The sequence below is a fragment of the Somniosus microcephalus genome, chromosome 19, assembly GCF_052327205.1.
Source record: "Somniosus microcephalus isolate GS21.2 chromosome 19, FLI_Smic_1.0, whole genome shotgun sequence".
Classification (NCBI taxonomy): Eukaryota; Metazoa; Chordata; class Chondrichthyes; order Squaliformes; family Somniosidae; genus Somniosus; species Somniosus microcephalus.
In genome coordinates, this window is record NC_141005.1 from 73,752,770 (window position 1) to 73,824,858 (window position 72,089).

Sequence of the window (72,089 nt, forward strand, 5' to 3'; positions counted from 1 at the left end):
CAGCCAACTCCTGCATATGCTGAAGGACAGGACTCTGAAATGGGAAAAACTTGAACACGAACTTCAATATTCAAACGAAAGGGGTTCGGAGCTCTCAAAGGTTATTGGAAGAGCTGAGGTGGCAACACAGACTGAGATGACTGCAACAGAGCAGCCCTTGGATGCCAAAAGTACGCTGACTCACGTCAACGTAGAACAACAGACCGCTGAAACAGCTGCTCCGGTAGAGGGATTGAATAGTCCGATCAATCAATCTCCAAAAGAAGTTGAAGTAGTAAAATCTCAAATGAGGTCATTAGTAAACGACTTGCTGAAAGCCCAGAAAAAGCTGGATGAAGAGGTACGCATGAAGAAGTCTCTTCAGGAAAGATGTCTGGACTTGGAACAAAAGCTGGCTAACGCCCAGCTGGATATGGAGGAAATAGAAGACCCTCTCGCTGGCCTAGATCAGGACGACACCGAATATTACTATGTCCTGTCCTGCCCAACTTGTAACTTCGACTCCCACCATACAGAAATCATGGAGGAGCACCGAAAGTCTACGGAACATCGGGAGAAGGTGGCTCTACTACGGAAAAAGGAGGAAGAGAAGGAGGAACTGCGCATGCAGCTGGCAGCTGACAGTGGAGCCCAGAGAGTCTCCAAGAAGCAGAAAAGGAAAAGTCGAAACAGAAGATGACCCATCTGAACCATTATTACCTCTACCAGATCACACACGTGGTCCCTCCGAACGGAGCCAATTCAGTTCGGAAGTTCAAACTGTTAAATCCATGGAAGGACTATTGAATGAGTCACTCCAGCAACGTGAACCGACTACACCACAGAGATTGAATCTGTGAACTGTTTTCCGCAGAGACTGAATCTGTGATCTGTTTTGACATGAAGTTATCTATGTATCTATGTTATTCTGTTATGTAAACCTGAAGTTATATATGTATATATGTTATTACGTTATGTTAAATGGGGAGATGACTGTAAAGCTAGGAAGGGAGGAATGTTGTGTATGTAATATGTGTGCTACTTTGAACCTATGGACAGGACTGCACTACTTGTAGGGCGTAGTGATACGCAGTACCACTCCTGGCCATAGGGGTATAAATAGTACTGTGGGTACTGATCTCCCCTCAGTTCCCGCCTGTGGGCATGAAGTAAAGACCTACGTATAGTCCCTACCTCCAACCAGTAAAGACCTGTTTGAGTTATACGTTTAAGTCTTTGTGTTAATTGTTCAATACTGTGGTAAACCACTGTATTGTATATTGCCACCTCTGGGTGGCGCTGTGTATGGAGGCATGCCTCAGCTGACTCCACCCACCACTGTGTGGGTTTCGTTCAGACTTGTTCAGTCACTCACGAAGAAGCATGGTCTCTTCTTAGCTAATAAAAGCCTTATTCATCTCTTCTTTCGACTCATCATCTCTTCTTCGACTCATCACCTTTTATGAAGTAATTGATAAGCGTATCAATTTTATTAGCTAAAAGTTAAATGGCGACACCTGAGGAGCAACAACAGCAACGGATACAGCAGACATTGCTGAGAGCCCTCAGACCACCACGCCTGGACCTCGACCCTCAAGATGTGGGTGCATCAGCCAAGTTTGAACACTGGCTGAGCTGCTTTGAATCCTTCCTCGCAATCTCACAGGTTACAGAGGAGGATCACAAACTGAAAATTTTGACCGCCCAGGTGAGCCATCAAGTATATATGCTAATCCGGGACTCTAATACGTACGTGGCGGCCCTCGAGCTACTAAAAGGGCAATATACGCGCCCAGTGAACACAATTTACGCCCGACACCTCTTGGGATCCCGCAGGCAGCAACCGGGAGAATCGGTAGGGGCATTTGCACGGGCGCTACTGGCACTCTGCAGAGACTGCGATTGTAAAGCGGTAACGGCTGTGGAGCACGCGCAGGGACTCGCCTGTGATGCCTTCGTCAGGGGCCTCCAGTCAGACCACACCCGGCAGAGACTGCTAGAAAGCAAGGAACCCGACCTGAAGACGGCCATTGCCCTTGCGCTCTCGTTAGAGGAGGCCCACCGAAACCTCGAGGCATACCCCCGTAACGGCGCCGAGACATGGCAATCGAAACCGTGGGACACGGGACCGCCGCCCCCGGCACCAACCGCTGCAGCGACCCAACCGAGACAGCAGCCTCCGGTAAGAACTGCTTCGATGCCCAGTAACCAGGCCCAAAAATGCTATTTCTGTGGCCAGTTAAAACATCCCAGAGCGCACTGCCCAGCTAAGACAGCTACCTGCTCGGGCTGCGGGAAGAAAGGCCATTACGCTAACGCCTGCAAGGGGAAGCCAGCCAGCAGCGCAGCGTGCGGGCCGTGGGAGCAGCCATCTTATCCGCCATTTTGTGTACCCCCGGCCGCATGGCATCCGCCGCCATCGTATCCAACGCACTCAACCGCCATTTCGTCACCGGAACCGACCACCGTCTCGGCGGATGACTATAGTGACTCACTAAGCCACATACTGGCCTCCGTGACACTGGATCAAGGCCACCCTCACCATCTATCCAGCTCCATGATGGATATCGCGGTAAACGGCCGCGCCACCAGTTGCCTGATCGACAGCGGGAGCACAGAGAGTTTCGTCCACCCCGACACGGTACGTAGCCACTCCCTCACGATTCTGCCAACGCACCATCGCATTTCTATGGCGTCCAAGTCCCAGTCAATGGACATCAGCGGCTACTGTGTGGTGACCCTGTCAGTAGGGGGCACTGAATATCAAAAATTTAAACTGCTAGTCCTGCCCCGTCTTTGCGCTGCCGTCCTGCTAGGGTTGGATTTTCAGTGCCACCTTAAGAGTGTCACACTAGCATACGGTGGACCCCTCCCCCCACTCACAGTCTGCAACCAACAACTTTTAAATCGCCCGCTGCAAACCACCTGCAGCCTTTCCACATTAAAAGTCCCCCCCCCTCCCCTGTTCGCTAACCTCACCCGCGACTGTAAACCCATCGCTACCAAAAGCAGGCGGTACAGTGCCGGGGACAGAGCTTTTATCAGCTCTGAGGTGGAGCGGCTCTTGAAGGAGGGCATTATCGAAGGTAGCACTAGCCCCTGGCGAGCCCAGGTTGTAGTCGTTAAAACCACTGCAAAACGCCGCATGGTAATCGACTACAGCCAAACCATAAACCGGTACACCCAGCTGGACGCGTACCCCCTCCCTCGCATATCTGATATGGTCAATCAGATTGCGCAATACAAAGTATTCTCCACCATCGACCTTAAGTCAGCGTACCACCAGCTGCCCATCCGCCATGAGGACCGCCAGTATACTGCCTTCGAGGCAAACGGCCGCCTCTACCACTTCCTTAGGGTCCCCTTCGGCGTCACCAACGGGGTTTCGGTCTTCCAAAGGGAGATGGACCGAATGGTTGACCAGAACGCGCTGCGGGCAACCTTCCCCTATTTGGATAACGTCACCATCTGCGGCCACGACCAGCAGGACCACGACGTTAATCTAGCAAATTTCCTCCGTACGGCCCAACGGCTGAACCTAACGTACAATAAGGAAAAATGTATGTTTCACACCAAGCGCCTGGCCATCCTCGGCTGCGTGGTGGAGAACGGAGTCATCGGGCCCGACCCCGACAGAATGCGCCCCCTAATGGAGCTACCCCTTCCCCACTGCCAAAAAGCACTGAAGAGATGCCTGGGGTTTTTCTCCTACTACGCCCAGTGGGTGCCCCTCTATGCAGACAAAGCCAGGCCCCTCATCAAAGCCACCTCCTTCCCCCTGACACCAGAGGCGTGTGCAGCCTTCACTCTTATCAAGAACGATATCGCGAAGGCCGCAATGCACGCGGTGGATGAGTCCATCCCCTTCCAAGTGGAGAGCGATGCCTCCGACTTCGCCCTAGCCGCGACCCTTAACCAGGCGGGCAGACCCGTGGCCTTTTTCTCAAGGACCCTCCAGGGCCCCGAGACGAGACACTCCTCCGTCGAAAAGGAGGCCCAGGCTATTGTAGAAGCGGTGCGTCACTGGAGGCATTACCTGGCCGGGAAACGATTTACCCTGCTCACTGACCAGCGTTCAGTAGCTTTTATGTTTAATAATAAGCAGAGGGGTAAAATCAAGAACGACAAGATCTTGAGGTGGAGAATCGAACTCTCCACCTACAATTATGATATCTTGTATCGGCCAGGGAAACTCAATGAGCCCCCAGATGCCCTATCACGTGGTACATGCGCCAACGCGCAGAGTGATAGGCTGCAGTCCCTCCACAATGACCTCTGCCACCCGGGGGTCACCAGGTTTTTCCATTTTATCAAATCCCGTAACCTGCCCTACTCCATCGAGGAGGTCAGGACCATGACCAAGAGCTGCCAAATCTGCGCCGAGTGCAAACCGCACTTCTATAGGCCGGACAGAGCAAGCCTGATCAAGGCCACCCGCCCCTTCGAACGCCTGAGCGTCGATTTTAAAGGGCCCCTCCCCTCCGCTGACCGCAATGTGTACTTCCTCAACATAGTTGATGAGTACTCCCGTTTCCCCTTTGCCATCCCTTGCCCAGACATGACCAGTACCACGGTCATCAAGTGTCTGAATGACATCTTCGCTCTGTTCGGGTTCCCCAGCTATATACATAGCGACAGGGGCTCATCGTTCATGAGCGACGAACTTCGGCAGTACCTGCTAACAAGAGGTATCGCCACGAGCAGGACCACCAGTTACAACCCCCGGGGGAACGGCCAGGTGGAAAGGGAGAACGCGACGGTTTGGAAGGCAGTCCTCTTAGCACTAAAATCTAAGGGCCTTCCGACCTCCCGCTGGCAGGAGGTCCTCCCTGCAGCGCTTCACTCCATTCGGTCACTGCTTTGTACTGCCACTAATGCGACCCCTCATGAGAAAATGTTCGTTTTCCCCCGGAAGTCTACATCGGGAACCTCGCTACCGGCATGGTTGACTTCTCCTGGGCCCGTCCTACTGCGGAGGCACGTGAGGACGCATAAAACGGACCCCCTGGTCGAGCGGGTGCACCTCCTACACGCCAACCCCCAGTATGCCTGGGTGACATACCCAGACGGGCGGGAGGACACGGTCTCCATACGAGATCTCGCACCCTCGGGTACCCCTGAATTACCACCGTTATCCCCCTTACCACCGTTATCCCCCTTACCACTGTTATCCCCCACCACCCCTCCCAACCCAACCCCTGCAGACGGCATGCCAAAGCCCCAGGAATCTTCGCCAACCACCCAGACACCAGACCCGACGTCGGATGCTGCAACACCACCGCCGCCACCACGACGATCAGGACGTCAGACAAGGCCTCCTGATAGACTTAACTTGTAGTACCCTTCACCCCGCCGGACTTCACATTAAACAAGGGGTGAATGTGGTAAACCACTGTATTGTATATTGCCACCTCTGGGTGGCGCTGTGTATGGAGGCATGCCTCAGCTGACTCCACCCACCACTGTGTGGGTTTCGTTCAGACTTGTTCAGTCACTCACGAAGAAGCATGGTCTCTTCTTAGCTAATAAAAGCCTTATTCATCTCTTCTTTCGACTCATCATCTCTTCTTCGACTCATCACCTTTTATGAAGTAATTGATAAGCGTATCAAATACAATACACATACTTAACACTAGGCTATGTTCGCTAAGTCTGTACCTTGTCAAGGTTCTTCTCAGTTTGTTATCCTTTACCATGGTCAGGTAATCAGCTATGTTGTATTGTCTGTTTAGGGCCAAGTAGCAATTGAGTTTGCTTTGGGTTTTTGTTGTTTCTGCCCCCCTCTCCTCTTCCCCCCCTCTCCTCCTTTCCCCCTCTCCTCTTTCCCCCTCTCTCCCCCTCTCCTCTCCCCTCTCTCTCTCTCCCCCTCTCTTTTCACCCTCTCCTCTCCCCTCCGCCATTCTCAAACCTTTAAACAGATGCACACAGGGCCATTCTATGATCAATGACGTGTTCTATTTTGTAACCTTCTTGTCTGCAGGCCAGCAGTACGGTGAGGAATTTGGAAAAATTAATGCCTTGAGGAAAGTGCCAGCACTAAAGGACGGAGACTTCACTCTGGCCGAGAGGTGAGTACACGCTTCTAATCCCGAACTCTTTAAACACATTCCATGCTGACCAAGGTGAGGGGTGTTGGTGATGAGAAAGAGAAAGCTTTTTAAATCAATTTATGCAGGTTATTATACTAGAGAGAGAAGCGGCCTCTGATACAGACGGTGTGTGTCAGAAAGAAAGAAAGACTTGCATTTATATAGCACCTATCACAACCTCAGGACATCCCAAAGCGCTTTAGCGTTGATGAAAAACTTTTAAAAGGTCTAGTCACGGTTGTAATGTAGGAAACGTGGCACCAAATCTGTGCACAGCAAGCACCCACAAACAGCAATGAGAGAAATGACCAGATCATCTGTTTTAATGATGTTGGTTGAGAGAGAAATATCGGCCAGGACACCAGGAAGAACTCCTCTGCTTTTCTTCAAAATAGTGCCATGGGATCTTTTACATCCACCCGAGAGGGCAGACGGGGCCTCGGTTTAAAGTCTCATCCAAAAAGAAGGATGTCAAGGCCTTGGAGAGGGTGCAGAGGGGATTTACCAAAATGGTTCCAGGGTTGAGGGACTTCAGTTATGTGGAGAGACTCGAGAAGCTGGGGTTGTTCTCCTTAGAGCAGAGAAGATTAAGGGGAGATTTAATAGAGGTGTTCAAAATTAAGGGGAGTGGGGGGGGTGGGATTGGGCCTGCTAGGACTGAAAACAGAAGGAAACCCTAAGGAAAATCTAGCACCCAGTAGTCAGCAACCTCGGAAATGGGATTCTACAACTTTATTTACAGCTGCTATCCACTCTGGGCACTGACAGGGAAATTAGATTAGAGCAGGCAGATCAGCCTAGATTTTCAGTGTGCCGTGAGGCGGGCTTTTAGGCGGGCGGGGTGCAGAAATCCCGAATTCGGGGGTCCCGACACCATCCCGCCCAAAACCCGCCTCCATGTAAGTTTCAGAGGAGGTGGGTACCCGCCCCGCACTGGGACCCGCCGACCCGAGGCGTGAAGGGATTAGTGCCAATTAACTGCCTGTTAACAGGTAGTTAACAGGCAGTTTTTAGCCTAATCCCTATTTTGAGGGGTGTCGTGTGGAATTCCCGACAGCTCCAAACCACGCCAGGTTAGAGCAGGCGGGCCATCGGGTTGAAGGACTTGGAGGGGTCGCGATGTCGGTGTTCAGGTGAGTGATGGGTGCATGAGTGCAAAGGTAAGTGTGTTTGGTGTGTCTAAAGTGTGTAAAGAAGTTTAAATTACCTGTACTTACCTTAACAGTCTTTCTTCCTGTGGGCGTCGGGAGTCCATCACTCAGCCAGCACTGAAAGCTGAATGGCTGCGATCTGTCAAAAGTGACAGCCTTCAGCTTTTAGTGGCAGTGAGAGTTCTAACTGAGTCTGTGTAGAAGGACTCAGGTTAGAAGTCAGACTATCAGTGTTTGACAGCTTCAAACAGCTGTGAAACACTGATATTTCATCTATCAAGACCTCTTGACAGATGAAATTTCAGTCTGTGACATCACCTGTTGCCGGGTGGCCCTTAATTGGCCTGCTGAGCCCGCTGGGCGGGCTCAACAAGGTCAATCAAGGGAAAATCGCGTGGATTGGCCGGACGTCGATATAGGCGGGACTAAAACCCGAAAGTTGTAGTCCCGCCTCCTTCCCGACAGCTTAATGAAAATCTACCCCATCGAGTTGAAGAGCTAACACCAGAACAGTGAGACTGAGTGGAGAGTGACGCTGACCGGGTGTGGCGCTGACCGGGTGTGGCGCTGACCGGGTGTGGCGCTGACCGGGTGTGGCGCTGACCGGGTGTGGCACTGACCGGGGTGGCATTGAACGGGGTTGGAATTGACCGGGAGTGGCACTGACCAGGGGTGGTGCTGACCGGGTGTGGCACTGACCGGGGGTGGCACTGACCGGGGGTGGCACTGACCAGGGGTGGCACTGACCGGGTGTGGCACTGACCGGGTGTGGCACTGACCGGGGGTGGCGCTGACCGGGAATGACACTGACCGGGTGTGGCGCTGACCGGGTGTGGCGCTGACCGGGTGTGGCGCTGACCGGGGGTGGCGCTGACCGGGGGTGGCGCTGACCGGGGGTGGCGCTGACCGGGGGTGGCGCTGACCGGGTGTGGCGCTGACCAGGGGTGAGGCAAATTGAGAATGACGCTTAATTCCCTCTTGCAGTGTGGCAATTCTGAAATACATGGCATGTAAATACCAGACCCCTGACCACTGGTACCCAGCCGACCTCCAGAAGCGGGCTCAAGTTGACGAATATCTGGCCTGGCAGCACATGAACATTAGGTATCAGGGATGCAGGATTTTCATGTTCAAGGTAACGTCGTCTATTCTCCTGCTAGGTTACCAGGAAAGTATCAGCTCAATCCTAATACACAAAGAAGGCAGATTTCCAATCATCCCTCTGTAATCACTCCCTGTACCCCACTATTCTCTGTAATCACTCCCTGTACCCCATTATTCTCTGTAATCACTCCCTGTCCCCCATTATTCTCTGTAATCACTCCCTGTCCCCCACTATTCTCTGTAATCACTCCCTGTCCCCCACTATTCTCTGTAATCACTCCCTGTACCCCATTATTCTCTGTAATCACTCCCGTCCCCCATTATTCTCTGTAATCACTCCCTGTACCCCATTATTCTCTGTAATCACTCCGTCCCCCATTATTCTCTGTAATCACTCCCTGTACCCCACTATTCTCTGTAATCACTCCCTGTACCCCATTATTCTCTGTAATCACTCCCTGTCCCCCACTATTCTCTGTAATCACTCCCTGTCCCCCATTATTCTCTGTAATCACTCCCTGTCCCCCATTATTCTCTGTAATCACTCCCTGTCCCCCATTATTATCTGTAATCACTCCCTGTACCCCATTATTCTCTGTAATCACTCCCTGTCCCCCATTATTCTCTGTAATCACTCCCTGTACCCCATTATTCTCTGTAATCACTCCCTGTCCCCCATTATTCTCTGTAATCACTCCCTGTACCCCACTATTCTCTGTAATCACTCCCTGTACCCCATTATTCTCTGTAATCACTCCCTGTCCCCCATTATTCTCTGTAATCACTCCCTGTACCCCACTATTCTCTGTAATCACTCCCTGTCCCCCACTATTCTCTGTAATCACTCCCTGTACCCCACTATTCTCTGTAATCACTCCCTGGCCCCCACTATTCTCTGTAATCACTCCCTGTCCCCCACTATTCTCTGTAATCACTCCCTGTACCCCACTATTCTCTGTAATCACTCCCTGTCCTCCACTATTCTCTGTAATCACTCCCTGTCCCCCATTATTCTCTGTAATCACTCCCTGTACCCCACTATTCTCTGTAATCACTCCCTGTCCCCCATTATTCTCTGTAATCACTCCCTGTCCCCCATTATTCTCTGTAATCACTCCCTGTACCCCATTATTCTCTGTAATTACTCCCTGTCCCCCACTATTCTCTGTAATCACTCCCTGTACCCCATTATTCTCTGTAATCACTCCCTGTCCCCCATTATTCTCTGTAATCACTCCCTGTCCCCCATTATTCTCTGTAATCACTCCCTGTACCCCACTATTCTCTGTAATCACTCCCTGTACCCCATTATTCTCTATAATCACTCCCTGTCCCCCACTATTCTCTGTAATCACTCCCTGTCCCCCACTATTCTCTGTAATCACTCCCTGTCCCCCATTATTCTCTGTAATCACTCCCTGTACCCCATTATTCTCTGTAATCACTCCCTGTCCCCCATTATTCTCTGTAATCACTCCCTGTACCCCACTATTCTCTGTAATTACTCCCTGTCCCCCACTATTCTCTGTAATCACTCCCTGTCCCCCATTATTCTCTGTAATCACTCCCTGTCCCCCATTATTCTCTGTAATCACTCCCTGTCCCCCATTATTATCTGTAATCACTCCCTGTACCCCATTATTCTCTGTAATCACTCCCTGTCCCCCATTATTCTCTGTAATCACTCCCTGTACCCCATTATTCTCTGTAATCACTCCCTGTCCCCCATTATTCTCTGTAATCACTCCCTGTACCCCACTATTCTCTGTAATCACTCCCTGTACCCCATTATTCTCTGTAATCACTCCCTGTCCCCCATTATTCTCTGTAATCACTCCCTGTACCCCACTATTCTCTGTAATCACTCCCTGTCCCCCACTATTCTCTGTAATCACTCCCTGTACCCCACTATTCTCTGTAATCACTCCCTGTCCCCCATTATTCTCTGTAATCACTCCCTGTCCCCCACTATTCTCTGTAATCACTCCCTGTACCCCACTATTCTCTGTAATCACTCCCTGTCCTCCACTATTCTCTGTAATCACTCCCTGTCCCCCATTATTCTCTGTAATCACTCCCTGTACCCCACTATTCTCTGTAATCACTCCCTGTCCCCCATTATTCTCTGTAATCACTCCCTGTCCCCCATTATTCTCTGTAATCACTCCCTGTACCCCATTATTCTCTGTAATTACTCCCTGTCCCCCACTATTCTCTGTAATCACTCCCTGTACCCCATTGTTCTCTGTAATCACTCCCTGTCCCCCATTATTCTCTGTAATCACTCCCTGTCCCCCATTATTCTCTGTAATCACTCCCTGTACCCCACTATTCTCTGTAATCACTCCCTGTACCCCATTATTCTCTATAATCACTCCCTGTCCCCCACTATTCTCTGTAATCACTCCCTGTCCCCCACTATTCTCTGTAATCACTCCCTGTCCCCCATTATTCTCTGTAATCACTCCCTGTACCCCATTATTCTCTGTAATCACTCCCTGTCCCCCATTATTCTCTGTAATCACTCCCTGTACCCCACTATTCTCTGTAATTACTCCCTGTCCCCCACTATTCTCTGTAATCACTCCCTGTCCCCCATTATTCTCTGTAATCACTCCCTGTCCCCCATTATTCTCTGAAATCACTCCCTGTCCCCCACTATTCTCTGTAATCACTCCCTGTCCCCCACTATTCTCTGTAATCACTCCCTGTCCCCCATTATTCTCTGTAATCACTCCCTGTCCCCCATTATTCTCTGTAATCACTCCCTGTACCCCACTATTCTCTGTAATCGCTCCCTGTCCCCCATTATTCTCTGTAATCACTCCCTGTACCCCACTATTCTCTGTAATCACTCCCTGTACCCCACTATTCTCTGTAATCACTCCCTGTCCCCCACTATTCTCTGTAATCACTCCCTGTACCCCACTATTCTCTGTAATCACTCCCTGTCCCCCATTATTCTCTGTAATCACTCCCGTCCCCCACTATTCTCTGTAATCACTCCTGTCCCCCACTATTCTCTGTAATCACTCCCTGTACCCCACTATTCTCTGTAATCACTCCCTGTCCCCCACTATTCTCTGTAATCACTCCCTGTACCCCATTATTCTCTGTAATTACTCCCTGTCCCCCACTATTCTCTGTAATCACTCCCTGTCCCCCATTATTCTCTGTAATCACTCCCTGTACCCCACTATTCTCTGTAATCACTCCCTGTCCCCCACTATTCTCTGTAATCACTCCCTGTCCCCCATTATTCTCTGTAATCACTCCCTGTACCCCATTATTCTCTGTAATCACTCCCTGTCCCCCACTATTCTCTGTAATCACTCCCTGTACCCCACTATTCTCTGTAATCACTCCCTGTACCCCATTATTCTCTGTAATCACTCCTGTACCCCATTATTCTCTGTAATCACTCCCTGTACCCCATTATTCTCTATAATCACTCCCTGTCCCCCATTATTCTCTGTAATCACTCCCTGTACCCATTATTCTCTGTAATCACTCTCTGTCCCCCACTATTCTCTGTAATCACTCCCTGTACCCCACTATTCTCTGTAATCACTCCCTGTCCCCCACTATTCTCTATAATCACTCCCGGTCCCCCATTATTCTCTGTAATCACTCTCTGTCCCCCACTATTCTCTGTAATCACTCCCTGTACCCCACTATTCTCTGTAATCACTCCCTGTCCCCCACTATTCTCTGTAATCACTCCCTGTACCCCATTATTCTCTGTAATTACTCCCTGTCCCCCACTATTCTCTGTAATCACTCCCTGTACCCCACTATTCTCTGTAATCACTCCCTGTCCCCCACTATTCTCTGTAATCACTCCCTGTCCCCCACTATTCTCTGTAATCACTCCCTGTACCCCACTATTCTCTGTAATCACTCCCTGTACCCCATTATTCTCTGTAATCACTCCCTGTACCCCATTATTCTCTGTAATTACTCCCTGTCCCCCACTATTCTCTGTAATCACTCCTGTACCCCATTATTCTCTGTAATCACTCCCTGTCCCCCATTATTCTCTGTAATCACTCCCTGTCCCCATTATTCTCTGTAATCACTCCCTGTACCCCACTATTCTCTGTAATCACTCCCTGTACCCCATTATTCTCTATAATCACTCCCTGTCCCCACTTTTCTCTGTAATCACTCCCTGTCCCCCACTATTCTCTGTAATCACTCCCTGTCCCCATTATTCTCTGTAATCACTCCCTGTACCCCATTATTCTCTGTAATCACTCCCTGTCCCCCATTATTCTCTGTAATCACTCCCTGTACCCCACTATTCTCTGTAATTACTCCCTGTCCCCCACTATTCTCTGTAATCACTCCCTGTCCCCCATTATTCTCTGTAATCACTCCCTGTCCCCATTATTCTCTGTAATCACTCCCTGTCCCCATTATTATCTGTAATCACTCCTGTACCCCATTATTCTCTGTAATCACTCCCTGTCCCCCATTATTCTCTGTAATCACTCCCTGTACCCCATTATTCTCTGTAATCACTCCCTGTCCCCCATTATTCTCTGTAATCACTCCCTGTACCCCACTATTCTCTGTAATCACTCCCTGTCCCCCATTATTCTCTGTAATCACTCCCTGTCCCCCATTATTCTCTGTAATCACTCCCTGTACCCCACTATTCTCTGTAATCACTCCCTGTCCCCCACTATTCTCTGTAATCACTCCCTGTACCCCACTATTCTCTGTAATCACTCCCTGTCCCCATTATTCTCTGTAATCACTCCCTGTCCCCCACTATTCTCTGTAATCACTCCCTGTCCCCCACTATTCTCTGTAATCACTCCCTGTCCTCCACTATTCTCTGTAATCACTCCCTGTCCCCCATTATTCTCTGTAATCACTCCCTGTACCCCACTATTCTCTGTAATCACTCCCTGTCCCCATTATTCTCTGTAATCACTCCCTGTCCCCCATTATTCTCTGTAATCACTCCCTGTACCCCATTATTCTCTGTAATTACTCCCTGTCCCCCACTATTCTCTGTAATCACTCCCTGTACCCCATTGTTCTCTGTAATCACTCCCTGTCCCCCATTATTCTCTGTAATCACTCCCTGTCCCCCATTATTCTCTGTAATCACTCCCTGTACCCCACTATTCTCTGTAATCACTCCTGTACCCCATTATTCTCTATAATCACTCCCTGTCCCCCACTATTCTCTGTAATCACTCCCTGTCCCCCACTATTCTCTGTAATCACTCCCTGTCCCCCATTATTCTCTGTAATCACTCCCTGTACCCCATTATTCTCTGTAATCACTCCCTGTCCCCCATTATTCTCTGTAATCACTCCCTGTACCCCACTATTCTCTGTAATTACTCCCTGTCCCCCACTATTCTCTGTAATCACTCCCTGTCCCCCATTATTCTCTGTAATCACTCCCTGTCCCCCATTATTCTCTGTAATCACTCCCTGTACCCCATTATTCTCTGTAATCACTCCCTGTCCCCCATTATTCTCTGTAATCACTCCCTGTCCCCCATTATTCTCTGTAATCACTCCCTGTACCCCATTATTCTCTGTAATCACTCCCTGTCCCCCATTATTCTCTGTAATCACTCCCTGTACCCCACTATTCTCTGTAATTACTCCCTGTCCCCACTATTCTCTGTAATCACTCCCTGTCCCCCATTATTCTCTGTAATCACTCCCTGTACCCCACTATTCTCTGTAATCACTCCCTGTCCCCCGTTATTCTCTGTAATCACTCCCTGTGCCCCATTATTCTCTGTAATCACTCCCTGTCCCCCATTATTCTCTGTAATCACTCCCTGTACCCCACTATTCTCTGTAATTACTCCCTGTTCCCCACTATTCTCTGTAATCGCTCCCTGTCCCCCACTATTCTCTGTAATCACTCCCTGTACCCCACTATTCTCTGTAACCTCTCCCTGTACCCCATTATTCTCTGTAATCACTCCCTGTACCCCACTATTCTCTGTAATTACTCCCTGTCCCCCACTATTCTCTGTAATCACTCCCTGTCCCCCATTATTCTCTGTAATCACTCCCTGTACCCCATTATTCTCTGTAATCACTCCCTGTCCCCCATTATTCTCTGTAATCACTCCCTGTCCCCCGTTATTCTCTGTAATCACTCCCTGTACCCCATTATTCTCTGTAATCACTCCCTGTCCCCCATTATTCTCTGTAATCACTCCCTGTCCCCCATTATTCTCTGTAATCACTCCCTGTACCCCATTATTCTCTGTAATCACTCCCTGTCCCCCACTATTCTCTGTAATCACTCCCTGTCCCCCATTATTCTCTGTAATCACTCCCTGTGCCCCATTATTCTCTGTAATCACTCCCTGTCCCCCATTATTCTCTGTAATCACTCCCTGTACCCCACTATTCTCTGTAATTACTCCCTGTTCCCCACTATTCTCTGTAATCGCTCCCTGTCCCCCGTTATTCTCTGTAATCACTCCCTGTCCCCCATTATTCTCTGTAATCACTCCCTGTACCCCACTATTCTCTGTAATCACTCCCTGTACCCCATTATTCTCTGTAATCACTCCCTGTACCCCACTATTCTCTGTAATCGCTCCCTGTCCCCCATTATTCTCTGTAATCACTCCCTGTCCCCCACTATTCTCTGTAATCACTCCCTGTACCCCACTATTCTCTGTAATCACTCCCTGTCCCCCACTATTCTCTGTAATCACTCCCTGTACCCCACTATTCTCTGTAATCACTCCCTGTCCCCCACTATTCTCTGTAATCACTCCCTGTACCCCATTATTCTCTGTAATTACTCCCTGTCCCCCACTATTCTCTGTAATCACTCCCTGTCCCCCATTATTCTCTGTAATCACTCCCTGTACCCCACTATTCTCTGTAATCACTCCCTGTCCCCCACTATTCTCTGTAATCACTCCCTGTCCCCCATTATTCTCTGTAATCACTCCCTGTACCCCATTATTCTCTGTAATCACTCCCTGTCCCCCACTATTCTCTGTAATCACTCCCTGTACCCCACTATTCTCTGTAATCACTCCCTGTACCCCATTATTCTCTGTAATCACTCCCTGTACCCCATTATTCTCTGTAATCACTCCCTGTACCCCATTATTCTCTATAATCACTCCCTGTCCCCCATTATTCTCTGTAATCACTCCCTGTACCCCATTATTCTCTGTAATCACTCTCTGTCCCCCACTATTCTCTGTAATCACTCCCTGTACCCCACTATTCTCTGTAATCACTCCCTGTCCCCCACTATTCTCTATAATCACTCCCTGTCCCCCATTATTCTCTGTAATCACTCTCTGTCCCCCACTATTCTCTGTAATCACTCCCTGTACCCCACTATTCTCTGTAATCACTCCCTGTCCCCCACTATTCTCTGTAATCACTCCCTGTACCCCATTATTCTCTGTAATCACTCCCTGTCCCCCACTATTCTCTGTAATCACTCCCTGTACCCCACTATTCTCTGTAATCACTCCCTGTCCCCCACTATTCTCTGTAATCACTCCCTGTCCCCCACTATTCTCTGTAATCACTCCCTGTCCCCCATTATTCTCTGTAATCACTCCCTGTCCCCCATTATTCTCTGTAATCACTCCCTGTCCCCCATTATTCTCTGTAATCACTCCCTGTCCCCCACTATTCTCTGTAATCACTCCCGTCCCCCATTATTCTCTGTAATCACTCCCTGTCCCCCACTATTCTCTGTAATCACTCCCTGTACCCCACTATTCTCTGTAATCACTCCCTGTCCCCCACTATTCTCTGTAATCACTCCCTGTCCCCCATTATTCTCTGTAATCACTCCCTGTCCCCCATTATTCTCTGTAATCACTCCCTGTACCCCACTATTCTCTGTAATCACTCCCTGTCCCCCACTATTCTCTGTAATCACTCCCTGTCCCCCACTATTCTCTGTAATCACTCCCTGTCCCCCACTATTCTCTGTAATCACTCCCTGTACCCCATTATTCTCTGTAATTACTCCCTGTCCCCCATTATTCTCTGTAATCACTCCCTGTCCCCCATTATTCTCTGTAATCACTCCCTGTCCCCCATTATTCTCTGTAATCACTCCCTGTACCCCATTATTCTCTGTAATCACTCCCTGTACCCCATTATTCTCTGTAATCACTCCCTGTACCCCATTATTCTCTGTAATTACTCCCTGTCCCCCATTATTCTCTGTAATCACTCCCTGTCCCCCATTATTCTCTGTAATCACTCCCTGTCCCCCATTATTCTCTGTAATCACTCCCTGTACCCCACTATTCTCTGTAATCACTCCCTGTCCCCCACTATTCTCTGTAATCACTCCCTGTCCCCCATTATTCTCTGTAATCACTCCCTGTCCCCCATTATTCTCTGTAATCACTCCCTGTACCCCATTATTCTCTGTAATTACTCCCTGTCCCCCATTATTCTCTGTAATTACTCCCTGTCCCCCACTATTCTCTGTAATCACTCCCTGTACCCCATTATTCTCTGTAATTACTCCCTGTCCCCCATTATTCTCTGTAATCACTCCCTGTACCCCATTATTCTCTGTAATTACTCCCTGTCCCCCATTATTCTCTGTAATTACTCCCTGTCCCCCACTATTCTCTGTAATCACTCCCTGTACCCCATTATTCTCTGTAATTACTCCCTGTCCCCCACTATTCTCTGTAATCACTCCCTGTACCCCATTATTCTCTGTAATTACTCCCTGTCCCCCATTATTCTCTGTAATCACTCCCTGTACCCCAGTATTCTCTGTAATCACTCCCTGTACCCCATTATTCTCTGTAATCACTCCCTGTACCCCATTATTCTCTGTAATCACTCCCTGTCCCCCACTATTCTCTGTAATCACTCCCTGTCCCCCATTATTCTCTGTAATCACTCCCTGTCCCCCATTATTCTCTGTAATCACTCCCTGTCCGCCACTATTCTCTGTAATCCCTCCCTGTACCCCATTATTCTCTGTAATCACTCCCTGTACCCCACTATTCTCTGTAATCACTCCCTGTCCCCCACTATTCTCTGTAATCACTCCCGTCCCCCACTATTCTCTGTAATCACTCCCTGTACCCCACTATTCTCTGTAATCACTCCCTGTACCCCATTATTCTCTGTAATCACTCCCTGTACCCCACTATTCTCTGTAATCACTCCCTGTACCCCATTATTCTCTGTAATCACTCCCTGTACCCCACTATTCTCTGTAATCACTCCCTGTACCCCATTATTCTCTGTAATCACTCCCTGTGCCCCACTATTCTCTGTAATCACTCCCTGTACCCCATTATTCTCTGTAATCGCTCCCTGTCCCCCATTATTCTCTGTAATCACTCCCTGTGCCCCACTATTCTCTGTAATCACTCCCTGTACCCCATTATTCTCTGTAATCACTCCCTGTACCCCATTATTCTCTGTAATCACTCCCTGTGCCCCACTATTCTCTGTAATCACTCCCTGTCCCCCATTATTCTCTGTAATCACTCCCTGTCCCCCACTATTCTCTGTAATCACTCCCTGTACCCCATTATTCTCTGATCACTCCCTGTCCCCCATTATTCTCTGTAATCACTCCCTGTACCCCATTATTCTCTGTAATCACTCCCTGTACCCCATTATTCTCTATAATCACTCCCTGTACCCCATTATTCTCTGTAATCACTCCCTGTACCCCACTATTCTCTGTAATCACTCCCTGTCCCCCACTATTCTCTGTAATCACTCCCTGTCCCCCATTATTCTCTGTAATCACTCCCTGTACCCCATTATTCTCTGATCACTCCCTGTCCCCCATTATTCTCTGTAATCACTCCCTGTACCCCACTGTTCTCTGTAATCACTCCCTGTACCCCACTATTCTCTGTAATCACTCCCTGTCCCCCATTATTCTCTGTAATCACTCCCTGTCCCCCACTATTCTCTGTAATCACTCCCTGTCCCCCACTATTCTCTGTAATCACTCCCTGTACCCCATTATTCTCTGTAATCACTCCCTGTACCCCACTATTCTCTGTAATCACTCCCTGTACCCCATTATTCTCTGTAATCACTCCCTGTACCCCATTATTCTCTGTAATCACTCCCTGTACCCCATTATTCTCTGTAATCACTCCCTGTCCCCCACTATTCTCTGTAATCACTCCCTGTACCCCATTATTCTCTGTAATCACTCCCTGCCCCCCATTATTCTCTGTAATCACTCCCTGTCCCCCACTATTCTCTGTAATCACTCCCTGTACCCCACTATTCTCTGTAATCACTCCCTGTACCCCATTATTCTCTGTAATCACTCCCTGTCCCCCATTATTCTCTGTAATCACTCCCTGTACCCCACTATTCTCTGTAATCACTCCCTGTACCCCATTATTCTCTGTAATCACTCCCTGTCCCCCATTATTCTCTGTAATCACTCCCTGTACCCCATTATTCTCTGAAATCACTCCCTGTCCCCCACTATTCTCTGTAATCACTCCCTGTCCCCCACTATTCTCTGTAATCACTCCCTGTACCCCATTATTCTCTGTAATTACTCCCTGTCCCCCATTATTCTCTGTAATCACTCCCTGTACCCCACTATTCTCTGTAATCACTCTCTGTACCCCATTATTCTCTGTAATCACTCCCTGTACCCCATTATTCTCTGTAATCACTCCCTGTCCCCCATTATTCTCTGTAATCACTCTCTGTATCCCATTCTCTGTAATCACTCCCTGTCCCCCACTATTCTGTGTAATCACTCCCTGTACCCCATTATTCTCTGTAATTACTCCCTGTCCCCCACTATTCTCTGTAATCACTCCCTGTACCCCACTATTCTCTGTAATCACTCCCTGCCCCCCATTATTCTCTGTAATCACTCCCTGTCCCCCACTATTCTCTGTAATCACTCCCTGTACCCCATTATTCTCTGTAATTACTCCCTGTCCCCCACTATTCTCTGTAATCACTCCCTGTACCCCACTATTCTCTGTAATCACTCCCTGCCCCCCATTATTCTCTGTAATCACTCCCTGTACCCCATTATTCTCTGTAATCACTCCCTGTCCCCCACTATTCTCTGTAATCACTCCCTGTACCCCATTATTCTCTGTAATCGCTCCCTGTACCCCACTATTCTCTGTAATCACTCCCTGTCCCCCATTATTCTCTGTAATCACTCCCTGTCCCCCACTATTCTCTGTAATCACTCCCTGTACCCCATTATTCTCTGTAATCACTCCCTGTCCCCCATTATTCTCTGTAATCACTCCCTGTCCCCCATTATTCTCTGTCATCACTCCCGTCCCCCATTATTCTCTGTAATCACTCCTGTACCCCATTATTCTCTGTAATCACTCCCTGTACCCCACTATTCTCTGTAATCACTCCCTGTCCCCCACTATTCTCTGTAATCACTCCCTGTCCCCCACTATTCTCTGTAATCACTCCCTGTCCCCCACTATTCTCTGTAATCACTCCCTGTCCCCCATTATTCTCTGTAATCACTCCCTGTACCCCATTATTCTCTGTAATCGCTCCCTGTACCCCACTATTCTCTGTAATCACTCCCTGTCCCCCACTATTCTCTGTAATCACTCCCTGTCCCCCACTATTCTCTGTAATCACTCCCTGTACCCCATTATTCTCTGTAATCACTCCCTGTCCCCCATTATTCTCTGTAATCACTCCCTGTACCCCATTATTCTCTGTAATCACTCCCTGCCCCCATTATTCTCTGTAATCACTCCCTGTACCCCATTATTCTCTGTAATCACTCCCTGTACCCCATTATTCTCTGTAATCACTCCCTGTCCCCCACTATTCTCTGTAATCACTCCCTGTACCCCATTATTCTCTGTAATCACTCCCTGTACCCCATTATTCTCTGTAATCACTCCCTGTCCCCCACTATTCTCTGTAATCACTCCCTGTACCCCATTATTCTCTGTAATCGCTCCCTGTCCCCCACTATTCTCTGTAATCACTCCCTGTCCCCCACTATTCTCTGTAATCACTCCCTGTACCCCATTATTCTCTGTAATCACTCCCTGTACCCCACTATTCTCTGTAATCACTCCCTGTCCCCCATTATTCTCTGTAATCACTCCCTGTACCCCATTATTCTCTGTAATCACTCCCTGTACCCCACTATTCTCTGTAATCACTCCCTGTACCCCACTATTCTCTGTAATCACTCCCTGTCCCCCATTATTCTCTGTAATCACTCCCTGTCCCCCACTATTCTCTGTAATCACTCCCTGTCCCCCATTATTCTCTGTAATCACTCCCTGTACCCCATTATTCTCTGTAATCACTCCCTGCCCCCCATTATTCTCTGTAATCACTCCCTGTACCCCACTATTCTCTGTAATCACTCCCTGTGCCCCATTATTCTCTGTAATCACTCCCTGTACCCCACTATTCTCTGTAATCACTCCCTGTGCCCCATTATTCTCTGTAATCACTCCCGTCCCCCACTATTCTCTGTAATCACTCCCTGTCCCCCACTATTCTCTGTAATCACTCCCTGTGCCCCATTATTCTCTGTAATCACTCCCTGCCCCCCATTATTCTCTGTAATCACTCCCTGTACCCCACTATTCTCTGTAATCACTCCCTGTACCCCATTATTCTCTGTAATCACTCCCTGTCCCCCATTATTCTCTGTAATCACTCCCTGTCCCCCATTATTCTCTGTCATCACTCCCGTCCCCCATTATTCTCTGTAATCACTCCCTGTACCCCATTATTCTCTGTAATCACTCCCTGTACCCCACTATTCTCTGTAATCACTCCCTGTCCCCCACTATTCTCTGTAATCACTCCCTGTCCCCCACTATTCTCTGTAATCACTCCCTGTACCCCATTATTCTCTGTAATCACTCCCTGTCCCCCATTATTCTCTGTAATCACTCCCTGTCCCCCACTATTCTCTGTAATCACTCCCTGTACCCCATTATTCTCTGTAATCGCTCCCTGTACCCCACTATTCTCTGTAATCACTCCCTGTCCCCCACTATTCTCTGTAATCACTCCCTGTACCCCATTATTCTCTGTAATCACTCCCTGTACCCCACTATTCTCTGTAATCACTCCCTGTACCCCATTATTCTCTGTAATCACTCCCTGTACCCCATTATTCTCTGTAATCACTCCCTGTACCCCATTATTCTCTGTAATCACTCCCTGTACCCCATTATTCTCTGTAATCACTCCCTGTGCCCCACTATTCTCTGTAATCACTCTCTGTACCCCATTATTCTCTGTAATCACTCCCTGTCCCCCACTATTCTCTGTAATCACTCCCTGTCCCCCATTATTCTCTGTAATCACTCCCTGTACCCCATTATTCTCTGTAATCACTCCCTGTCCCCCATTATTCTCTGTAATCACTCCCTGTCCCCCATTATTCTCTGTAAACACTCCCTGTACCCCATTATTCTCTGTAATCACTCCCTGTCCCCCATTATTCTCTGTAATCACTCCCTGTACCCCATTATTCTCTGTAATCACTCCCTGTGCCCCACTATTCTCTGTAATCACTCTCTGTACCCCATTATTCTCTGTAATCACTCCCTGCCCCCCATTATTCTCTGTAATCACTCCCTGTACCCCATTATTCTCTGTAATCACTCCCTGTCCCCCACTATTCTCTGTAATCACTCCCTGTCCCCCATTATTCTCTGTAATCACTCCCTGTCCCCCATTATTCTCTGTAATCACTCCCTGTACCCCATTATTCTCTGTAATCACTCCCTGTCCCCCACTATTCTCTGTAATCACTCCCTGTACCCCACTATTCTCTGTAATCACTCCCTGTACCCCACTATTCTCTGTAATCACTCCCTGTCCCCCATTATTCTCTGTAATCACTCCCTGTCCCCCACTATTCTCTGTAATCACTCCCTGTCCCCCATTATTCTCTGTAATCACTCCCTGTCCCCCATTATTCTCTGTAATCACTCCCTGTCCCCCATTATTCTCTGTAATCACTCCCTGTACCCCACTATTCTCTGTAATCACTCCCTGTCCCCCACTACTCTCTGTAATCACTCCCTGTCCCCCACTATTCTCTGTAATCACTCCCTGTACCCCATTATTCTCTGTAATTACTCCCTGTCCCCCATTATTCTCTGTAATCACTCCCTGTCCCCCATTATTCTCTGTAATCACTCCCTGTACCCCACTATTCTCTGTAATCACTCCCTGTCCCCCACTACTCTCTGTAATCACTCCCTGTCCCCCACTATTCTCTGTAATCACTCCCTGTACCCCATTATTCTCTGTAATTACTCCCTGTCCCCCATTATTCTCTGTAATCACTCCCTGTCCCCCATTATTCTCTGTAATCACTCCCTGTCCCCCACTATTCTCTGTAATCACTCCCTGTACCCCACTATTCTCTGTAATCACTCCCTGTCCCCCACTATTCTCTGTAATCACTCCCTGTCCCCCATTATTCTCTGTAATCACTCCCTGTACCCCATTATTCTCTGATCACTCCCTGTCCCCCATTATTCTCTGTAATCACTCCCTGTACCCCACTGTTCTCTGTAATCACTCCCTGTACCCCACTATTCTCTGTAATCACTCCCTGTCCCCCATTATTCTCTGTAATCACTCCCTGTCCCCCACTATTCTCTGTAATCACTCCCTGTCCCCCACTATTCTCTGTAATCACTCCCTGTACCCCATTATTCTCTGTAATCACTCCCTGTACCCCACTATTCTCTGTAATCACTCCCTGTACCCCATTATTCTCTGTAATCACTCCCTGTACCCCATTATTCTCTGTAATCACTCCCTGTACCCCATTATTCTCTGTAATCACTCCCTGTCCCCCACTATTCTCTGTAATCACTCCCTGTACCCCATTATTCTCTGTAATCACTCCCTGCCCCCCATTATTCTCTGTAATCACTCCCTGTCCCCCACTATTCTCTGTAATCACTCCCTGTACCCCACTATTCTCTGTAATCACTCCCTGTACCCCATTATTCTCTGTAATCACTCCCTGTCCCCCATTATTCTCTGTAATCACTCCCTGTACCCCACTATTCTCTGTAATCACTCCCTGTACCCCATTATTCTCTGTAATCACTCCCTGTCCCCCATTATTCTCTGTAATCACTCCCTGTACCCCATTATTCTCTGAAATCACTCCCTGTCCCCCACTATTCTCTGTAATCACTCCCTGTCCCCCACTATTCTCTGTAATCACTCCCTGTACCCCATTATTCTCTGTAATTACTCCCTGTCCCCCATTATTCTCTGTAATCACTCCCTGTACCCCACTATTCTCTGTAATCACTCTCTGTACCCCATTATTCTCTGTAATCACTCCCTGTACCCCATTATTCTCTGTAATCACTCCCTGTCCCCCATTATTCTCTGTAATCACTCTCTGTATCCCATTCTCTGTAATCACTCCCTGTCCCCCACTATTCTGTGTAATCACTCCCTGTACCCCATTATTCTCTGTAATTACTCCCTGTCCCCCACTATTCTCTGTAATCACTCCCTGTACCCCACTATTCTCTGTAATCACTCCCTGCCCCCCATTATTCTCTGTAATCACTCCCTGTCCCCCACTATTCTCTGTAATCACTCCCTGTACCCCATTATTCTCTGTAATTACTCCCTGTCCCCCACTATTCTCTGTAATCACTCCCTGTACCCCACTATTCTCTGTAATCACTCCCTGCCCCCCATTATTCTCTGTAATCACTCCCTGTACCCCATTATTCTCTGTAATCACTCCCTGTCCCCCACTATTCTCTGTAATCACTCCCTGTACCCCATTATTCTCTGTAATCGCTCCCTGTACCCCACTATTCTCTGTAATCACTCCCTGTCCCCCATTATTCTCTGTAATCACTCCCTGTCCCCCACTATTCTCTGTAATCACTCCCTGTACCCCATTATTCTCTGTAATCACTCCCTGTCCCCCATTATTCTCTGTAATCACTCCCTGTCCCCCATTATTCTCTGTCATCACTCCCGTCCCCCATTATTCTCTGTAATCACTCCCTGTACCCCATTATTCTCTGTAATCACTCCCTGTACCCCACTATTCTCTGTAATCACTCCCTGTCCCCCACTATTCTCTGTAATCACTCCCTGTCCCCCACTATTCTCTGTAATCACTCCCTGTCCCCCACTATTCTCTGTAATCACTCCCTGTCCCCCATTATTCTCTGTAATCACTCCCTGTACCCCATTATTCTCTGTAATCGCTCCCTGTACCCCACTATTCTCTGTAATCACTCCCTGTCCCCCACTATTCTCTGTAATCACTCCCTGTCCCCCACTATTCTCTGTAATCACTCCCTGTACCCCATTATTCTCTGTAATCACTCCCTGTCCCCCAATATTCTCTGTAATCACTCCCTGTACCCCATTATTCTCTGTAATCACTCCCTGCCCCCCATTATTCTCTGTAATCACTCCCTGTACCCCATTATTCTCTGTAATCACTCCCTGTACCCCATTATTCTCTGTAATCACTCCCTGTCCCCCACTATTCTCTGTAATCACTCCCTGTACCCCATTATTCTCTGTAATCACTCCCTGTACCCCATTATTCTCTGTAATCACTCCCTGTCCCCCACTATTCTCTGTAATCACTCCCTGTACCCCATTATTCTCTGTAATCGCTCCCTGTCCCCCACTATTCTCTGTAATCACTCCCTGTCCCCCACTATTCTCTGTAATCACTCCCTGTACCCCATTATTCTCTGTAATCACTCCCTGTACCCCACTATTCTCTGTAATCACTCCCTGTCCCCCATTATTCTCTGTAATCACTCCCTGTACCCCATTATTCTCTGTAATCACTCCCTGTACCCCACTATTCTCTGTAATCACTCCCTGTACCCCACTATTCTCTGTAATCACTCCCTGTCCCCCATTATTCTCTGTAATCACTCCCTGTCCCCCACTATTCTCTGTAATCACTCCCTGTCCCCCATTATTCTCTGTAATCACTCCCTGTACCCCATTATTCTCTGTAATCACTCCCTGCCCCCCATTATTCTCTGTAATCACTCCCTGTACCCCACTATTCTCTGTAATCACTCCCTGTGCCCCATTATTCTCTGTAATCACTCCCTGTACCCCACTATTCTCTGTAATCACTCCCTGTGCCCCATTATTCTCTGTAATCACTCCCGTCCCCCACTATTCTCTGTAATCACTCCCTGTCCCCCACTATTCTCTGTAATCACTCCCTGTGCCCCATTATTCTCTGTAATCACTCCCTGCCCCCCATTATTCTCTGTAATCACTCCCTGTACCCCACTATTCTCTGTAATCACTCCCTGTACCCCATTATTCTCTGTAATCACTCCCTGTCCCCCATTATTCTCTGTAATCACTCCCTGTCCCCCATTATTCTCTGTCATCACTCCCGTCCCCCATTATTCTCTGTAATCACTCCCTGTACCCCATTATTCTCTGTAATCACTCCCTGTACCCCACTATTCTCTGTAATCACTCCCTGTCCCCCACTATTCTCTGTAATCACTCCCTGTCGCCCCATTATTCTCTGTAATCACTCCCTGCCCCCCATTATTCTCTGTAATCACTCCCTGTACCCCATTATTCTCTGTAATCACTCCCTGCCCCCCATTATTCTCTGTAATCACTCCCTGTCCCCCATTATTCTCTGTAATCACTCCCTGTGCCCCATTATTCTCTGTAATCACTCCCTGCCCCCCATTATTCTCTGTAATCACTCCCTGTACCCCACTATTCTCTGTAATCACTCCCTGTGCCCCATTATTCTCTGTAATCACTCCCTGCCCCCCATTATTCTCTGTAATCACTCCCTGTACCCCATTATTCTCTGTAATTACTCCCTGTCCCCCACTATTCTCTGTAATCACTCCCGTCCCCCACTATTCTCTGTAATCACTCCCTGTCCCCCATTATTCTCTGTAATCACTCCCTGTACCCCATTATTCTCTGTAATCACTCCCTGTCCCCCATTATTCTCTGTAATCACTCCCTGTACCCCACTATTCTCTGTAATCACTCCCTGTGCCCCATTATTCTCTGTAATCACTCCCTGTACCCCACTATTGTCTGTAATCACTCCCTGTGCCCCATTATTCTCTGTAATCACTCCCTGCCCCCCATTATTCTCTGTAATCACTCCCTGTACCCCACTATTCTCTGTAATCACTCCCTGTGCCCCATTATTCTCTGTAATCACTCCCTGTACCCCACTATTCTCTGTAATCACTCCCTGTGCCCCATTATTCTCTGTAATCACTCCCTGTCCCCCACTATTCTCTGTAATCACTCCCTGTACCCCACTATTCTCTGTAATCACTCCCTGTACCCCAGTATTCTCTGTAATCACTCCCTGTACCCCATTATTCTCTGTAATCACTCCCGTCCCCCGTTATTCTCGGTAATCACTCCCTGTACCCCATTATTCTCTGTAATCACTCCCTGTCCCCACTATTCTCTGTAATCACTCCCTGTCCCCCACTATTCTCTGTAATCACTCCCTGTCCCCCACTATTCTCTGTAATCACTCCCTGTCCCCCACTATTCTCTGTAATCACTCCCTGTCCCCCACTATTCTCTGTAATCACTCCCTGTACCACATTATTCTCTGTAATCACTCCCTGTACCCCACTATTCTCTGTAATCACTCCCTGTACCCCATTATTCTCTGTAATCACTCCCTGTCCCCCACTATTCTCTGTAATCACTCCCTGTACCCCATTATTCTCTGTAATCACTCCCTGTACCCCACTATTCTCTGTAACCTCTCCCTGTACCCCATTATTCTCTGTAATCACTCCCTGTCCCCCACTATTCTCTGTAATCACTCCCTGTACCCCATTATTCTCTGTAATCACTCCCTGTCCCCCATTATTCTCTGTAATCACTCCCTGTCCCCCACTATTCTCTGTAATCACTCCCTGTCCCCCGTTATTCTCGGTAATCACTCCCTGTCCCCCATTATTCTCTGTAATCACTCCCTGTCCCCCACTATTCTCTGTAATCACTCCCTGTCCCCCACTATTCTCTGTAATCACTCCCTGTACCCCATTATTCTCTGTAATCACTCCCTGTCCCCCATTATTCTCTGTAATCACTCCCTGTACCCCACTATTCTCTGTAACCTCTCCCTGTACCCCATGATTCTCTGTAATCACTCCCGTCCCCCACTATTCTCTGTAATCACTCCCTGTACCCCATTATTCTCTGTAATCACTCCCTGTCCCCCACTATTCTCTGTAATCACTCCCTGTACCCCATTATTCTCTGTAATCACTCTCTGTACCCCATTATTCTCTGTAATCACTCCCTGCCCCCCATTATTCTCTGTAATCACTCCCTGTACCCCATTATTCTCTGTAATCACTCCCTGTCCCCCACTATTCTCTGTAATCACTCCCTGTCCCCATTATTCTCTGTAATCACTCCCTGTCCCCCATTATTCTCTGTAATCACTCCCTGTACCCCATTATTCTCTGTAATCACTCCCTGTCCCCCACTATTCTCTGTAATCACTCCCTGTACCCCACTATTCTCTGTAATCACTCCCTGTACCCCACTATTCTCTGTAATCACTCCCTGTCCCCCATTATTCTCTGTAATCACTCCCTGTCCCCCACTATTCTCTGTAATCACTCCCTGTCCCCCATTATTCTCTGTAATCACTCCCTGTCCCCCATTATTCTCTGTAATCACTCCCTGTCCCCCATTATTCTCTGTAATCACTCCCTGTACCCCACTATTCTCTGTAATCACTCCCTGTCCCCCACTATTCTCTGTAATCACTCCCTGTCCCCCACTATTCTCTGTAATCACTCCCTGTACCCATTATTCTCTGTAATTACTCCCTGTCCCCCATTATTCTCTGTAATCACTCCCTGTCCCCCATTATTCTCTGTAATCACTCCCTGTCCCCCACTATTCTCTGTAATCACTCCCTGTCCCCCATTATTCTCTGTAATCACTCCCTGTCCCCCACTATTCTCTGTAATCACTCCCTGTCCCCCACTATTCTCTGTAATCACTCCCTGTACCCCATTATTCTCTGTAATTACTCCCAGTCCCCCATTATTCTCTGTAATCACTCCCTGTCCCCCATTATTCTCTGTAATCACTCCCTGTCCCCCATTATTCTCTGTAATCACTCCCTGTACCCCATTATTCTCTGTAATCACTCCCTGTACCCCATTATTCTCTGTAATCACTCCCTGTACCCCATTATTCTCTGTAATTACTCCCTGTCCCCCATTATTCTCTGTAATCACTCCCTGTCCCCCATTATTCTCTGTAATCACTCCCTGTCCCCCATTATTCTCTGTAATCACTCCCTGTACCCCACTATTCTCTGTAATCACTCCCTGTCCCCCACTATTCTCTGTAATCACTCCCTGTACCCCATTATTCTCTGTAATTACTCCCTGTCCCCCATTATTCTCTGTAATCACTCCCTGTCCCCCATTATTCTCTGTAATCACTCCCTGTCCCCCATTATTCTCTGTAATCACTCCCTGTACCCCATTATTCTCTGTAATTACTCCCTGTCCCCCATTATTCTCTGTAATTACTCCCTGTCCCCCACTATTCTCTGTAATCACTCCCTCTACCCCATTATTCTCTGTAATTACTCCCTGTCCCCCATTATTCTCTGTAATCACTCCCTGTACCCCATTATTCTCTGTAATTACTCCCTGTCCCCCATTATTCTCTGTAATTACTCCCTGTCCCCCACTATTCTCTGTAATCACTCCCTGTACCCCATTATTCTCTGTAATTACTCCCTGTCCCCCACTATTCTCTGTAATCACTCCCTGTACCCCATTATTCTCTGTAATTACTCCCTGTCCCCCATTATTCTCTGTAATCACTCCCTGTACCCCACTATTCTCTGTAATCGCTCCCTGTACCCCACTATTCTCGGTAATCACTCCCTGTACCCCATTATTCTCTGTAATCACTCCCTGTCCCCCACTATTCTCTGTAATCACTCCCTGTCCCCCATTATTCTCTGTAATCACTCCCTGTACCCCACTATTCTCTGTAATCACTCCCTGTACCCCATTATTCTCTGTAATCACTCCCTGTAACCCACTATTCTCTGTAATCGCTCCCTGTACCCCACTATTCTCGGTAATCACTCCCTGTCCCCCATTATTCTCTGTAATCACTCCCTGTACCCCACTATTCTCTGTAATCACTCCCGTCCCCCACTATTCTCTGTAATCACTCCCTGTCCCCCATTATTCTCTGTAATCACTCCCTGTCCCCCACTATTCTCTGTAATCACTCCCTGTACCCCACTATTCTCTGTAATCACTCCCTGTCCCCCATTATTCTCTGTAATCACTCCCTGTCCCCCACTATTCTCTGTAATCACTCCCTGTACCCCATTATTCTCTGTAATCACTCCCTGTCCCCCACTATTCTCTGTAATCACTCCCTGTCCCCCACTATTCTCTGTAATCACTCCCTGTACCCCACTATTCTCTGTAATCGCTCCCTGTACCCCACTATTCTCGGTAATCACTCCCTGTCCCCCACTATTCTCTGTAATCACTCCCTGTCCCCCACTATTCTCTGTAATCACTCCCTGTCCCCCACTATTCTCTGTCATCACTCCCTGTCCCCCACTATTCTCTGTAATCACTCCCTGTACCCCACTATTCTCTGTAATCACTCCCTGTACCCCATTATTCTCTGTAATCACTCCCTGTACCCCATTATTCTCTGTAATCGCTCCCTGTACCCCACTATTCTCTGTAATCACTCCCTGTCCCCCACTATTCTCTGTCATCACTCCCTGTCCCCCACTATTCTATGTAATCACTCCCTGTACCCCACTATTCTCTGTAATCACTCCCTGTCCCCCATTATTCTCTGTAATCACTCCCTGTCCCCCACTATTCTCTGTAATCACTCCCTGTACCCCATTATTCTCTGTAATCACTCCCTGTCCCCCACTATTCTCTGTAATCACTCCCTGTCCCCCACTATTCTCTGTAATCACTCCCTGTACCCCACTATTCTCTGTAATCGCTCCCTGTACCCCACTATTCTCGGTAATCACTCCCTGTCCCCCACTATTCTCTGTAATCACTCCCTGTCCCCCACTATTCTCGGTAATCACTCCCTGTCCCCCACTATTCTCTGTAATCACTCCCGTCCCCCATTATTCTCGGTAATCACTCCCGTCCCCCATTATTCTCGGTAATCACTCCCGTCCCCCATTATTCTCTGTAATCACTCCCGTCCCCCATTATTCTCTGTAATCACTCCCTGTACCCCATTATTCTCTGTAATCACTCCCTGTACCCCATTATTCTCTGTAATCACTCCCTGTCCCCCGTTATTCTCTGTAATCACTCCCTGTACCCCACTATTCTCTGTAATCGCTCCCTGTACCCCACTATTCTCTGTAATCGCTCCCTGTACCCCACTATTCTCGGTAATCACTCCCTGTCCCCCACTATTCTCTGTAATCACTCCCTGTCCCCCACTATTCTCTGTAATCACTCCCTGTCCCCCACTATTCTCTGTCATCACTCCCGTCCCCCATTATTCTCGGTAATCACTCCCTGTCCCCCACTATTCTCTGTAATCACTCCCCGGGGACACTGAATTGAGCCATTGTTTATGGAATCATCGCTAGGATGTGCTGCCCTTTGGAAGTTTCCTGTACTCTATGAAGCTGCTGTAACTGAAGGGTCTTGCCCGTGGACCTGTAGACAAGTGGCTGTGGGCTGACTGATTGCATTTGCCATTAAATAATTGAAAAGTTGACAAACGGGACCCAGTAATTCTATTCTCGCGACTTGCGATGGAACACCTATATCCCGGGATTTTTTGGGGGAAATATGCATTCCTTTAAGGCACAAAAAACCCCACAGGAAAAGTGGTCCAACCGTGGCTAACAAGAGAAGTTAAAAATAGTATTAGATCAAAGGAAGAGGCTTATAATGTTGCCGAAAAGAGTAAACCTGAGGATTGGGAGGATTTTAGAGTTCAGCAAAGGAGGATCAAGAAATTGATAAAGGGAAAATAGAATGAGAGTAAACTAGCGAGAGACATAAAAATCGACTGTAAAAGCTTCTATAGGTATGTAAAAAGGAAAAGATTAGCGAAAGTAAATGTGGGTCCCTTACAGGCTGAGACAGGAGAAATTATAATGGGGAATAAGGAAATGGCAGAGAAATTAAACAAATACTTTGTGTCTGTCTTCACGGAAGAAAACGTAAAAACCTCCCAGAAATAGTGGAGAACTAAGGGTCTAGCAAGAATGAGGATCTGAAAGAAATTAGTATTAGTAAAAAAATAGTACTGGAGAAATTAATGGAACTGGAAGCTAATAAATCCCCTGGACCTGATGGCCTACATCCTAGGGTTTTGAAAGAGGTGGCTATAGAGATAGTGGATGCATTGGTTGTCATTTTCCAAAATTCCATAGATTCTAGAATGGCTGCTGCGGATTGGAAGGTAGCAAATGTAACCCCACTATTTAAGAAAGGAGGGAGAGAGAAAACGGGAAAATACAGACCAGTTAGCCTGACATCAGTAGTAGGGAAAATGGTAGAATCTATTATTAAGGACGTTGTCATGAATCTTACCATTCATGTAGGAATGACTCATGAGATAACACTGTGCGGCCAGCTGGTGGCGCTGTCCAAGGAGTATAAATACTCGGGTGTGGGCCCAGCTTGCTCAGGATGTTTCTGTAACCAGGAACTAGTGATGTAACTAGAATCTCGTGGATTAAAGCCTTGTTTTATACTCAAACCAAGTGCTCAGTAGTTTTCTTACGTCAGACGTGGTAACAGGGCACTTAGAAAATAATAATAGGATTGGGCAGAGTCAACATGGATTTATGAAAGGGAAATCGTGTTTGACAAATCTGTTAGAGTTTTTTGAGTTTTTAACTAGCAGAATAGATAAGGGGGAACCAGTGGATGTGGTGTATTTGGATTTTCAAAAGGCATCATAAGGTGCCACACAAGAGGTTATTAAACAAAATTGGGGCTCCTGGGATTGGGGGTAATACACTAGCATGGATTGAGGATTGGTTAACGGACAGAAAACAGAGAGTAGGAATAAACAGGTCATTTTCCGGTTGGTCGGCTGTAACTAGTGGGGTACCACAAGGATCAGTGCTTGGGCCTCAGCTATTCACAATCTACATCAATGATTTAGATGAGGGGACCAAATGTAATACAGCGAACTCTTGTTTAAACGGTACTTAATCATTTGGAATTCTTTAATAACTGGCAAAATAGATAACCGGTAATCTTGCCGAATCCATCCATTTTTTTGTTTTTCCGAGTCCGAATTTCCCGCGGTGGCTGAGTTAGTCAGTGGTTTTCATTTTGTTTGTCTTAAAAATTGCCTACCTCTGTTATCCGGAATTTTTCATCAACCGGCACCATCCCGGTTCCGTAGGTGCTGGATACGAAAGAGTTTACTGTATATCCAAGTTTGCTGATGATACAAAGCTGGGTGGGAATGTAAGTTGTGAGGAGGATGCAAGGAGGTTTCAAGGGGATATAGACAGGCTAAGTGAGTGGGCAAGAACATGGCAAATGGAATATAATGTGGAGAAATGTGACGTTATCCACTTTGGTAGGAAAAATAGAAAAGCAGAGTATTTTTTAAATGGTGAGAGATTGGGAAATGTTGGTGTTCAGAGGGACCTGGGTGTCCTTGTACACGAATCACTGAAAGTTAACCTGCAGGTACAGCAAGCAATTAGGAAAGCAAATGGTATGTTGGCCTTTATTACAAGAGGATTTGTGTATACGATTAAAGATGTCTTACTGCAATTATATAGGGGCCCTGGTGAAACCACACCTGGAGTATTGTGTACAGTTTTGCGCTCCTTACCTAAGGAAGGATATACTTGCCATAGAGGGAGTGCAACAAAGGTTCACCAGGCTGGTTCCTGGGATGGGGGATTGTCCTATGAGGAGAGATTGAGTAGACTAGGCCTATATTCTCTAGAGTTTAAAAGAATGAGAGGTGATCGCATTGAAACATACAAAATTCTTACAGGGCTTGACAGGGTAGATGCAGGGAGGATGTTTCCCCTGGCTGGGGAGTCTAGAACCAGGGGTCACAGTCTCAGAATAAGGGGTCGGGCATTTAGGACTGAGGTGAGGAGAAATTTCTACACTCAGAGGGTGGTGAATCTTTGGAATTCTCTACCCCAGAGGGCTGTGGAGGCTCAGTCGTTGAGTATATTCAAGACAGAGATTGATAGAGTTTTGAATATTAAGGGAATCAAGGGATATGGAGATAGTGCAGGAAAGTGGAGATGAGGTAGAAGATCAGCCATGATCTTATTGAATGGCGGAGCAGGCTCGAGGGGGCGAATGGCCTACTCCTGCTCCTATTTCTTATGTTCTTACATTCCACTCTTATCTATCCAATCGTAGCTGAGCCGCTCCAGCAATGACTTCTCTTCCCGTCCTTGCACCATTACTCTGGAATCCCCCAAAGATCTTTCCTTGGCCCCCTCTTCCTCATTTGTATGCTGCCCCTTGGTAACATCATCCGAAGACATGCAAACAATTTCCACATGCACATTGCTGACACTTAACTCTACCTCTCTACCACCTCTCTCGATCCCTCCACTGTTTCTGTGTTGTCAGACTGCTTGTCCTACATCCAGTCCTGGATAAGCTACAATTTCCTCCAATTAAACATTGGGAAGACCAAAGCCATTGTCTTCGACTCCTGCCACAAACTCTTCGTGAGCCACTGACTCCAACCCTCTCCCTGGGCACTGTCTCAGGCTGAACCAGACTTCACAACCTCGACACCCTACTTGACCCTGAACTGAGCTTCTGACCCCCATATCCTCTCCATCACAAAACCCTTTACATCCATCTCTGTAATACCGCCCATCTTCGCCCTTTCCTCGTCTCATCTGCTGCTGAATTCCCCTTTCCTGACATAATGGGCTGTGAAGGTGGCTAAGTTGGCCACTGCTGGCAGGGACCACGCCAAATCGGGCAAACAAGGTGTTTGAGAGTAAGATAGTTGTTGTCTTGATTTCCTGAGTTGCGCTCCAGGATTGAGGTTCCACACTGGGAGTGGGCATTTGGAAAACTGACCCCTTAGTTTCTGGCTGTGTCTTACTGCTTCTGTGTAATAATTTTACTTGTAAATAAATCCTTACTTTTAGCCTATGCCCATTGGTATGGTATTCCTGCCCTTCGGAGAAGGGAGGAGAATTACAAAGAAAAGGTAATTGGCATTCTGGACATGCTGGACATCTTGAACTGTTTCTAGCAGCTAATGAGGGGCCATTCATTGGGGAGGGACCATTGATTGGGGAGGAGCTGTTCATTGGGGAGGGGGTTGTTAATTGGGGGAGGGGCTGTTCATTGGGGAGGGGCCATTCATTGGGAGAGGGGCTGTACATTGGGGGCTGTTCATTGGGGGAGGGGCCATTCATTGGGGGAGGGACTCTTCATTGGGGAGGAGCTGTACATTGGGGGCTCTTCATGGGGGAGGGACTCTTCACTGGGGGAGGGGCTGTTCATTGGGGAGGGGCCATTCATTGGAAGAGGGGCTGTACATTGGGGGCTGTTCATTGGGGGAGGGGACATTCACTGGGGGAGGGACTCTTCACTGGGGGAGGGGGTTGTTCATTGGGGAGGGGCCATTCATTGGGGGAGGGGCCATTCATTGGGGGAGGGGCCATTCATTGGGGGAGGGGCCATTCATTGGGGGAGGGGCCATTCATGGGGGAGGGGGCTGTTCACTGGTGAGATGCCAATCATTGGGAGAGGGACCATTCATAGAAACATAGAAGATAGGAGCAGGAGTAGGCCCGAGCCTGTTCCGCCATTTAATGAGATCATGGCTGATCATCCAAACTCAGTACCCTGTCCCTGTTTTCTCCCCATATCCCTTGATTCCTTTAGCCTTAAGAAATATATCTAACTCCTTCTTGAATATATTTAATAAGTTGGCCTCAACTGCCTTCTGTGGTAGAAAATTCCACAGGTTCACCACTCTCTGGGTGAAGAAATTCCTCCTCATCTCTGTCCTAAATGGCTTACCCCTTATCCTTAGACTGTGACCCCTGGTTCTGGACTCCCCCACCATTGAGAACATCCTTCCTGCATCTAGTCTGTCTAGTCCTGTTAGAATTTTATAAGTTTCAATGAGATTCCCTCTCATTCTTCTAAACTCCAGTGAATATAAGCCTGATCAACCCAATCTCTCTTCATACGTCATTCCTGCCATCCCAGGTATCAGTCTGGTGAATCTTCGCTGCACTCCCTCCATGGCAAGAACATCCTTCCTCAGATAAGGCGACCAAAACTGCACACAGTACTCAAGGTGTGGCCTCACCAAGGCCCTGTACGACTGCAGCAAGACATCCTTGCTCCTGTACTTGAATCCTCTTGCTATGAAGGCCAATATACAGCATTTGCCTTCTTAACCGCCTGCTGCACCTACATGCTTACCTTCAGCGACTGGTGCACAAGGACACCCAGGTCTCGTTGCACTTCCCCTTTTCCCAATCTATTGCCGTTCAGATAATAATCTGCCTTCCTGTTTTTGCCACCAAAGTGGATAACCTCGCATTTATCCACATTATACTGCATCTGCCATGCATCTGCCCAATCACCCAACTTGTCCAAATCATACTGGAGTTTCTCTGCATCCTCTTCACAGCACACACGCCCACCCAGCTTTGTGTCGTCTGCAAACTTGGAGATATTACATCTAGTTCCCTCGCCTAGATAATTAATATATATTGTGAATAGCTGCGGTCCAAGGACCGATCCCTGCGGTACCTCACTAGTCACTGCCTGCCACTCGGAAAAAGACCCGTTTATTCCAACTCTTGTTTCCTGTCTGCCAACCAGTTCTCTATCCAAGTCAGTACCTTACCCCCAATCCCATGTGCTTTAACTTTGCACGCCAATCTCTTATGCGAGACCTTATCGAAAGCCTTCTGAAAGTCCAAATACACCACATCCACTGGTTCTCCCTTATCTATTCTACCAGTTACAGCCGCAAAAAATTCCAGTAGATTAGTCAAGCATGATTTACCTTTTGCAAATCCATGTTGACTTTGTCCGATCCTGTCACTGTTTTCCAAGTGCTCTGCTATTACATCTTTTATAATGGACTCTCGCATTTTCCTCACTACCGATGTCAGGTCTATAATTCTCCGTTTTCTCTCTACCACCTTTTTTAAAAAGCGGGGTTACATTAGCTACCCTCCAATCCATTGAAACTATTCCAGAGTCTATAGAATTTTGGAAGATGACCAGCAATGCATCTACTATTTCTATGGCCACTTCCTTAATACCCTAGGATGTAGATTATCAGGCCCTGGGGACTTATCGGCCTTCAATGCCGTTAATTTCCCTAACACCATTTCCCTACAAATACTGATTTAATTCAATTCCTCCCTCTCATTAGACCCTGTGTTCCTTGACATCTCTGGAAGGTTATTTGTGTCCTCCTTTGTGAAGACAGAACCAAAGTATGTATTTCATTGGTCTGCCATTTCTTTGTTCCCCATGATAAATTCCCCTGATTCTGACTGCAAGGGACCTACGCTTGACTTCACCAATCTTTTTCTCTTCACATATCTATAGAAGCTTTTACAGTCAGTTTTTATGTTCCCTGAAAGCTTACTCTCATATTCTATTTTCCCCCTCTTAATTAATCCCTTTGTCCTCCTTTGTTGAATCCTAAACTGCTCCCAATCCTCAGGTTTGCTGCTTTTTCTGGCCAATTTATATGTCCTCTCCTTGGATCTTATGCTATCCCTAATTTCCCTTGTTAGACACGGTTGAGTCACCTTTTTTGTTTTATTTTTATGCCAAACAGGGATGAACAAATTCTGTAGTTCATCCATGCGATCTTTAAAAGTTTGTCATTGCCTATCCACCGTCAACCCTTTGAGTAACATTCCCCAATCCATGCTAGCCAACTTGAGCCCCAATTCATTGTGGGAGGGGCCGTTCATTGTGGGAGGGGCTGTTCATTGGGGGAGGGGTCATTCATTGGGGGAGGGCTTCAGAGAGTAAGAGAGGATATTGGCTGGGCTTTGGAGGCAATACTTTCTGGACAGCAGAGCTACAGAGAGAGGGAGCAGACATGCCCTGGGCCTCGGGGAGATAGAGTGGGCGGGGACATTTGCTGGGTGTTGAGACTGCAGCCAGTGGGAGTGGAGGAGCAGGCCAGGGAGAGTGACACTCACACAGGTGATAGTGGAGGTATGTGTTTAGCAGTTACACTCTAGAAGACTCATGCAAAATGCGAGTGAGTTGGAAGGTGCCGGAGTTCAGCCTTCTGCTGTGGTACGGTTCCTCAAGGCTATGTCTTACCTCCTGTGAGTGCACCTTGGGCTGCTGACCTCTCTGCATGTGCTTCCTCCTAGGCCCTGTTGCCTTTTTTAACTGGGCAGCCAATCCCCAAGGACAGAATGGACGAGGCCCTAGAGGATATGCATACAACGATCCAGTGCTTTGAAGAAAAGTTCCTTCAGGACAGACCGTACATCGTGGGACATCAGGTGTCTCTGGCAGACCTGGTCGCGCTTGTTGAACTGATGCAGGTGAGAGGAGTGAAACCAGGTCGGTCACATTTCCCTCCAATAGAGCGCTATCGCAGTCCCAGACATTGGGCCTGATGGATCCAGACGGTTTCGGGAATTGGATTAAACATTTTCCTCTCAAATTGTTCCCCTCCTTTTCATTGGCTTGGGCAGCCCTCCATATGTTGTTCAAATGACCATTATCCACGTGTGAGGCCACTTGGTGACTGTCCGTCGGTTATTTGACTATGAAGGACTCTGCCTTCTCCAAACCTGACATCCACACTTCACAGCCCAGGTGCTTGGATAGTGATCAAAAGCGGGCTCCCTGACGGATTCTCTTTTCCCCTTCCCCAGTCAGCGATGCTAAGGCCAATTGATTTTCAGACTCGCACATTCCCTCTCTGAGTCCCAGACTCACTCTTATTCCTCAGTCCCACACTCACTCACTCCCTCACGCACTCAGTCCTAGTCTCAATCTCTCTCATTTGTAAGTTTTTTAAAAAATTCGTTAATGGGTTGTGGGCATCGCTGGCAAGGCCAGCATTTATTGCCCATCCCTAATTGCGCTTGAGAAGGTGGTGGAGAGCCGCCTTCCTGAACCGCTGCAGTCCGTGTGGTGAAGGTACTCCCACAGTGCTGTTAGGTAGGGAGTTCCAGGATCTTGACCCAGTGACGATGAAGGAACAGCGACATATTTCCAAGTCAGGATGGTGTGTGACTTGGAGGGGAACTTGGAGGTGGTGGTGTTCCCATGCGCCTGCTGCCCTTGTCCTTCTAGGTGGTAGAGGCCGCAGGTTTGGGAGGTGTTGCCGAAGAAGTCTTGGTGAGTTTCTGCAGTGCATCTTGTAGATGGTGCACACTGCAGCCACGGTACGCCAGTGGTGGAGGGAGTGAATGTTTAAGGTGGTGGATGGGCTGCCAATCAAACGGGCTGCTTTGTCTTGGATGGTGTCGAGCTTGGACAAGTGTGGATTAATTAAGGGAAGCCAGCACGGATGTGTTAAAGGCAAATTGTGTTTAACTACCTTGATTGAGTTTTTTGATGAGGTAACAGAGAAGGTTGATGAGGGCAATGCGGTTGACGTGGTGTATATGGACTTCCAAAAGGCGTTTGATAAAGTGCCACATAATAGGCTTGCCAGCAAAGTTGAAGCCCATGGAATAAAAGGGACAGTGGATGCAGAGTGACAATGAGGTTCTTCTGCAACAAAGCACATCCCCTTTAAGAAGTACAGAGAGCCTAGGCAAAATTTTATTGGCCAGTAGACTGCACCCGGTATTGGCCGCCGTCTTGAGCACTGAGCCGACCAGCAGCAAGTTTAGCGCTGAGCTCGGCACTCCAATATAAATGAGCGAATTTTGCGTGCTGCCTAGTCCACTTTGAACGGGTGTGGGCAGATCACGCTTCAAGATCGCCGCGCCCATTTTTGGGCCCAATTGAATTTCACCCCCACTCTCTCTCAGTCCCAGACTCACTCTCTCTCATTCCTCAGTCCCAATATCACGCTCTCATCTCGATCTAGTTCCTTTTCTCTCCAGTTTTGAAGAAGGGTCAAACCCGAAACGTTAACTCAAATTTCTCTCCACGGATGTTGCCTGACTTGCTGAGTTTTTCCAGCATTTTCTGTTGTTATTTCACGCTCTCATTTCTCAGTCCGTCTCACTCTCTGTTATTTTTCAATCCCAGTCTGACTCCCTCATTGCTCAATCTCATTTCTCAGTCCCAATCCCAATTTCATTTCTCAGTCCCAGTCTCTCACTCTTTCATCTCTTTTTTTCTTCCGCTGCAGCCACTAGGTGCTGGACACGATCCGTTGGAAGGTCGACCCAAACTCATCGAATGGCGTGAGCGAGTCAAGGGTGATGTGGGCAAGGAGTTATTCGATGAGGCCCATGAGTTGTTGATGAAGAGTACGGAATTGTTAAGTGCTTTTGACTGCAAATCTCCTGTATTACAGCTTCATGCAAAAAAGCTGCAGAGAATATTCAAGTAAAGGGATGAGTCAGCAAGCCCGAGCACCTGGGGTGCATGCTAACTGCAGTTGGTCCTGCTGTCCTCCAATATCTCCTGCAATCAAATAAACTACTGAGAGAACCTCCGCTCCCATGTTTTGCTGATTTGTTTTCCCTTCACATATTTTTGTCCTCATTATTTCTATCTTCTCTGACGATGCCAACTCTTGATGGGTTAACCTATCCGAGCACCGTTAATACCTTGCCCACAGGCCTAGTGTTCATGCGTGGGCTAGGCTATACAAAGTCAATCTATGGGACAGGCTCCCTCGGGAGATGGTGGAAGCAGTATTGATTCATGCAAATGCAAATTAGATTTCTTTCAGAAAATATTGGGATCCAGTATATGAGTAATTTGAGACATGACATGTGGTAATTGTAACATGGTAGGGACCCAAAGCTCTCCACCACTGGGGGTTTCCTTGCATCCTTTCTGGGTTTTATTAGTCAAGGGGTTTGAGGATCCAATACAGGAGTTGCTCTATAGCTGATCCCCATCCCCATCCTCAATGATGGTGGAGCCCAGCACATGAGTGCAAAAGACAAGGCTAAAGCATTTGTAACCATCTTCAGCCAGAAGTACCAAGTGGATGATCCATATCGGCCTACTCCCGAGGTCCCCACCATCACAGAAGCCAGTCTTCAGCCAATTCGATTCACTCCACGTGATATCAAGAAACGGCTGAGCGCACTGGATACAGCAAAGGCTATGGACCCCGACAACATCCCAGCTGTAGTGTTGAAGACTTGTGCTCCAGAACTAGTCATGCCTCTAGCCAAGCTGTTCCAGTACAGGCACAACACTGGCATCTATCCGACAATGTGGAAAACTGCCCAAATATGTCCTGTCTACAAAAAGCTGGACAAATCCAATCTGGTCAATTACTGCCCCATCAGTCTAATCTCAATCATCAGCAAAGTGATGGAAGGTGTCGTCGACAGTGCTACTCACCAATAACCTGCTCACTGATGCCCAGTTTAGGTTCCGTCAGGACCACTCGACTCCAGACCTCATTACAGCCTTGGTCCAAACATGGACTGAAGTACTGAATTCTGGAGGTGAGGTGAGAGTAACAGCTTTTGGCATCAAGGCAGCATTTGACCAAGTGTGGCATCAAGGAGTCCTAGTAAAATTGAAGTCAATGGGAATAGGGAAATACTCTCCACTGGCTGGAGTCATATCTAGCACAAAGGAAGATGGTTGTTGGAGGCCAATCATCTCAGCCCCAGGACATCGCTGCAGGAGTTCCTCAGGGCAGTGTCCTAGGCCCAACCATCTTCAGCTGCTTCATCAATTACTTTCCCTCCATATAAGGTCAGAAGTGGGGATGTTCTCTGATGATTCAGTTCCATTCGCAACTCTTCAGATAATGAAGCCGTGCATGCCCATATGCAGTAAGATCTGCCTAATTATAAACAAAACAGGAAAAGAGAGCATAGGAAAGAATAAAATAAGGGAGGACATTGTTGGCAAGGGAATAAATAGAGTTATAGAACAGGGGGGAGAAATTTGGTATCGCCCCGTTTGGGGCGCTAGTATTGGCGATGCGCAAAGTTTAGCGCCAGGCGCAATTTATCGCCACCTCGAGCAATATTGGGTAGCTGCGCCCCTGAAGGTCATTGCGGCGCTAAATCAGGCACTGCACGATAGTCTTAAGGCGCTAACCCGGTGGCGCGACGCAATTTCTCCACGGGCGCGCGCAGCGCAGATGCTGTCAATTATCGATTTCAGCCAGACATACTAGTGCCGGCCAGCTCTTAAAGGGGCGGATTGATTATCATCTCCAGCCGCACCCTGCGCCTCGTAGGCTTCAAACTCGCCGGTAACCTACCTGTGGTGTCGACAATTGCATCAATATGGAGAGGGCCAGGGAGAGAGCGCAGCGCCTCAGCGAGGGGACATTGGATGCTCTGGTTGGCGCGGTGGAGCGCAGGCGATCTGTGCTCTACCCAGAGAATGGCAGGAGGCCTCAACACAGCGACTACCGCAGAGCTTGGAGGGAGGTTTCCCACAGAGTCACCTCCAGCAGCATGGTTCCCAGGACTCCTGTGCAATGCAGGAAGAAGTTCAACGACCGCACTTGGGTCGTCGGGGTGAGTGCCTTTTTCAGAATCATTTTCATCCCTCCATCTGCACCTCACTTTATGGCCAGAGGGTGTGCAAAGCCCCAATGGCCAGCTGTCATCCAGCACCCATGGCCCTTTCTGGAAACACACACGCACATTCAGCTCTGTGCATAATGTAAGGGCTAATCGACCATGGGAGGCATGTCATGCCAGATCAGGGCTGCATAATGTAAGGGCTAATCGACCATGGGAGGCATGTCATGCCAGATCAGGGCTGCAGGTTTCATCACACCCCGTCCTTTCTCTTGCAGCCAGCACGGGCTCACTGCAGAAATGGCTCTCCGTTTCTCTCTGAGCAACTCTCTCTCTCTCTCTCTCTCACAGAAGGTGTGGTCCAAAAATGGCTACCACTAACAATCCAGGAAGAGTCCCCTTTAAATAGTGCCCCCCCAAGCCCGACAGCGACTGGGAAATGTTCAAGGTAACCTGTCCTTGTTAGCGCCAGGCGGAACGGAGGGGGGCGCCACTGAATTTCCGGTCCGGGGTGCCCCAAAAGCGTTGCAGAATGAAATGACGTCATGATCTGCGTGCGCCGGTGAGCTAAATGTCTGCTCAATTTGGGAAGAGGCGCAGGGTTCACTGCGCCCGGGCGCTAGTTGGTTAGCGCCCCACTACTCGACCTCTTTAGGCGCTAATGGGTGGCGCAGCCAACCGAATATTTCCCCCCCCCAGGAGTCTAAAAAGATGGTTAAATGTAAAGTGAGAGGAAATCCTATTAAAAATGAGTTAAACTGTCGATACAGCAATGCACACAATGGCCTAGAAATTCGGTGGGCTGCGCCACCAGTTAGCGCCTAAAGAGGGCACTCAGTGGCTTTAGCACCACTGGCCGCGCCTCCCGCGATATTTAGCTGGGGCGCTAATGGCAGCGTTAACCTGTTGCGCTGCGCCGCCTCCGATGACGTCATCGATGTGCGCAGCGCCCCGCTACCGCCCCGATCTCGATATTTGGCAGCGACCGCCTCTGTAGCGCCGTTCGCAAATGGCGCCCGGTTCACGGGGCCTTCCTGTGGCGGCAGTGGCGCAAATTAAGGTGGAGGTGCGGGGCGGCCGTTTTTTTCAGCGGCCGCCTGCCAGCACCTCCGTCCCCCCCCCCCGGGCAGTGCCGCCTGTGTCGCGAGAGCCCGGCACTTCTCCTCAGTGCCGGGCTCTTTTGCTGGCACTCGCAATCTCCGATCGCGCTGGTGCAGGCCCCTCCCCCTTAAGAATGGGAGGAAGGCCTGCAGTACCGCAGCGCGCCGTGCCGCAGCGTGTGGCGCTGCGGCACGTTGCGCTGTGATATTCCGTTTCAGCGCCCTAAGAGGGACGCGGAGCACCTCGAGCCTCACCCCGTGTCCCTCTTGGGGCGCTCAAGCTGAATTTCCGGCGGTCGCTACGGCTCCAAACGCTGCGCTAAATCCAGCGCCCAGGCGAGCTTGGTGCCCCGTTTGCGGCTCCACCCAATTTCTCCCCCAGTGTCTGTAATAAAACAGGGGAGCTGGAGGAAATCATGCATTGCGAGGAACCAGACATTACTGAGACATGGCTACAGAAAAATCAAGACTGGAAATTGAACATTGCAGGGTATAATATATTTAGAAAAGATAGAGGGGGAAAAGGGGGAGGTGGAGTAGCTGTACCTATTAGGGATAACATAATGGCAGTAGAAAAAGGTGACGCAGCTATCAGCAAGACAAAAATAGAATCCATATGGATAGAGATAAAAGATAAAAAAGGATCAAACACACTAATAGGCATAGTCTACAGACCACCTAATAGTGGAAGGGAGGTGGAGGAAGAAATATGCATCAAATTAGGGAAATGAGTAAAAAACATAGAATAATAATCATGGGGGATTTCAACTACCCCGATATTAATTGGACAGAAGAGGTAGGTAAAGGGGATAAGGGAATGGAGTTCCTACAATGTGTACAGGACTCCTTTCTAACACAATATGTAAAAAGCCCAACAAGGAAGGATTCGCTATTGGATCTAGTAATGGGGAATGAACCAGAGGAAATAAGAGAAGTAAAAGTAGGGGAACATCTAGGCAATAGTGACCATAATATAATACGCTTTAAGATGATAACTGAGAAGTACATAAGTATGACGAAGACCAGGTTAATAGATTGGAGAAAAGCTGATTTTGATGGGGCTGAGAATAGAACTTGGGAAAATAAAATGGGCAACAATATTGGTAAACAATGATGTAGAACAGCAATGGCAAACATTTAAAATGGTGTTCAACAGAGTGCAGGAAAAATATATTCCGCTAAAAGGAAAGAACCAACTAAACACTAATGAGACTCCATGGATGAATAAAGCCATAAGGGAAAAATTGGGGATATGGAAAGAGGCATACATTAAGTACATAGACAGCAGGGGAGTGCATGATAAGGGAGAATATGAAGCGATTAGGAGAGAAGTCAAAAAAATAGTTAGGAAGGCAAAGTGGAACTATGAAATTAAATTATCAAGGAACATAAAACTAAATAGTAAAATATTTTACGGGCACATCAATAAAAGAAGGAAGGTTGGGATGGAAATAGGGCCATTAAGGGATAGACAGGATAATACCACAGGTAACGATAGAGATATGGCAGAAATATTAAATCATTATTTTGCTTCAGTATTTACCAGGGAGATAGAACAGGTGGCCATGACATTGGATGATGAAATTAGTAATGAGATAAGTGCATTTAAAATAAAAAGGGGATATATTAAATAAACTAATTAAGCTCAAAGAGGATAAAACCCCATGGGGGAAAAATTCAGTTGGTTTGCGCCTCCCGTTAGCACCTTAAGAGGGCGCTAATGGAGCACAAAGCAACTAGCGCCCGGGCGCGGCGATATCTGCGCCTCTCGCGAAATTGACCGGACATTTTGCGGCGGCGCTAAGCAATACCGCCCGATGTCCTGCACACGCAGATCTTGACGTCATTCAAGCGTGCAACGACCTTGTGGCGCCCCGGAACGGAAATTGAGTGGCGCCCTCCTCCTTTCCGCCTGGCGTAAGCAACAACAGGTAGACTGGAATGCTTCCCAGTCGCTGTGGGGCTGGGGGGGGGGGGGTGGGGGGGCAGGTGGGCGCTATTTAAAGGGGGCCTCTTCCTCGCTTTTTGCGTGGTAGACATTTTTGCGCCACTTGTTCTGAGAGAGAGAGATTTTGAGAGAAAGAGAGAGACTTCTGCATTGAGTCAACGCTGTGTGAAGTAGTTTTGGCTTCTGACCATAACTTTGCAGGTACTTTGGTTTTTGACCTTCATTACTTTGATTGCCAAGATACTATGGGGGCTGCACTGATTGGGGGCGTCGTCCTGCGCCTGCAGATTCGGAGGGCACTGTTAGATCCGTGGTTCAGTGGATAAATAACCACACGGATGCTGTACATTAACAAATAACAGGTCTTTACTGGAGGAGGGTAATCTCTAGACTGGGGTACAGAGGCATGCGCAAAGCTTATATACCGGTGTGGTCACTGCCGGTACTACAGTATACAGGAGCTGTAAAAAGTAGTTCTGACTTAAAGGCACATACACTACAATTCCTCCCTTTTTAGATTAATAATACCCCCTTAATATTCAAATAACAATTACATTTTTACATGTACATTCAATAACAAAAGTCCATTTATAGATTCAGTCTTTGGGGCGGCTTCCTGACCCTTTCGGGATAGTGCCTTTCCAGAGGTTCTTGTTCTTGGTGCAGAGGCGATTCTGACCCCTTTTCATCGGGTAGTTCATCGGATTCCACTGCTACTGGGTCTGAAGTAGATGCTACCGGTATGTCGGGTTCATCCCCAGGTACTCGAGACATGGGGTTGACGCATTCCTGTGACGCTAAGATCTGATCGACGTGGCATCTCACAATGTTCTCCCCGACATCCACTGTGTACATTAATGGCCCCTGCCTTGTACATATCGTTCCGGGTTGCCACTTCTCTGTTCGATAGTCCCGGGCCAAGACTGGTTGCCCTACATTGAAGCTCCTTGTCGGCTTCTTGTTAATGTGCTGGAATTGTTTGTCCTCAACATTTCTTCGCACATTTAGTCTGAGCAAGTCCAGACGAGATCTCAACCTTCGGTTAAAGAACATCATGGCCGGGGTCTGGTTGGTAGCTGCATGTGTCGCGTTTCGGTAAGCTAATAAGAAATTGTCCATCTTATGCTGCAGTGGAATTTCCTCATCGCACATGGCCTTTATCGCCTTCTTAAAGGTTTATACGAACCTCTCAGCCAATCCATTGGTGGCTGGATGATACGGGGTGGATGTGTAATGCTTTACCCCATTCCTTTTCATGAATTTTTGGAACTCGTCGGACACAAACTGTGGTCCATTATCAGAGCAGATCTGCTCTGGCAAACCGTTTCTGGCAAATATGGTCCGTAGGACTGCAATCGTTTTCTCTGTAGTGGTTGAAGACATCTTTATCACCTCAGGCCACTTTGAATGAGCATCCACTGCTATTAAGAACATTGAGTCCATGAATGGACCAGCGAAATCAATGTGCACCCGTTGCTATGGAGAGGAGGGCCACTCCCATGGGTGTAGAGGGGCATGTGGTGGTGCATTTTGGACCTTCTGGCATCCTAAGCAGCTCTTCGTTAGGTCTTCGATTTGTTCTAGTCTCACCAATCAGTGGAAACATCCTCACCGCATCCACCCGATCAAGCCCCCTCACAATCTTATATGTTTCGATAAGATCGCCTCTCATTCTTCTGAACTCCAATGAGTAGAGTCCCAACCTACTCAACCTTTCCTCATACGTCAACCCCCTCATCTCTGGAATCAACCGAGTAAACCTTCTCTGAACCGCCTCGAGAGCAAGTATATCTTTTCTTAAATATGGAAACCAAAACTGCACGCAGTATTCCAGGTGTGGCCTCACCAATACCCTGTATAACTGCAGCAAGACTTCCCTGTTTTATACTCCATCCCCCTTGCAATAAAAGCCAAGATTCCATTGGCCTTCCTGATCACCTGCATACTAACTTTTTGTGTTTCATGCACCAGGACCCCCAGATCCCTTTGTACTGTAGCACTTTGCAGTTTCTCTCCATTTAGATAATCTTTGATTTTTTCTGCCAAAGTGCATAACCTCACACTTTCCAACATTATATTGCATCTGCCAAATCTCTGCCCACTCACTTAGCCTGTCTATGTCCTTTTGCAGGTTTTTTATGTCCTCCTCACTCACTGCTTTCCCTCCCATCTTTGTATCGTCGGCAAACTTGGATATGTTGCACTCGGTCCCTTCCTCCAAATCGTTAATATAGATTGTAAAGAGTTGGGGTCCAGCACTGACCCCTGCGGAACACCACTAGTTACTGATTGCCAGCCCGAGAACGAACCATTTATCCCAACTCTTTGTTTTCTGTTAGATAGCCAATCTTCCACCCATGCCAGTATATTACCCCCAATCCCGTGATTTTTTATCTTGATCAGTAATCTTTTGTGTGGAACCTTGTCAAATGCCTTTTGGAAGTCCAAATACACTACATCCACTGGTTCCCCTTTATCCACCCTGTATGTTACATCCTCAAAGAATTCGAACAAATTTGTCAAACATGACTTCCCCTTCGTAAAACCATGCTGACTCTGTCCGATTAAATTATGTTTATCCAAATGCTCTGTTACTGTTTCCTTAATAATGGACTCCAACATTTTGCCAACCACAGATGTTAGGCTAACTGGTCTATAGTTTCCAGCTTTTTGTCTACTTCCCTTCTTAAATAAGGGTGTTACATTAGCAGTTTTCCAATCTGCCGGGACCTTTCCTGAGTCCAGGGAGTTCTGGAAAATGATCACCAATGCATCCACAATCCCTACCGCCACTTCTCTCAAGACCCTAGGATGTAGGCCATCAGGTCCGGGGGATTTATCCGCCTTAAGTCCCATTATTTTACTGAGTACCATCTCCTCAGTGATTTTAATCATGTTTAGCTCCTCCCCCCCCTATAGCCCCCTGTTTGTCCAGTGTTGGGATATTTTTAGTGTCCTCAACTCTAAAGACTGATACAAAATATTTGTTCAGCGTCTTTGCCATCTCCATGTTCCCCACCACTAGTTTCCCAGTCCCATCCTCTAAGGGACCAACATTCACTTTAGCCACCCTTTTTCTTTTTATATAGCTGTAGAAACTCTTGCTATCTGTTTTTATATTTTTTGCTAGTTTACTTTCATAATCTATCTTCCCTTTCTTAATTAATCTTTTAGTTATTGTTTGCTGGCTTTTAAATGCTTCCCAATCTTCTATCCTCCCACTAGATTTGGCTACTTTATATGCCCTTGTTTTCAGTCAAATACTATCCTTTATTACTTTACTAAGCCACGGATGGCTGTCTTTTCTTTTACTCCCCTTTTTCCTCAGTGGAATATATTTATCTTGAAAGATGTGAAATATCTCCTTGAATGTAGACCACTGCTCTTGTACCATCTTACACTTTAATCTGTTTCCCCAGTCCACTTTAGTCAATTCTACTCTCATACCTTCATAGTCTCCTTTATTTAAGCTTAGTACACTGGTTTGAGATCCAACTCTCTCACCCTCAAACTGAATTTGGAATTCAACCATATTATGGTCACTCATTCCAAGGGGATCCTTTACTAGGACATTTTTTATTAATTCTGTCTCATTACACAGGACCAGATCTAAGATTGCCTGCCCCCTGGTTGGTTCAGTTACATACTGCTCAAGGAACCCGTCCCTAATACACTCTATGAACTCTTCCTCAATGCTGCCATGCCCAATTTGATTAGTCCAGTCAATATGAAAGTTAAAATCCCCCATGATTATAGCTGTTCCTTTATTACAAGCCCCAACTATTTCCTGATTTATACTCTGACCAACAGAGTTGCAACTGTTAGGAGGCCTATAGACTACGCCCATTGTGACTTTTTCCCCTTATTATTCCTTATCTCCACCCAAACTGTTTCACTATCCTGATCCTTTGACCCAATATCATTTCTGACTATTGCAGTGATTCCATCCTTGATTAACATAGCAACCCCACCTCCCTTTCTTTCCTGTCTGTCCTTCCTAATTGTCAAATACCCTTGTATGTTTAGTTCCCAGTCATGATTATCTTGCAGCCATGTTTCCGTAATGGCCACCAGATCATACCCATGTGTAGTTATTTGCACCGTCAACTCGTCAATTTTGTTATGAATGCTGCGTGCATTCAGATAAAGAACTTTCAAATATGTTTTCTGACAATTTATTCCTGCTTTTACCCCTTTTACTACTTTACCTTTATCATTATACATTCTGTCCCTTCTTGACACGCTCTGGTTTTTAATTCCCCCACTGCTACCTTGCTCTATTGCCTTCTCCGCTGTCATTTTTATTTTTCGCTCTCTTAAAACCTCCCCCCCACTAATGAGTTTAAAGCCCTCTCTACAGCCCTAGTTATTCAATTCGCCAGGATTCTAGTCCCAGCACTGGCCAAGTGAAGTCCGTCCCAACGGAACAGCTCTCCAGTCCCAGTACTGATGCCAGTGTCCCAGGAAGCAAAACCCATTTCTCCCACACCAGTCTTTGAGCCACGCATTTAACTCTCTAATTTTATTTACCCTAGCCAAATTTGCACGTGGCTCAGGTAGTAATCCAAAGATTATTACCCTTGTGGTTCTGCTTTTTAATTTGGCCCCTAGCTGCTCAAACTCCCTCAGCAGAACCTCCTTCCTTGTCCTATCTATGTCGTTGGTACCAACATGGTCAATGGGGACAGATCGGTCCCTTTTGTGTAACCCAGATACGTCCAGATTTGGGCGCGAAGATAAGGGCTCCCAATGGGGTATAAAGTTAGCCCCTCAGGAAGCCACACTCTCTCTCTCCCACCTCGCCTCTGGTGCCCTGCCTTCAAGAGGGTCATCACAGCCCGCCCAAAGAAGTGGAATACCAGCAGTTACTTTTGAATTGCTAAGATATCTCTACTTCGGGCAGTGAAAAATCCAAGGCAGACTGCAGGGCATGGAGCAGGCATTTCAACATTGTAGACTGGTGAGCATAAACTTCCTGGCCCATTACAAGGCAACCTAGATAGGTATAAGGGGTGGGAACTAAAGGGGAATTTTGTTAAATTGTAATTTTAGTCCATTTTCCCTCGATGTGTCCGTCTTCTTCTTCTCCTCCCCGTTAAGTAAAGGTGTGCTGTATTCATAATCATTTTCACTGTATAGCAATTTATTCTTTATTTCAATAAAACATTGGTTCTCTTTGCACCCAACAACTGGTCTTGTTTTTGTCTATATCGCTACTGAAATAAGTCCAGCGGTCAGAACCAAAGGGGAAGCGACTCGAACCGCACGGGGCTGGAACAGCTCAGACACATGGTTGACTGACCAGGCAAATACCCCCAAACCACCAAATCCCCTTACAAAATGGCAACCACGGCAGGACCATCGGCGACAGTATGCGATGTAGCAGACGGTGGTCTGGGTCTGGAGAGAGCAGCAGTTATTGGTTTTCTTTTTATCACACCACTGATCTGTTTGTGGTTAGGTACCCGCAAGCTTAGGGAAGTTAATGCAGAGAGTTGGGATAAGGAAATGGAGATTGAAGAATACCAGGCCAAGATAGAGCGCCTGGTGGACCAGTTTAGTGAGGACAAAAGCCACACGAGGCACTAGTTAGAGTACCTGAAGTGCCTAGTTACAGAGGCCAAGAGTAATAAGATGAGGGTGCAGGAGGAGAACGCCCGCCTCATACAAGAAGTAAGAGAGCAGGAGGAAAAGGCTAGGGAGGTAAAGGCAGCGTATAAGCTGGCCTGCCACCAAGGGTTCGAGGAAGCAGATCATGGCCCCTGTAGGGAAGAGATAGAAAGCTTGAATATGGCTTTAAAGAGGGCAAAGGGGATGATATGTCTTATCAGTCCAAAGATAGGCCAGTTGGACTTTACCGGCAACCCAAATAGAACCGTCCCACAGGCAGCACCCAGAACAAAGTTGGTTAGGGAATCAGAGGTCCCACGACCGCCACCCATAGCTCCGAGCTTTCAGCAGCTCTGGCAGCAAGGGGGTTGGAGGACGAGGTGGTAGAGGAAGCACAGCAGGCCCCGCTAGAGAGGCCGGGACCAGGACCAGTGTATCCCCTCCGACAACGGAGGTACGGTCCGCCCGTTGATGACGATGACCCAGGGGCCATCCAGAATCAGTTTGTGGTGCCGTATGGCACCCAACAGCTCAGGGCCATGGTTAGCCACATCCCCAAGCTCACTAAAAAGGGAGACCCCTCTCTGCACTTCAGGGAGATAGAACAAGCAGCTTGTGTTAATGACTGCGATGATGCAGAGCAAGCTAAAATGCTGCTGTTTTCCCTGGGAGGTGATCTCCTCCAGACCCTATCTGGTGAATGCAAAAGGGGGCAGAAAGAATACGAGGATTTGAGGAACGAGATATTGGAGGCCATGAGACTCAATGATGGTAGTCCGTTCGCCCGTGTAGAAAGAACGGTACAGCTCCCAGGGGAGTCCCCGCAGGAGTTCGCAGACAGGCTGTGGCCAGTCTACTAGAGCACATGCCCGGGAATGCCAGGGCGGGCAGCACTGAACCCAGCCCAATTGACTCACTGGCTCCGTTGTCTTATGACAAACAGCCTACCCCAGATCCAAGCCCAGGCCATGGCTTGGTTTGACCCCCAAAACCCCCAGACCACCAAAGAAGTGGTGATCCACTGGCTCACAGTAACATTTAGAAACATGAGGGGTACCGAGATGCACCAACCCAAGGGAAAAGTCCATGAGGTTAAACCTGGGGGCCCGAATAAGAAAGAGTGGCACCAGGAGGGGAACCGTCCCTCCCAGACTAAGTTAAACTGTTACGGGTGTGGGAAGGATGGCCACTGGCGCAAGGATTGTAGAAATCCTTGGAAGGACAATAAAGCAAAGAACCCAACAGCCCCAGCCCAAAAGGCAGGGCCAGATATTCCTCCCGCCTCGGTCGAGTTACTATTGGAGGCAATGCGGTCTCTTCTGACTAGCCAGGGGAGAATAGCAGCCACCACCCGTGCTTTGACCCCGTCTGCCCCATCCCACTCCCAACAATGACTAGAGCCAGCGCAGCCTGTCGACCTGTGTCCCCGCGAAAATGCTGAGGGGAGCAGGCCCTATGTTAAGATGGGGGTGAAGACGTTGCAGGGGAGATATTCGGTGGACACTGGAGCTTCCAGCACGGTGGTCCATTCAGAAGACCTGACCAATTCACCCCGGTCTAACAAGGTCCCATTTAGCTTAATGGGATCCACAGGGAACGAACAGGCTGGGGAAAGGTCAAAACCTTTGGCCATAGGTTTAGGATCCCTCCATACCACGTGGGAGGGTAACCAAAAGACCGACGAGGTGGCCAAGCAGGGGGACAGGGAAGGAGAGTTCTGGGACCCCTGTAGAACAGGCCCGGTAGCAGCAATCCATCCAGGACAAGGGAGGCACACAGGGGGTAGCTTTGGCCCCAGACCAAAAGCAGGTCCAAGCCCAAGATCCCACCTTTAAGGCCGCCCTGGTAAGGTGAAAGAATTTAGAACAGGGTTACTGGCAGGCTGCTAGTTATATTAAACAATGTAAGTTGTTTAAGCCGGAGGCAGGGAAACAGGCAGCTGGGATTCAACCTGAGGTTAGAAATCCTCAGCCTGCAGCGGGTACACTCACACAGACTGCACACGCAGGCGCAGTCGCGTGCATGAAAGGAGAAGTTCCCCAGCACTCGGCCCGAGCGATTCCCCCTCTCTTATGGGACTCCGGGGAAGAGCCTGAACCAGGTTTTAAACCTGAAGGGGGAGACTCTCAGCCACCGGCAGTCGGTGGCAAGGGATTGCCCGTCCCCAGCCCAGGTTTGGGAAGGGAGGGACCCGAAGGAGAAGGTCCCCAGCCAGCAAGGACTGTGAACCGAGCTAAGGGTCCGCTCGCCAGGGTAGCCCCACCAGCGACACTCCCTAGGAGGTCTCTTTGGGTACCCCAGCCCAGGAAAGTATGGTCACCAGCTTTCCAGTTAAAAAGGGCGGACTCCCGAGTCAGGGAGAAGCCAAAAGACAGAGGTCCCCAACCAGCAGCCATAAGCTATGAGGGACAAGAAGTTGGGATCAGACTAGCTTCACTGCAGGCAGTAGCCTGCAACAGTCCTAACAGAGATTAGGCTAGCCGCCCGGAGATGGGTGGCGCTTGTACATAGCTTTGTTTAAGTTTAATAATGTGTACAAGTAAGTTAGAGTGTGTTCATTTTAATTTTATATTGCAATCGGTAGTTTTAAGTATTAAAGTATAAGTTTTAAGTATGGAACCATTCCAGAGTGTTGTCTATGTGAGCCAAGGTCGCGGGACCCGATCACATTCCCCCGAGCCAGGGAACCTGGCTAGATGTTTTTTTTAAAGTCTTTTTCAGAGTTTCGAAAGGTGCAGAGGACCATCGTGTTTTTGGATGCTCGGGGAAGGGAGCACTCCTAGCCCACAATGGGAGGGGTCTGCGGGAGGCAGATGCCCACGAGGGGAGCTGGCCAGGATGACTGGGATCCAATTCAACCCAGTATTCTAGAGAGACCGGCTTCACGTATGGGGAGGCCTCCCTCCAGTGCCCGAGGATACGAATCATCACCCCAAGGAAAAGATGTTTTGGAAATTCTGTAAATTAGACTTTTTGGAGGTCAATAAGACCGAATTGTAACTAATCATGAGTGATAGCAGATTCGTTTTTTTTCTTTAAAAAAAAGGGAAGCTCGTTTTCTTCCATTTGTATTTTTAACAAATATGTTTTGGCTTGGCTCTTTTTGAAAAAAAAAGGGGAAGCTTGTTTTCTTCCATTTGTATTTTTAACAAATATGTTTTGGCTTGGCTCTTTTTGAAAAAAAAGGGGAAGCTTGTTTTCTTCCATTTGTATTTTTAACAAATATGTTTTGGCTTGGTGTTAATTTCATTAAAGATGTTGTATCGTGATAAAGCTCTATGATGTCACAAGTGGTGCAGGGGTATTGGGCCCCTCCGTGCTTGAATTATTGTAAATAATCATGTTTTTCTATCGGTAGATGCCTACCGTGCACTGCGATTCTCTCTGGGTAAGGGGGGTGGAGGTGTCGAGGGATCAGAGATAGATATAGATAAGTATAAGGGAAGGTTGTTTGTGGGGGGGTCAGAAATTTTTGCTTACCTTTAATAGGATACTGCAAGCAAGTTTTAGTATCCAAGGGGGGGGCTGTAAGGTTCACAAAATTTCGGCAGCCCCCGAAGATTATTTGATTATAGAAAACCTGGTTGGAATGTTCTTTAAAAACCCAGGACATTAAAGATGGCTGTAGCCGGCCTCGTAGCAAAAGAGAAAAACAGCCTGTCTGAGTATTTAAGTACTTGAAACTGTCAATCAACTGTGGTTAGGAAGTTTCAACACGGAACAAAGGACTCTGTTTACAAGCCCTCAGCAGTGTTGACTCAAGGGCTTAAGTGATTGCTGTCAATCTAGTTGCAGTTAGGCTGTAACCACTGAACAAAGGATTGTTTACACGAACACTCAAGTACTGTTTACCGAGCACTCAAGGAACCAGCGGGACATTTTTCAAACTGGGACAGCTCCATTCACCAACCAGTTAAACGAATGGGAAATGCATTCAAACCCATTACGGTCAATGGGGACAGATCGGTCCCTTTTGTGTAACCCAGATACGTCCGGATTTGGGCACGAAGATAAGGGCTCCCAATGGGGTATAAAGGTAGCCCCTCAGGAAGCCACGCTCTCTCTCTACCGCCTCGCCTCTGGTGCCCTGCCTTCAAGAGGGTCATCACAGCCCGCCCAAAGAAGTGGAATACCAGCAGTTACTTTTGAATTACTGGGGTATCTCTACTTCAGGCAGTGAAAAATCCAAGGCAGACTGCAGGGCACGGAGCAGGCATTTCAACATCGTAGATTGGTGAGCATAAACTTCCTGGCCCATTACAAGGCAACCTAGATAGGTATAAGGGGTGGGAACTAAAGGGGAATTTTGTTAAATTGTAATTTTAGTCCATTTTCCCTCGATGTGTCCGTCTTCTTCTTCTCCTCCCCGTTAAGTAAAAGTGTGCCGTATTCATAATCATTTTCACCGTATAGCATTTATTCTTTATTTCAATAAAACATTGGTTCTCTTTGCACCAAACCACTGGTCTCGTTTTTGTTTATATCGCTACTGAAATAAGTCCGGCGGTCAGAACCAAAGGGGAAGCGATTCGAACTGCACGGTGCTGGAACAGCTCAGACACACGGCTGACTGACCAGGCAAATACCCCAAAACCACCAAATCCCCTTACAACCACCAGAGGAGGAGGAGGAAGAGGAGGAGAATGATCATCAGCAGCACCAAGGCGGGAGGGAGGCCCACAATGTAGAAACTGGAAGGGCCGTCCGTCAACGGCTGATAGCAAGCCGCTTCTAGGCCCCTGCTGAGGAAATGGCATCTGCCATTGAGAACAACATGAATGAAATCAACCCGCAAACCTAAGCCGGCCAAGGCAACAATGGTTGCAAAGGCCAAACATATACATTTTGAATAAAAAAACTTATTTATTTTACAAACTCTGTGTGTGTCATTTCCGCATGACAAACTAATAGAAAGAAACACAAAAAAAAGTCATTAACGTAACTGGTTCTCACAACCTGGCGATAATGTCCAAAACACTAAAAAAAAATAAGACCACGAACCTCGGCCTTTAATAAAAAATGAACAACATTTTGTCACACCTCCTACTTTTTGCCCTTCGAGGGTGATCTCCTTCCCTTGTGCACTTCCCCCATTCCCACCCTACTGCTCCTCTGTAATGGGACCCCAGTAGCTGCAGCAAGGCCGGTGGAAAGCTGCTGATTGTCACAACCTGAGACTGCAGATGCCCTTGAAGGACGGCCTCGACCAGCTCTGGGCCTGGAGGGCCGGCTGCAGACTGCACCAACTCTGCATCGGCGGCAGCAGTCTGTCCTACAGGCAGTGGCAAGTGCAGTGGAGAAGTGACAGTGGTGGCAGCAGGAATGCTGTCATCTTGAGAGAGGACAGCAACTCCCTGCTCGACCGACACACTGGCAGTCCCATGGGGCAGCACTTCAGCATCCAGAATAATCTGCTGGAGCACAGATTGCTGACCTGCTGCGGCGGGGTGAGAGCCCCGGGGAAATGTGTCCGAACCAGTGAGGATGACAGCAGTCAGTGCTCGCGTGGCCTCAATCTGAGTCTGCATGAGAGCAGACTGAGATGGGGTCATGGCAGCCAGTGACTGAATTGCAGCACTAAGCATTTGCATGACATCTGCCTGTGCTACAGCGAAGTGCTTCACACTCCTTGCCAGTGATTCAATGGATTCGGGCACGTTTCCCACTGCACCCATGAGCTCAGTGTGCATGCCCACCGCCTGGGTGTTCATTTCAGCGATGAGCCGCTCCTCCTCTGCGTCCAGTGCAGCAGGACTCGCTGGCATACTCTCGTTCTGGGGAGAAGGCCCTCAAGCTTCCCTACCCCCATTGTGTTGCTGCAGCCCGCTGGGTCCTGGAGCTTCACCCTCATCAGACCCTTCCCCCCTGCTCCCATCCAGGGAAGGCATGTTCCCAGTGTGGGCATGAGCTTCCTCGGGAGAGGGTGGCACTGATGCTCCGGCTTCCTCTTCATCCTCGCCTGCAGCTTCACTCCCACTGGCAGCTTGAGGGCCCGTCTCCTCAGCTGGTGAATCACCATCTGAAAGCAGGGAGGTACAAGAGTGGCTTTAGCGTGAGGACAAGGTGGCAGTTAGGGAGGAATGAGCGCAGCGATTTATAAATTGGATTGAAAGTGTCAAAGGCTGGTGTTGTGAGGGACAAGTGGAAGGAGAGAGGACAAAAAGGTGACGACCTTACCATTGCTGGCCAGAACGGGGTCGGCGTCTCCAGTGGCAACGGGACCATTCACCCGGCTTGCCACAATCCTGTGGACGCGCACCTCAAGATCGCTGAGGGGTTGCAGCTGAGGCTGCCCTCCACCCATCCGTTGCTGCTGTCTCCTATTATGAGATAGCTTGGCCTGCAAGAAAAAGGACGGCGTCTGAGTAAATATACAGCCATGGTCTTGCCTGATGTGCCTCCCATAGGTGAATAGCCCTTACTGTATGCAGCTATGGTCTTGCCTGATGTGCCTCCCATAGTTGAATAGCTCTTACTGTATGCAAAGTGTGGAATGTGCGTATGTGTTTGATGAAAGGGCCAGAGGAGTTGGATGAGTGTTGGGCATTGGGGTTTTAAGACCCTCTGGCCATAGAGTGAGGTTGAGATGGAGGGATGGAGAGGTATTGAAAAAAAGCCACTCACCCTGACGACCCGAGTGAGGTCGTTGAACTTTTTTCTACATTGGATATGGGTCCTGGGCACCATGCTCCTTGAGGAGATGCTCTGAGCCACCTCCCTCCACACTCTTCTGTACTCGCGTGGCAAAGGCCTCCTGTCACTCTCTGGGTACAGTATAGATCTTCTGCGCTTCACTGCGCCAACCACAGCCTCCAAGGCCCGCTCACTGAAGCGCTGTGCTCGATCCCTGGCCCTCTCCATAGTCCTTGCCTGCAAGATTTAGCCACAGGTCTGTCCATGCCAAGATTCAAGGCTCCAATGAGCAGGGTGTGGCTGGAGAGCAAGATCAACCCTCCCCTGTAAGAACTGACCGGCGCCAGTGTGTCTATGTTCAATCGCTAACTGACAGCACCTGCGCTGCGCCCGCGCTTTGAGGTAGCACCTCACTCTTCAGCCTTTGCGCCTTAAGACAGGTGTGTAGTGCCTGATTTAGCACTCCAATCACCTCCAGGGGTGATAAAAGCCAAGTTTGCCGTCCGGAGCGATAATTAGCGCCAGGCGCTAAACTTTGCGTACGGCTGATAATGGCGCCCCAAACAGGGCGATACTGAATTTCTCCCCCCATGTCCAGATGGATTGCATCCACTTATTTTAAAAGAATCTATGGAAGAGATAGCAGGGGCATTACTACACATATTTAATAATTCATTAGAAAAAGGTGTAATGCCAGAGGACTGGCGGACAGCTAACGTAATACTGATATTTAAGGAGGGAGATAGAACATGTTGAGGGAACTATAGACCAGTCAGCTTAACATTGGTGGTAGGAAAACTAATGGAATCCCTACTAAAGGAGAAAATAGAAGAACATCTAGAAACCAAAAACATAGTAATGAATAGTCAGCATGGATTTCAAAAGGGAAAGTCTTGCTTGACCAACCGCACTGAATTTTTTGAAGAGGTAACAGAGAGAGAGAGAGTAGACAATGGTAATGTAGTAGATGTAATTTATCTAGATTTTCAAAAGGCCTACGATACGGTACCACATAATAGATGAACAAGGTCAGAGAATGCAGAGTCAGGGGACAAGTAGCAGAATGGATAGCTGGCTGGCTTCAAGACAGAAAGCTGAAAGTAGGGGTAAAAGGTAGCTATTCACAGTGGCAGAAGGTGGGTAGTGGTGTTCCACAAGAATCAGTGCTGGGACTACTGTTGTTCACAATTTATATTAACAATTTAGATTTTGGACACAAAAACACAATTTCTAAATTGTCAGAGCCAGGCTGGTCCTGTACCCAAGTGCAGACAGACGAGGCGAGAAGCAGGTATGCAGTCTTAAATAACAGTACTTTACCAGAATCACACAGGTAAACAGTTACAAACATAGGAGCTCAAGACAAGCTACCACAGGCAAACGGCTTGTCAAGATAGGAACTCAAGACAAGCTACCACGAGGCAACCGGCTTGTCAAGACTGAGCACCTTGTCAAGACTGAGCACAGAGGGAAAAAACCACAGAACTTAAATACAAGCAAAAACAGGTGAAACCAATAAACCTAATAAAAGGCAGTTAAGTAATAAACACAGGAGAAACTAGTAACAATTAACAAAGGGAAACAAACAAGTGAAGGTGCCATCTAGGGGTTACTGAAGGAAGTGACCGGCACCCTCACAGGACCCCCTCCCCTAGGAACGGCTCCTGACGTTCCTCCTGGACGATCAGGGTGGCGACGGCGAAAATCCCTGATGAGTTCAGGATCCAAAATGTCCTGGGCCGAAACCCAGGCATGCTCTTCAGGACCATAACCCTCCCAGTCGACCAGGTATAGAATGCTCCTCCTAACCCGGCGACTATCAAGGAGCCGATGGACAGTGTAGGCTTGCTGACCTTCAATCATGCGGGGCGGGGGGGGGGGGGAGATGTCTGGAAACAGGAACCAAAGGGCTGATAAGGCAGTACTCGTGGTCCTGGTGTACAAAACTCCATATCTGTACGGCCAAAAAAGCGTCATTTAGCACAGTCATTGCCTCTACCTTTAAACACTCAGCTTCAAACATTAAAAAAATACCACGAGATCAATTACTCAAGACAGAACTACCAAGAGCACATTTAGCAAAACAAAAAACTCAAGCTTGATAAATCCGAAGTCACAGTCACACATGTACAACAATAGCCAGCCATGCACCCTCCTGGGCATTTAGAACTAGAAGTCAACGATTAAATAGCAGAGAAATAAATAAAAATGAAAAAGTCTGTATTAGTACACATGGCGATCTTCTTGGATTTTCAAGCAATGATATTTCCCATTCCGACTGATCACGAACTGCAGATGTTCAGAAATCTTAAGACAAAATCATCCTCCTCATCCACTAGCGGCAGGTACATGTCGTGGTGATCATATGATCATACTCTTTGTAAGCGCTGGAGCCATCATTTTCCAGAGTTAGCACGCTCAGTGGATTATTTTCCAAAGGGACGCAAGAAGGGCAAGGAAAGCACCTTAACGGACGAGAATAGAACAAAATTCCTCCATCGCTGCTGGGTCCATACTGGCTCAGTCTTGCCGTCAGGGTGAGGCTGGTTCTGGACCCAAGTGCAGACAGACGAGGCGAGAAGCAGGTATGCAGTCTTAAATAACAGTACTTTACTAGAATCACACAGGTAAACAGTTACAAACATAGGAGCTCAAGACAGGCTACCACATAGGCAAACGGCTTGTCAAGACTGAGCTCAAGACAAGCTACCACAGGCAAACGGCTTGTCAAGATAGGAACTCAAGACAAGCTGCCATGAGGCAACCGGCTTGTCAAGACTGAGCTCAAGACAAGCTACCACAGGGCAACCGGCTTGTCAAGACTGAGCACAGAGGGAAAAAACCACAGAACTTAAATACAAGCAAAAACAGGTGAAACCAATAAACCTAATAAAAGGCAGTTAAGTAATAAACACAGGAGAAATTAGTAACAATTAACAAAGGGAAACAAACAAGTGAAGGTGCCATCTAGGGGTTACTGAAGGAACTGACCGGCACCCTCACTAAATTTGCGGATGATACCAAATTAGGGGGGATAGTCAATAGGGAGGAGGACTGCAACAAATTACAGGACGACATTAATAAACTTGCAGAATGGGCAAATGAAGTTCAACACAAATAAATGTGAGGTATTACATTTTGGTAGGAAGATTAAGGAGGTCACATATTGTGATAATAATAATAACTTCCGGGAAGTTATGTCATCACTTCCTGTGAACTGTGAACTATGAACTGTGTACATACCTCACTTCCTGTCATATGTCACTTCCTGTTGGACTGGTATAAATACTGGTCTGTTCAGTATTGTAAGAGGCTTCTACCAGAGGCATGGTAAAGACCTCTCTTGTATATAGTGTGTTTATAAGTTACTTAAAGCTTACTTTAAAGTTACTTGATGGTAAGACTCCTTTTTCTTACATCAATTTAAGTAACTTAGTATTTACACTCACAAATACTAGACCTTCGGACAAATTCGGAGTTAAGGATCCAGGGAACCACCCATCATGGAAAGAATCCTTAGACCTATTCGTCTGGACTTGGACCCGAATACACCAGCAGCTGGCAGGGTATGGAAGCATTGGTACCGTACTTTTGAGAATTTTCTGGATGAATGTAAAGCAGATGCTCCTGCTAGATTGAGGATACTTATCAATTATGTGACCCCAAAAGTGTTCGAATATGTTGATGAATGGGATAATTACGACGAGGTGATTCGGGCACTTAAGAAACTTTATGCCAAGACCCCAAATGAGGTCTATGCTAGACATCTACTGGCCACAGCCCAACAAGGGCCAGGGGAATCAATTAACGAATTCCTGCAAGAACTTCGCAGGCTCAGCATAGATTGTAACTTTCAGGCAGCCTCAGCTGAGCTGTACCGTGAAGAAATGATTCGTGATGCTTTCATCTGCGGGATTGCCTCTCCATTTATACGCCAGCGTCTACTAGAAAGTAAAACACTTGAGCTACAAAAAGCTTTTGACCTAGCTTGTTCTCTGGATTTGGCAAAGAGAAATGCAGACCTCTATCAGCTGCCCAGATCTCGATCTGCTGCTGTAGCTGCAACCAGACAATTCAAGCGGTCTCAGGTGAACCCTATCATGGGGGAATCTAATTCTGATAATTCTGATGAAGAAGAGGAGGATGACCCCACTTTAGCAGCCTCTTGGCAATCTAGGAAGGAATGCTTCTTTTGTGGAGATGCTTTTCACCCTAGGAAAACCTGCCCTGCTCGCAATGCAATCTGCAGTTATTGCAACAAAAAAAGGACACTTTGCTAAAGTTTGCCTATCAAGGGCCTCTACGAGGGCCAATCCAGCCAAGGCCTACCGAACTGCCCCAATTAGGGCCTATCAAGATGCTCCAGCTAGGACCTATCAAGCTTCCTCTCGAGCTCTCTCCCGAAGAAGCACACCGAGAGTTTTAGCCACTCTCTGTGCAACGACACCAATTACAGCTGCTTGCCCACAGAACCTGTCTCATGCAGCCACAAAAATTTCAATTAAAGGGCATACCTTAGATGCCTTAATTGACTCAGGAAGTACTGATAGTTTCATTAAGGAACAGATTGTTGCGAAATTGAAACTACATGTCTTCCCATCGGACCAGGCAATTGCGATGGCTCAGTCATCACTTAATACCAGAATCTCCGGCTTTTGTGTTGTTGATATGACACTTCATGGTCGTATGTATCCCTCCACCCGACTTTCGGTGCTCAAGGACTTATGTAGTGATCTCCTCTTAGGGCTGGACTTCCAAAAACAGCATAAGAAACTCACCATTGAGTTTGGTGGATCCAAACCCGGACTTACTATTTCTAATATACCGTCTAAATTACCGTTTTGTGCATTGTCAGCAGCTTCACTTGGTGAACCCTCATTATTTGCCAGTATTCCGCCTCGATGCAAACCAATAATAACGAAATCGCGGCGCTTTAATCAGGAAGACCAATCTTTTATTGCGGCTGAAATCTCTCGACTTCTAGCAGAGGATATCATCGAACCATGTTCGTCGCCCTGGCGGGCTCAAGTCGTCATTGTCAAGAACCCTCTAAAACCTCACAAACAGCGACTATGCATCGATTATTCGCAAACCATCAATCAATATACCGACTTGGACGCCTACCCATTGATGATATGGTTAATAAACTGGCTGAATACAAAGTGTTCTCAACTTACGATTTAAAAAGTGCCTATCATCAGGTACCCTTGAAGGTCTCAGATAAGCAGTACACGGCCTTTGAGGCTAATGGACGGCTGTACCAATTTCATCGCCTCCCATTCGGGGTTACTAATGGAGTGGCTGTCTTCCAACGGGCAATGGATGGCCTGGTTAAGCAGGAAAACCTAAGGGACACTTTTCCCTATCTTGATAACATTACCATTGCAGGTCACGATCAACAGGAACACGACGCCAACCTCCAAAAATTTCGGGATGCCCTCCATCGCCGTAATTTGACCCTGAATGAATCCAAATCTGTTGAGTCGCAACCAACCATCAACATCCTTGGCTACTGCGTAGGCAATGGTATCATTAAGCCAGACCCAGAAAGACTTCGCCCGCTCCAAGAGCTCCCGTCACCTAAGAATCCGGCTTCTTTACATCGGGCCCTCAGCCTGTTTGCATACTACGCTAAATGGATTCCTCATTTTTTGGACAAAATCCAACCCTTGCTGCATGCTAGATCATTTCCACTGGGAACAGCGGCTGTTGCAGCCTTTAACCTTCTCAAAAAACAGTTGGAGAAAGCGGCTCTTCACTCCATCGATGAGAATCTCCCTTTCATGGTTGAATGTGATGCCTCGGAGGTGGCGATCTCGGCTACTCTGAATCAGGAAGGTCGTCCTGTAGCATTTATGTCCAGGACCTTACAAGGTGCCGAGCTACATTATCCTCCGGTTGAGAAAGAAGCCACAGCCATCATAGAGGCAGTACGGAAGTGGAACCATTTTCTAGCTCGCCAGCACTTTACATTGATCACGGACCAACGATCAGTCGCCTTCATGCTCGATAATCGAAAACGAACCAAAATTAAGAATAATAAAATACAACTTTGGAGGATGGAACTGGCCTCTTTTGGTTATACCATTCTCTATCGGCCTGGCAAGGAGAATGTGGCCCCGGACACCCTCACACGGGCATTCTGCTCCACTATGTCATCCTCTACTCTCATGGGTGTCCACAATGGATTGTGTCATCCTGGCGTTACGCGCATGCTACATTTCGTACGATCACGGAATCTCCCTTTTTCCACTGGAGATGTAAAGAAAATATGCTCAGAATGCCGGCTTTGTGCGGAATTAAAGCCTCAGTTCTTCCGCCCTTCAGATGGTATACTCATACATGCAACCCAACTGATGCAATGACTTAGCATCGATTTTAAGGGCCCAGTGCCCTCTTCAACTCGGAACACATATTTGCTCGCCATGATCGACGAATATTCACGTTTTCCATTTGCCTTCCCCTGCTCCAATATGCTGGCGTCCACCATAATCTGCTGCCTTGAGCAGGTATCTTATCTCTGTGGCATGCCGGCTTATATTCACTCAGATCGGGGTCCATCCTTTATGTCAAGGGAACTCAAGGACTACCTCTCAGAACGGGGAATTGCTACAAGCAAAACAACACCATACCATCCCATCGGAAATGGGCAGGTAGAGAGGTATAACGGTATCATCTGGAATTCCGTACGTCTCGCTTTAAGATCTCGGGGCCTACCAGACCAGCAATGGGAAACAGTGCTTCCGGATGCATTGCACTCTATACGGTCCCTGCTTTCTACAGCCACAAATACTACACCTCATGAGCGGTTCTTTGGATTCCAGCGTCGCTCATCTCATGGGACATCACTCCCGTCATGGCTAACTACTCCTGGACCTGTATTACTCCGAAGATACGTTCGGACGTCTAAAAATGACCTTCTCATAGACGAGGTCGAACTAACCGATGCCAACCCCACCTATGCAAACATACGATATTCCGACGGCCGAGAATCTACCGTACCATTATGGGATCTGGCTCCCTGCCCACCAGGACCTAGTGGGACATCGGGTGATGGCATTTCACCAGGAAACTCTTGGGACCTATCGGGTACCCCTCTCCAGGATCCTGATCGGACACCAACTTGCTTGGTGCCGGTAGAACCCCGTACTCAAGGTTGCGACCCTCCCAGTACCGCGCATGAAAGTACTGATCCGCCACAGGCCAGCTCTGCACCTCCCTCTGAACAGAGGCAGTCCGACTTTGAACCTATTGGGGCTCGTACTCGAAGCCATGATCTCCCCGACCCTTCACAGGGCAATCCAGGCCACACAGACTCTGACCAATGGCCAACCGCATGTAAGCGGACCAGTGACCCTCTATGATGAGAATCCAAACAGGTGCGACTCTTCCTTGTTCGGCGGCTGCGGGCCAAAAGGTAGACCACAGCCTCCTAATCCTGCAGGAGGGAAGAATGTGATAATAATAACTACTTCCGGGAAGTTATGTCATCACTTCCTGTGAACTGTGAACTATGAACTGTGTACATACCTCACTTCCTGTCATATGTCACTTCCTGTTGGACTGGTATAAATACTGGTCTGTTCAGTATTGTAAGAGGCTTCTACCAGAGGCATGGTAAAGACCTCTTGTATATAGTGTTTATAAGTTACTTAAAGCTTACTTTAAAGTTACTTGATGGTAAGACTCCTTTTTCTTACATCACATATTACGTGGAGGGTGCAAGTCTAGGTGGGGTAGAGGAACAAAGGGATCTCGGAGTAAAAATACACAAATCACTGAAAGTTGCGACACAGGTTAGCAAGGCTATAAAAAAAGCAAACCAAGCACTAGGGTTTATTTCTAGAGGGATAGAATTGAAAAGTAGTGAAGTTATGCTAATCCTGTATCAAACCTTGGTTAGACCACACTTAGAGTACTGTGTACAGTTCTGGTCACCATATTATAAAAAGGATATAGAGGCACTGGAGAGGGCGCAGAGAAGATTTACAAGGATGATACCAGAAATGCGAGGGTATACATATCAGCAAAGGATGAACAGGCTGGGTCTCTTTTCTCTTGAAAAAAGAAGGCTGAGGGGAGACCTAATAGAGGTCTTTAAAATTATGAAAGGTTTTGATAGAGTGGATACAGAGAGAGTATTTCCACTTGTGGGGAAGAACATAACTAGAGGCCATCAATATAAGATAGTCACCAAGAAATCCAATAGGGAATTCAGAAGAAACCTCTTTACCCAGAGAGTGGTGAGAATGTGGAACTCGCTCCACAGGGAGTGGTTGAAGCGAATAGTATAGATGCATTTAAGGGGAGGCTGGACAAACATCTGAGGGAGAAGGGAATAGTGGGTTATGCTGATAGAGTTAGATGAGGAAAGATGGGAGGAGGCTCGAGTGGAGCATAAATGCTGGCATGGACTGGTTGGGCCGAATAGCCTGTTTCTGTGCCGTATATCTTATGTAATCCTATGTAATCCTGGACAAAATTCAGGCTTGGGCTGATAAGTGGCAAGTAATGTTCACGACACACAAGTGCCAGGCAATGACCATCTCCAACATGAGACAGTCTAACCACCTCCCCTTGACATTCAACTGGACTACCATCGCCGAATCTCCCGCCATCAACATCCTGGGGGTCACCATTGACCAGAAACTTAACTGGACCAGCCAAATAGATACTGTGGCTACCAGAGCAGGTCAGAGGCACTGCGGTGAGTGACTCACCTCCTGACTCCCCAAAGCCTTTCCACTATCTACAAGGCACAAGTCAGGAGTGTGATGGAATACTCTCCACTTGCCTGGATGAATGCAGCTCCAACAACACTCAAGAAGCTCAACACCATCCAGGACAAAGCAGCCCGCTTGATTGGCACCCCATCCGCCACCTTAAGCAATCACACCCTCCACCACCTAAAAGATGCACTGCAGCAACTCACCAAGGGTTCTTCGGCAGCACCTCCCTAACCCGCAATCTCTATCACCTAAAAGGACAAGGGCAGCAGGCGCATGGGAACACCATCACCTGCAAGCTCCTCTCCAAATCACACACCATCCTGACTTAGAAATATAATCGCTGTTCCTTCATCGTCACTGGGTCAAAATCCTAAAAATCCCTTCCTGACAGCTCTGTGGGAGTACCTTCACCTCACGGACTCACCACCACCTTCTCAAGGGCAATTATGGATGGGCAATAAATGCTGGCCTTGCCAGCGTGCCCACATCCCATGAATGAATAAAAAAACTCTCCCTCTCTGTCTTTGTTACTCTCCCTTTTGTCTCCTCTCTGTTACGCTCCCTCTTTCTCTTTCTAAGTCTCAGCCGAGGCCATCAGTGGGAGCCTTAAATCCGATACTCAAAGCTCTTCTGCCCCTTTATGGTCCCTCGCCACCACTCCTGCTGCCCCAACAGTGTCCCTACTGCAATATGGCCGGGATTCTCTGGCAGGCACCCTCCGAACAGTAGGAATCTTGCTGGGCATCTACCACGCATAAGTACTGAGCCCTGACCCAGAGTGTTGGGGCGGAGGTGAATACGGAGAGGCTGGGGGAAGTTCTGCCCACCGGAACTCCGCTCCATAGATGAAGTTTAAATCCATGGTCTATGTGATGTATTGTTTGTCACATGGTTTATCATCTGGTTTAGTATGAGCATGCTCAGTTCATTCTGGCTGAAAAAGCAAGCACATTGACTAGCAACTCATCCTGTAACTGTCCTTCCTTTGTTCTAACCACATTCACTACAGTCTATTAATGTGCATATGTCTCAAAATGCTGAGACTAACAGATTGTGAATGAAGATATATCCATCAATGAGGCAACAACGCTAAAAGTAGCCCTTTGCAAACCCGCGGGCCGACAGAGTTCAAACAGGACCAACAAGTGAATAAGAAATAACATCACAGGTTGGACTGAACTGTCTGGGCTTCACCAGGTGATTTACCAGGGACTAGATCTGGCCAAGGGCTGCATCTGGACATCCTCGATTTGATGGATCAGAGTTGATTTTCTTCTGGTATTTCCATGTTGGAATAAACGTTTTGTTGTCTATGCTCAAGATCAATCATGTTTATGTACTGAGACAAACATTAGAACCCACACTGACCCCTGTGATCACTTACAAATGTTCTCCAATCTGAGCAATGTTCATTTACTCTAACTCTTTGATTCCTGTCCACCAATCAACATACAGACTTTAAAAGCTTTAACCAGGTAAACTTTATCTGAGTGTGTTCTTTTTAACAGGGAGGCTGTAAAAGTGTGAGTGAGTGTGTGAAGGAGTGAGTGTGCATGTGAAAGTGTGAGTGTGTGTGTGAAAGTGTGAGTGTGCAAAAGTGTGTGTGTGTGCATGAGTGTGTGCAAGTATGAGAGTGCATGTGAAAGTGTGAGTGTGTGTGAAAGTGTGAGAGAGTGTGTGAAAGAGAGTGTGTGAAAGTGTGTGTGTGAAAGTGTGAGTGTGTGTGAAAGTGAGAGTGAGTGGGTGAAAGTGAGTGTGTGTGTGAGTGTGTGAAAGTGAGTGTGTGTGAAAGTGTGAGTGTGTGAAAGTGAGTGTGAAAGTGAGTGTGTGAAAGTGTGAGTGAGTGTCTGAAAGTGAGTGTGCATGAAAGTGTGAGTGAGTGTGTGAATGTGAGTGTGTGAAAGTGTGCATGAGTGTGAAAGTGAGTGTGGGTGAAAGTGTGCATGAGTGTGTGAAAGTGTGAGTGAGTGTGTGAAAGTGTGAGTGTGAGTGTGTGTGAAAGTGAGTGTGTGAAAATGGGTGTGCATGAAAGTGTGAGTGTGCAAGTGAAAGTGTGCATGAGTGTGTGAAAGTGAGTGAGTGTGTGAAAGTGAGTGTGTGTGTAAGTGTGCGTGAGTGTGTGAAAGTGAGTGTGTGTGAAAGTGTGAGTGAGTGTGTGAATGAGAGTGGGTGAAAATGTGCATGAGTGTGTGAAAGTGTGCGTGAGTGTGTGAAAGTGTGAGTGAGTGTGTGAAAGTGTGAGTGTGTGTGAAAGTGAGTGTGTGTGAAAGTGTGTCTGAGTGTGTGTGAAAGTGTGCCTGAGTGTGTGAAAGTGTGCATGAGCATGTGAAAGTGAGTGAGTTTGAAAGTGAGTGTGTGTGACAGTGTGTGTGCATGAATCACAGAAACCCCACAGTGCAGATAGAGGCCATTTTGGCCCATCGAGCCTGCACTGACACATATCCCACCCAATCCCCGTAACCCCTACACCAACACATGTCCCACCCTATCCCCGTAACCCCACGTATTTAATCCCCCTAACACTAAGGGTCAATTTATCATAGCCAATCAACCTAACCCGCACATCTTTGGACTGTGGGAGGAAACCGGAGCACCCGGAGGAAACCCACGCAAACAAGGGGAGAATGTGCAAACTCCACACAGACAGTCACCCGAGGCCGGATTCGAACCCGGGTCCCTGGCGCTGTGAGGCAACAGTGCTAACCACTATGCCAGTGTGTGAAAGTATGAGTGTGCATGTGAAAGTGTGAGTGTGTGTGTGAAAGTGTGAGTGAGTGTGTGTGAAAGTGTGAGTGTGTGTGTGAAAGTGTGAGTGAGTGTATGAAAGAGAGTGTGTGAAAGTGTGTGTGTGAAAATGTGAGTGTGTGAAAATGGGTGTGCATGAAAGTGTGTGTGCAAGTGAAAGTGTGAGTAAATGTGTGAAAGTGAGTGTGTGTAAAAGTGTGCATGAGTGTGTGAAAGTGAGTGTGGGTGAAAGTGAGTGTGTGAAAGTGTGACTGAGAGTGTGAAAGTGAGTGTGTGTGAAAGTGTGAGTGAGTGTGTGAATGAGAGTGGGTGAAAATGTGCATGAGTGTGTGAAAGTGAGTGTGTGTGAAAGTGTGCATGAGTGTGTGAAAGTGAGTGAGTGAGTGTGTGAAAGTGTGTGTGTGTGTGAAAGTGTGAGTGTGCGTGTGAAAGTGAGTGTGTGTGAAAGTGAGTGTGCGTGAAAGTGTGCCTGAGTGTGTGTGAAAGTGTGCGTGAGTGTGTGAAAGTGAGTGAGTTTGAAAGTGTGAGTGTGTGTGTGACAGTGTGTGCATGAGTGTGTGAAAGTATGAGTGTGCATGTGAAAGTGTGAGTGTGCGTGTGAAAGTGTGAGTGTGTGTGTGAAAGTGTGAGTGTGTGTGTGAAAGTGTGAGTGTATGAAAGAGAGTGTGTGAAAGTGTGTGTGTGAAAGTGTGAGTGAGTGTGTGAAAGTGTGAGTGAGTGTGTGAAAGTGAGTGTGAGAGTGTGAGTGAGTGAAAATGAGTATGAAAGTGTGAGTGTGCAAGTGAAAGTGTGAGTGAGTGAAAGTGAGTGTGTGCATGAGTGTGTGAAAGTGAGTGTGTGTGAAAGTGTGCACGAGTGTGTGAAAGTGTGAGTGAGTGTGAAAGTGTGAAAGTGTGAGTGTGTGAGTGTGCATGTGAAAGTGTGAGTGTGTGTGAAAGTGTGAGTGAAAGTGTGCATGAGTGTGTGAAAGTGAGTGTGGGTGAAAGTGAGTGTATGTGTGAAAGTATGTGTGAGTGTGTGAAAGTGAGGGTGTGAAAGTGAGTGTGTGAAAGTGAGTGTGTGAAAGTGAGAGTGAGTGTGTGAAAGTGTGAGTGTGTGAAAGTGTGACTGTGCATGTGAAAGTGTGAGTATGTGTGTGAAAGTGAGTGTGTGTGAAAGTGTGCATGAGTGTGTGTGAAAGTGTGCATGAGTGTGTGAAATTGTGAGTGAGCGTGTGAAAGTGAGTGAGTTTGAAAGTGTGAGTGTGTGAGTGAAAGTGTGTGAGAGTGTGTGAATGTGAGTGTGTGAAAGTGTGCATGAGTGTGTGAAAGTGAGTGTGTGAAAGTGTGAGTGTGTGAAAGTGTGAGTGTTTTTGAAAGTGAGTGCATGTGAAAGTGTGAGTGAGTGTGTGAAAGTGTGAGCGTTTTTGAAAGTGAGTGCATGTGAAAGTGTGTGAAAGTGTGAGTGTGTGAAAGTGTGTGTGTTTGTGAAAGTGAGTGAGTGCAAAAGTGTGAATGAGTGTGTGAAAGTGAGTGTGCACGTGTGAGTGGGTGTGAAATTGTGAGTGAGTGTGTGAAAGTGAGTTTGTGTGAAAGTGTGTGTGTGTGAAAGTGTGCTTGAGTGTGTGAAAGTGAGGGTGTGAAAGTGAGTGTGTGAAAGTGTGAGTGAGTGCGTGAAAGTGAGTGTGTGTGAAAGTGTGAGTGAGTGTGTGAATATGAGTGGGTGAAAGTGTTCATGAGTGTGTGAAAGTGCATGAGTGTGTGAAACTGTGAGTGAGTGTGAAAGTTTGTGTGTGTGTGAAAGTGTGAGTGTGTGTGAAATTGTGAGTGAGTGTGTGAAAGTGAGTGAGTTTGAAAGTATGAGTGTGTGTGTGAAAGTGTGTGCATGTGAAAGTGTGAGTGAGTGTGAAAGTGTGAGTGTGTGTGAAATTGTGCATGAGTGTGTGAAAGTTTGTGTGTGTGTGAGTGTGTTTGTGAAAGTGAGTGCATGTGAGTGTGTGTGAAAGTGTGAGTGAGTGTGTAAAGGTGTGAGTGTGTGAAAGTGCGAGTGTGTTTGTGAAAGTGAGTGCATGTGAAAGTGTGAGTGAGTGTGAAAGTGTGAGTGTGTGTGAAAGTGTGAGTGAGTGTGGGAAAGTGTGAGTGTGTGAAAGTGTGATTGTGTTTGTGAAAGTGAGTGAGTGCAAAAGTGTGAATGAGTGTATGAAAGTGAGTGTGTGTGAAAGTGTGCATGAGTGTGAGTGAGTGTGAAAGTGTGAGTGTGTGAAAGTGTGAGTGAGTGTGTGAAAGTATGAGTGTGCATGTGAAAGTGTGAGTGAGTGTGTGAAAGCGTGTGTGTGAAAGTGTGAGTGAGTGTGTGAAAGTGAGTGTGTGAAAGTGAGTGTGTGTGAAAGTGTGCGTGTGTGAAAGTGAGTGTGGGTGAAAGTGAGTGTGTGTGAAAGTGAGTGTGTGTGAAAGTGTGAGTGAGTGTGTGTGAAAGTGTGCGTGAGTGTGTGAAATTGTGAGTGAGCATGTGAAAGTGAGTGAGTTTGAAAATATGAGTGTGTGAGTGAAAGTGTGTGTGAGTGTGTGAAAGTGTGAGTGTTTGTGAAAGTGAGTGCATGTGAAAGTGTGAGTGAGTGTGTGAAAGTGTGAGTGTGTGTGAAAGTGTGAGTGAGTGTGTGAACGTGTGAGTGTGTGAAAGTGAGAGTGTGTTTGTGAAAGTGAGTGAGTGCAAAAGTGTGAATGTGTGTGTGAAAGTGAGTGTGTGTGAAAGTGAGTGAGTGTGCACGTGTGAGTGGGTGTGAAAGTGTGAGTGAGTGTGTGAAAGTGAGTGTGTGTGAAAGTGAGTGTATGTGTGAAAGTGTGCATGAGTGTGTGAAAGGGAGGGTGTGAATGTGAGTGGGTGAAAGTGTGCATGAGTGTGTGAAAGAATGAATGTGTGTGAAAGTGTGAATGTGTGTGTGAAAGTGCATGAGTGTGTGAAAGTGTGAGTGTGTGAAAGCTTGAGTGTGTGTGAAAGCTTGAGTGTGTGTGAAAGTGAGTGTGCGTGTGAAATCGTGAGTGTGTGTGAAAGTGAGTGAGTGTGAAAGTGTGCATGAGTGTGTGAAATTGAGAGTGAATGTGTGAGTGTGAGTTTGAAAGTCTGAGTGTGTGTGTGAAATTGTGCGTGAGTGTATGAATGTGAGTGTGTGAAAGTGTGATTGTGTTTGTGAAAGTGAGTGAGTGCAAAAGTGTGAATGTGTGTGTGAAAGTGAGTGTGTGTGAAAGTGCGCATGAGTGTGTGAAAGTGTGAGTGAGTGTGAAAGTGTGAGTGTGTGAAAGTGTGAGTGAGTGCGTGAAAGTATGAGTGTGCATGTGAAAGTGAG

The 72,089-nt window shown here is 47.6% G+C and overlaps 1 protein-coding gene across 1 annotated transcript; it reads left to right on the forward strand.

Moving 5' to 3' along the window:
- The first annotated feature begins 5,901 nt into the window (after nt 1-5,901).
- Nucleotides 5,902-39,988, forward strand: LOC147104907 (glutathione S-transferase theta-1-like). Its single transcript, XM_085962045.1, has 4 exons — nt 5,902-6,047; nt 8,204-8,354; nt 37,731-37,907; nt 39,680-39,988. The coding sequence occupies exons 1-4, from the start codon at nt 5,917-5,919 to the stop codon at nt 39,881-39,883; spliced, it is 663 nt and encodes a 220-aa protein (XP_085818171.1). The 5' UTR covers nt 5,902-5,916; the 3' UTR covers nt 39,884-39,988.
- The last annotated feature ends 32,101 nt before the right edge of the window (nt 39,989-72,089 follow it).

Bases quoted from the DNA above. Each gene is read 5' to 3' on its own strand.
- LOC147104907 (XM_085962045.1), top strand. From the start codon at position 5,917: ATGATCAATGACGTGTTCTATTTTGTAACCTTCTTGTCTGCAGGCCAG. The intron at 6,048-8,203 runs GTGAGTACACGC...TCCCTCTTGCAG, and splicing joins GACTTCACTCTGGCCGAGAG to TGTGGCAATTCTGAAATACA. The intron at 37,908-39,679 runs GTGAGAGGAGTG...CTTCCGCTGCAG, and splicing joins CGCTTGTTGAACTGATGCAG to CCACTAGGTGCTGGACACGA.